The 71,698-nt window shown below is 55.3% G+C and overlaps 1 protein-coding gene across 1 annotated transcript; it reads left to right on the top strand.

Annotated features, from left to right (window-relative positions):
- The first annotated feature begins 38,676 nt into the window (after positions 1-38,676).
- Positions 38,677-56,742, top strand: STC2 (stanniocalcin 2). Its single transcript, XM_061553212.1, has 4 exons — positions 38,677-39,057; positions 50,294-50,436; positions 52,684-52,895; positions 54,175-56,742. The coding sequence occupies exons 1-4, from the start codon at positions 38,898-38,900 to the stop codon at positions 54,497-54,499; spliced, it is 840 nt and encodes a 279-aa protein (XP_061409196.1). The 5' UTR covers positions 38,677-38,897; the 3' UTR covers positions 54,500-56,742.
- Positions 56,743-71,698: the final 14,956 nt, after the last annotated feature.

The following is a 71,698-nucleotide window of genomic DNA, read 5'->3' on the forward strand; positions in this document are numbered from 1 at the left end:
TTGGTAAACCTTGGAGAGTCAGTGCCCAATTGGCTATTCGGCTGCTGGTCACGCGGCCCTCCCGAATCTTCTTGCTGTTGAGATACGCCAAGGATTCATGATTTGTTTCCAAGATGATCTTTTCCCCATTCAACAAGTTCCGAAAATGTTGTATAGCCCAGATGTTTCCGAATATTGCCTTCTCACATTCGGAGAATTTTGTCTCTACTCCCCGGAGTGCTTTACTGGCATAGGCAATAATTTGTTTCTCTGTCTCTTGTCTCTGGTACAGTACCGAGCTGATACTGTGGTCTGAGTAGGCAGTCTCTAGGTAGTATTCCTTTCCTTTCTCGGGAAAGGCTAGGCAGGATGCTCTTGTGATCTGTTGTTTCAATTCTTTTTCTGCAGCTTCCTGTTCTGGTCCCCACTCCCATGGCTCGTCCTTTTGTAGTAGTTTGACTAAGGGTCGAGTGATCCCTGCATAGTCGTCCACGAACTGTCGGAGGTAGTTGCAGATTCCCAAGAAACTCCGGAGGGTCGTGACTGTGTTGGGCGACTTGAGTGCGAGGAGGGCTTCGATTCTGTTTGTTTGGGGTAGCAATCCCTCAGTGCCAATCTGATACCCAAGATAGTCAACCCTTTTCCGTGCCCATTGCCCTTTTTGTATCGAGATTTTTGCTCCTGCTTCTTTTAGTTGTTCAAGGGTATGTTGGAGGCTCTTGAGATGTTCTTGCCATGAGGAGTCCTTGACTAGTATGTCGTCGACGTAGACGATGGTGCCTCGCTCTTTTGCGTCGCCCATCGCCTTGTGGAGGAATATGTTGAAGTCTGCAGGTGAGTTCGAGTATCCGAACGGGCAGCGATTCCAAGTATACTGTATTCCGTCGAAGGTGAAGGCCAACTTGTATTGATCGGTTTCTTTTACTGGCATGGTCCAGAAGCCATTTGCTAGGTCCATTGTGGTGAGTACCTTTGCGCCTTTTATTTGGTTGAGACCGTGGTCGATTTCTGCCATGGGCCATCGAGATAGGGGAACTGTTTTATTGAGTTGTCGGTAGTCGATCGTGAGTCTCCATTTTCCCGTGGGTTTTAGTACTGGCCAAATGGGTGAGTTGTAGGTCGAGTTGCATTCCCGGATTATGTTCTTTTTGAGTAGGTTCTCTAGGGTTTCTTGGATCGATTCATAGGCGGCCAGTGGAATCTTGTATTGCTTCACGTATACCGCTGGTGCTCCCTCCAGTGTGGGAATAGATACCACATGTAGGTCGGTTTTGCCACAATCATAGGAGTCTTTGGAGAACAGGGAGTTGTATTTTTGGAGCAGTTGTCGTAGCTCGTCTCGTTGAGTGTCGCTCTCTAGGGCGTCTGCTGTTTCAATTTGTTGTTCTATTTGTTCTTCTATTGTAAGGACTCTTTTCTCTTGGTTTGGATCTAGGGCCTTCGTGGTTTCGGGCGGCTCAGTTTGGTGTTTTCTTTGTGTTAGTGGTGGCTGGATCGCCTTTGCTTCACTCGAAGGGGGTGAGCTCTTGCCCTTGGGCTCTCCCTTTGTTTCCTGTTCACTTGTTTGGCCACTAGTGGGCTGTCGATATTCTCTGGAGTGATGGTCCTTCGGAAAAACCGGCCGTGGGTCGGCTTCATTAAGGTCCTTTTCCCGTTCGTTGGTTATCAGTTGAGTGGTACGTATTTCAGCCGAAATCTTATTTTTGTCTTTGATTGTCGGTGGCAGGTCGTTGAGTTCTTGTGCTAGCACCTGGGTTCCTGTGGGGCTTCGTTCTTCTTCTTCGTCCTCTGGATCTCTAGGCCATTCCGGTATTGATTGTGCCCAGATTTGTCGGGATCCAAGGTTCACAATGGGTTTTAGCCGATTCAGTAGTTCGATCCCAATAATCAGTTCTTTTCCTGGGTATTGTACGACATATAGTGGATGGTTCATGTTGATCCCGTTGAACGTGAGCTTCATCATGACTTTGCCCAAAGGTCGCATGTGGGTCCCTTCGCATCCTGAATAGGTAAGCTTACTTGGCATCATCTGTAGTGCTTCATTTTTCCGCTGGAGGGCAGTCTGGAGTTCGCCAAATAGGTGATCGGAAATCATTGATATTTCTGCTCCGGTATCACACAGGCCCTGGCTGGTCAGAGTGTCTTGAAGTCTTACTTCCAAGTGGACTCGTCCGCCCGGTCCTACAGGAATTAGTTCTCCCAGATGGTGACCTCTACCCTCGGGTATCACCTCAGTGGCTGCTTCGGGGTTTCTTGAGCTTCCGATGTTCACTTGGGCTATCTTTGCGTTGGGTGCGTCCTCTTCCTGCATGTGTTCTATTGATGTCCTTGCCTTTGCTGTTTGCATGGGAGTCTTCCTGTTCTCTAGGGGTTCCCTTTCCATCCGGATGTGGTGAGCATATCGATTCCAGTTGGTTGGTGGTGGTCTATGCTCTATGGCTAATGAAGATGGCAGTGGGAGGCGGTATGGTGATTGGTTTGGTGGGCGTCGGCCTCCCCGGGGTGTGGGTGGTCCATCGTTCGCTCTCCACCCCCCGTGGTTGTTCCAGGATTCGCTTGTGTCGGCATTCCCTGGTGGTGGTTGTCGCGGGTGCCAGCTTACTCTTGCCTCGTCTTTAGATCCATTGTTCAGTGGTTGGCCGGTGGATGTTGGTTCTTGTCGGTTTGGCGCCCTCTCCTGGGGTTTTCCATGTTCGTCCCGTGTGATGTTGCTGTTGTTTTCAGGGGGTTCGCTTCCCTCTAGGTCGAGGCGTTCTTTATCCTTGGTGACGATATGTGTTTTGACTATGTTGGTTGTCCTCCGGCCGTTCACCCAGGCCGTGTGGGCCTTGCTTTCTATCTGGCGTAGGGAGGCCGTTTCGGGGTCTAACATCATTCCTACTATTCTCATGATTTCTGGCCTCAGTGATTGGAAGAACATCACTTTTAATATTTTCCCTTCTTCCTGGGCGTTGTCTACATTGCCTGCGTAATATGCTCTCTTGAGTCGGAGGAGGTAATCTCGTGGGTCTTCGTCTGCACGTTGCGTCATTAGTTTTGCCGCGTTCAACCCTTCAGATAGAGTGGAGTATTCCCCAAATCTTTTAATTACTGCCTGGCTTAATTGTTTGAAATCGTTCTTGACTCTGTGTGGCAGGGAGGCTACCCATGGTCTGGCATGTTCATGTAAGCTTCTTGACAATAAGCAGGCTTTTTCCTCTGACTTACCCAGACCCCGGATCTTAGCCTCCTGTCTTACAATAGCGATGTGAATGTGTATATCTCGATTCTTGTTCTGTGGATCAAAATAGGGAATCCTCACGAGCGCTTTGTCCATTAGCTTGATGGTTTTACTGTTGAAAGAGTGTTGGTCATCATCGGTGGCGTCGGTTTCCGAGGAGTGCTCACTCGAGTCGTCTCTGCTGTCGCTGCTATCGCGTTTCCTTTGTCTGTGTCGTGGTTTCGCTTTATCTGACGAGTCGTGTCTGTCTCTTGGCTTGTTCTTGTGTTTCTTATGTTGGTCTCGTGTTGGCGTGCGTGGTCTTCTTGATTCGTGCCTATGTGGTGAGTGTTTCTGAGCTCGGCCTTCACGCCGTCCACCATGGGTGTGGTGTCTGTTCGGCGAGGTGCTTAGATTCCGATGTCCTAGCCTGGTGTTTGATTTATGTTGGTGCCGTGCGTCGTGACTGTCGTAATCACTGTGGCTGTCGTCTGTGGTGCGGGTCGGTTTTTTTTTGTGGGTTTTGCGTGACATGTGTTTCTCTGGTGAGCTGTCTGCGCTATCTGGTTGGTCATGCTTGCGTAGTGCGCGTCCCTCTCGCGAGTGATTTCTGTTGGTGGTTCTACGTCGGTCGTGTGTACGTGTCGCGTGTGTTTCTGGCGAGCTGTCTGCACTGCCCGGTTGGTCATATTTGCGCAGGGTGCGTCTTTGTGGTGAGTGATCTCTGTGGTTGGTTCTGCGTTGGTCGTGTGTGCGTGTCGCGTGTGTTTCTGGCGAGCTGTCTGCACTACCCGGTTGGTCATATTTGCGCAGGGTGCGTCTTTGTGGTGAGTGATCTCTGTGGTTGGTTCTGCGTTGGTCGTGTGTGCGTGTCGCGTGTGTTTCTGGCGAGCTGTCTGCACTACCCGGTTGGTCATATTTGCGCAGTGTGCGTCTTTGTGGTGGGTGATCCCTGTCTTCGAGTTGCTCGTGTTCTTTTTTCTCCGTTTTTATTTGTACTGCATATCCTGCCAATTTTTTTTTATTTTTCCTTTCCCTCCAGCTTTGGGGTCGTCAGTCTCAATTTGTTTTGTCTGTATGTCTCCCTCCCTTCTCTCGAATTGTGAGGGGTATTCTTTGTGACGGATATTTTGATCGATACCCATACTTTTTGTGTGATCTGTCCCAGGATTGCACCCCCGTGGGTCGAAGTGTGACAGGCTGGTGATCCCGCTTGTGTGCTGTGTGTCAACATTTGTGGTTTTTGCCAATGTCTCTAGGTAGTGTACCTGCTCATCCAGGCGGGCTTGGAGGCGTTCTACCTCGTTTTGCATACTCCGTTTTTCAATTTTTTCCCTTTCATATCTTTCCTCATTCCAGGCTCTTTCTCGGTCTGTTTGTCGGAGGAGATACGAGTCTAATCTCGCTATTTCCGCAATTTTCACATCATGTTCGCTTTTGGCACATTTTATCAAATCCTTCAGAAGTATTGTTCGGTGTATCTTAATGTCGTCGATACAGCTCCCTTCCCATACGTCTCTATGCCTATCCTGCTCTGTGGCAGTCCGGCCTGTGCGTTGCAACACAATTTCCCGATAATCTTCCTCTAGTGAGTCCGTCGTCCCTCGGGAGGACTGATCCCCGTTATTGGGGTCACTCATTTGGGTACCAGTCTTAGAACCTTGTGAGTCGAATTCCGTTTTCGTGGACTCGAGAATTTATCTTAGCCTTAACATTTCTCGCGTGGCGTCAGCTGCCCTGACATCCCTTTTCAGAGTACTTGTAACAGTTGTATCAGAAAATGTAGTCAGTTTGACTCGAGTTATTCTGTTATTTTCCGATTCGGAGTGCGTACCTCTAACACCATTTATCACAGGATGCAATTGGTTTGATACGATATTATCTTAATTCCACTGTCTCTGTTTTAACCTGCTATTCTGGGTTTTAACCTTAGAGGGCGTTTTTTGTTTTCCGCCCGTTCACAATTACCATGCAATGTTCGATCCTGATATTCTGGTTAACGCGAAGTGATTCATTCCATCATCCATGCAAAACACTGTCTGTGAGAGATCCCGGACGGGCCACCCATTATGTTGTATGTGTTGTGATTATGAAATTTGATGAAAATAATAAAAATTAATAATTTTCCGAAAAATGCGCAAATCGCATTAATTATGATAGTGTGTGTATTAATACGCATAAATTATGATAATGCGTGTGATTATATGCATAAATTATGATAATCGTAGTAATTTATGCGGAGGCTTGCGATTATGTTAATGTGTGCAGTTACGATAATTTGCTTAGTTTCGTTTATCCAGGGTTATCAATCAGGATAACACGATTATCATAGATTCATTTACCGATTATCCTAGTGTGTGTTATAATATTTTAGGTCTCCATTTTCATATCTCATCACAGGATACAGTTGTCAAGAATAAGACAGTTTTGCATGGACTTGGAAGGAACACTCGATATGCTTCTGGATTACAATTTTATTCTAACAAGCACGTGACATTCTATCATGCAGGTCAAACATGCGTCAATAATTCATGGGCAAGATTATGCAATTAACTAATATGAACGACAAAAACTTATGCAGTTGTGACATTATGCAATTATGCAATATGAATAACGAAAACTCTTATGCATTTGACTAAAATGAATGAATAAACACTTATGCATTTAGCTAAATTGAATAACTAAAAATTCTTATGCATTTGCGATATTATGCATTAACTAATATGAATAACCAAAACTCTTATGCAATTACGAGATTATGCATTTGACTAAAATGAATGAATAAACACTTATGCATTTAACGAACTGAATGACTAAAAATTCTTATGCATTTGCGATATTATGCATTAACTAATATGAATAACCAAACTCTTATGCAATTACGAGATTATGCATTTGACTAAAATGAATGAATAAACACTTATGCTTTTAACGAACTGAATGACTAAAAATTCTTATGCATTTGCGATATTATGCATTAACTAATATGAATAACCAAACTCTTATGCAATTACGAGATTATGCATTTGACTAAAATGAATGAATAAACACTTATGCATTTAACGAACTGAATGACTAAAAACACTTCTATCAATTGTAACCTCTACTTTTCTACCAGGCATCATTAGTTCGCCCATGTATTGATCACAATCGGCGACTGGTCGAGTTTGAAAACAAGCATGACACACTTCATATGGCGGTAATAAAAAGCACTTATTGTATCCCAGAGGCGAAAGTATATGTCAATAGATTCATCGGCAAGTCTAAAATCCTTTTTAACGGAATGTTTGATACAATGGTGGGTGAGGGCGTGTGGGCGCGAGAGCGAATCTGGCTCTGTTGTAATTAATTCTTCGGCGAGACTCTGGGACAAAGGAAACTGGTTTGACAAGATATTCTCTCTCTGTGTTCGGTCGATTCGTAATGAGGATTCCGAGAGTTTGAGTTTGCCTTGACGAGTCTATTGATCGCCTATGTGATGAGCGGAACAAGGGAAAGACACGGTAACAACTTTACTCTTATAACCGACGGACTCTTAATCACTCGATGGGCCGCGATTCCGCATGGCCAGCTGATGGTTCATGTAGTTGATAATCAGTCTTCTGATAATTGACTAGGGTTGATACGATGGTAAGGGTGAACTAGATGGGATAGTCTCACAGGTGAGTGGGGCGTCAATGCGTGCGTGTGTGGGTCTATTGGTGGGGGAAGTTGTGGGTACGAACGACTTTCGGAGAAGGACCCTCTGGCTTGCGCAGCTGCGGTGAGAGGGTGAGCGGCTCGCTTTCCGACTCCTTTCTTGGCTGACCCCGTACGATGACTGACGCGCGGCCACGCTCGTTTGCGTGGTCAGGCGATGCACCTCGGCGTGGCGACACGGCAGGGGAGCTGGACTCGTACACTCGTGTGCGGCAGGCGATGCACCTCGGCGTGGTGACACGGCAAGGGCGCCTGGCTCGTACACTCGTGCGCGGCAGGCGATGCCTCGGCACCGCGCGATCCTCGTCCTTCTGGATGACGAAAAGCTTCTTCGTTGGCGGCGACGAGGAGAGATGGTTGTCGCCCTGGAGAACTCTGGTGGGGCCTTAGCCCGGAGACGAGATGAGATGTAGGCCGGAGCTCGTGAAGATCTGTGGTGGAGCCGAAGATGGGCTCGTAGCCCGGATGATATGTGTGTTGGAGCCGAAGCCCGGACGATATGTGATGGGGGCCAGAGCCCCTGACGAACTGTGATGGAGGCCAAAGCCCCTGTCGATCTGAGTTGTATGGATTTTCCTTCGGTTTATATCGGAAAATTCCACTCGGCTCCCCGAGTTGTTCAAAAGCTGTGTCATAAAACCTTCCTGTGGGGGTGGACCATCTGCGTCCGTGTGTGTGTCCGTTCGTGTGTTTCGCGTGCGTGTTTGTCCGTGTGTTTATTAGCTTTGAAGACACAGCTGTGTGTGTCGTTCTGGAAGAAAGGGGGTGGGGGCCTCGTGTCGGCTGCTTCAGAAGTTATCCATTAGCCAGACCGATGATTCGCGTTGAGTTAAAAAAAAAACATTCGAATCCATGTTTTGTTACTGAATAACATTTGTCGCGAAAACCTACGCGTTAAGCGAGCTTAACTATTCACTCCCTTGCTCTGGGATCACATCCTTTGTCTCACACAGCTTAAGTTGGTTTGGTTTGGAAGTTGAAATGCGACTTATTTGCTGCTTGGTTATGCCGAAACAGTGTTCACGATGTTTCATCGTGACCCGATCTCCCATGGAAATGTCATTTCCTGGTTTGTGCAATTTTTGCTGTCCGTGTTGTGGGAAGACAAAGGCGGTTGTTTCCACGGTGGGAGCACCCGGCGTGTTTATTTATTCGAAGGCGTGTGTTAATTCCCTTTGAGCCCTTGCCCCAACTTTTATGGGTGTCATTTCCTGGCTTGGTGCCTGTGTGTCGTGATCCTCTCGGAAAGACAAAGGCGGCCGTGTTGCTCGCTTCCCATGGGTGTTGTGTTTGGTTAATTTTGAGAGCCTTCTCCGCCCTTGATTCCTCTTCTACTTTAATTCCGTACTTATTATTTGACTTCTTGTGATTATTTGATCTGATATCCCGGCTAGGAATTTTGTTTTGGAGCGAAATCGATGCCATAATTATTCTTTGATGCTTCGGCCCGGCCGTGTAGATATTCTTTAAAGGTAAATAATGTCAGTATTTATTAACAATGATGGGTCGCGATTCTGGTTTTGCTTGTCGTCTGGTTTTCAATTGGAGTGAGGATGGATACTGTTTGCTTAATCTTTATGGTTAAGTTGGTAACTTGTGTATTTAATATGGTTCAAGGACCCATCTGTGCTTTTTGTCGTCGATGCTGTTTCTTTGTTAAGAATATAATTATCTCTTCCTCCGTGTCTCCTGGTTCTGCAACCCCCCGCCTGCAATTCCCCCCCTCCCTTGTTCCTCTTGTGTGAATTTAGGGGAGTTTTTTTTTTATTACCTTATTGCCCCCCCTTTCATGTCCTCTTTCCTTTGAAATGAGGTATGCGCGCATCTGTGGAAGTGTGGGGGCCTCTGTGGAAGTGTGGGGGCGTGTTCGTTCCCACGTGGCCGCGTCTATTAAAAAAAACGATATTATCTATGTTGGCAGAATAATTCTTAAAAAAAAAATATTTAAAAAAAATAAAAAGGGGGCATATACACAACAGAACACAGCAGTGAGAACACAGCAGAGAGAACACAGCAATGAGAACCCTGCAGTGAGAACACAGCAGTGAGAACACAGCAGTGAGAACACAGCAGTGAGAACACAGCAATGAGAACCCAGCAGTGAGAACACAGCAGTGAGAACACAGCAATGAGAACACAGCAGTGAGAACACAGCAGTGAGAACACAGCAATGAGAACCCAGCAGTGAGAACACAGCAGTGAGAACACAGCAATGAGAACACAGCAGTGAGAACACAGCAGTGAGAACACAGCAATGAGAACACAGCAATGAGACCCCTGCAGTGAGAACACAGCAGTGAGAACACAGCAATGAGAACACAGCAATGAGAACCCTGCAGTGAGAACACAGCAGTGAGAACACAGCAGTGAGAACACAGCAGTGAGAACACAGCAATGAGACCCCAGCAGTGCGAACACAGCAGTGAGAACACAACAGTGAGAACACAGCAATGATAACACAGCAGTGAGAACACAGCAATGAGAACACAGCAGTGAGAACACAGCAATGAGAACACAGCAGTGAGAACACAGCAGTGAGAACACAGCAGTGAGAACACAGCAGTGAGAACACAGCAGTGAGAACACAGCAGTGAGAACCCAGCAGTGAGAACCCAGCAGTGAGAACACAGCAATGAGAACACAGCAGTGAGAACTCAGCAGTGAGAACACAGCAATGAGAACACAGCAATGAGAACACAGCAGTGAGAACACAGCAGTGAGAACACAGCAGTGAGAACCCAGCAGTGAGAACACAACAATGGGAACACAGCAATGAGAACACAGCAGTGAGAACACAGCAGTGAGAACACAGCAATGAGAACACAGCAGTGAGAACACAGCAATGAGAACACAGCAGTGAGAACACAGCAGTGAGAACACAACAATGAGAACACAGCAATGAGAACACAGCAGTGAGAACACAGCAGTGAGAACACAGCAGTGAGAACACAGCAATGAGACCCCAGCAGTGAGAACACAGCAGTGAGAACACAGCAGTGAGAACACAGCAGTGAGAACACAGCAATGAGAACACAGCAGTGAGAACACAGCAGTGAGAACACAACAATGGGAACACAGCAATGAGAACACAGCAGTGAGAACACAGCAGTGAGAACACAGCAATGAGAACACAGCAGTGAGAACACAGCAATGAGAACACAGCAGTGAGAACACAGCAGTGAGAACACAACAATGAGAACACAGCAATGAGAACACAGCAGTGAGAACACAGCAGTGAGAACACAGCAGTGAGAACACAGCAATGAGACCCCAGCAGTGAGAACACAGCAGTGAGAACACAGCAATGAGAACACAGCAGTGAGAACACAGCAGTGAGAACACAGCAGTGAGAACACAGCAGTGAGAACACAGCAATGAGAACCCAGCAGTGAGAACACAGCAGTGAGAACACAGCAGTGATAACACAGCAATGAGAACCCAGCAATGAGAACACAGCAATGAGACCCCAGCAATGAGAACCCTGCAGTGAGAACACAGCAGTGAGAACACAGCAGTGAGAACACAGCAGTGAGAACACAGCAATGAGAACCCAGCAGTGAGAACACAGCATTGAGAACACAGCAGTGAGAACACAGCAGTGAGAACACAGCAATGAGAACCCTGCAGTGAGAACACAGCAGTGAGAACACAGCAGTGAGAACACAGCAATGAGAACACAGCAGTGAGAACACAGCAGTGAGAACACAGCAATGAGACCCCAGCAGTGCGAACACAGCAATGAGAACACAGCAGTGAGAACACAGCAATGAGACCCCAGCAGTGCGAACACAGCAATGAGAACACAGCAGTGAGAACACAGCAGTGAGAACACAGCAATGATAACACAGCAGTGAGAACACAGCAATGAGAACACAGCAATGAGAACACAGCAATGAGAACACAGCAATGAGAACACAGCAGTGAGAACACAGCAATGAGAACACAGCAATGAGAACACAGCAGTGAGAACACAGCAGTGAGAACACAGCAGTGAGAACACAGCAATGAGACCCCAGCAGTGAGAACACAGCAGTGAGAACACAGCAATGATAACACAGCAGTGAGAACACAGCAATGAGAACACAGCAGTGAGAACACAGCAATGAGAACACAGCAGTGAGAACACAGCAGTGAGAACACAGCAATGAGAACACAGCAGTGAGAACACAGCAGTGAGAACACAGCAATGAGAACACAGCAATGAGAACACAGCAGTGAGAACCCAGCAGTGAGAACACAGCAGTGAGAACACAGCAGTGAGAACACAGCATTGAGAACACAGCAATGAGAACACAGCAATGAGAACACAGCATTGAGAACACAGCAGTGAAAACACATCAATGAGAACACAGCAGTGAGAACACAGCAGTGAGAACACAGCAGTGAGAACACAGCAGTGAGAACTCAGCAGTGAGAACACAGCAGTGAGAACACAGCAATGAGACCCCAGCAGTGAGACCCCAGCAGTGAGAACACAGCAGTGAGAACTCAGCAGTGAGAACACAGCAGTGAGAACACAGCAGTGAGAACACAGCAGTGAGAACACAGCAATGAGACCCCAGCAGTGAGACCCCAGCAGTGAGAACACAGCAGTGAGAACTCAGCAGTGAGAACACAGCATTGAGAACACAGCAGTGAGAACACAGCAGTGAGAACACAGCAGTGAGAAGACAGCAGTGAGAACACAGCAATGAGAACACAGCAGTGAGAACACAGCAATGAGAACACAGCAGTGAGAACACAGCAGTGAGAACACAGCAATGAGAACACAGCAATGAGAACACAGCAATGAGACCCCAGCAATGAGAACACAGCAATGAGAACACAACAATGAGAACACAGCAATGAGAACACAGCAGTGAGAACACAGCAGTGAGAACACAGCAGTGAGAACACAGCAGTGAGAACACAGCAGTGAGAACACAGCAATGAGAACCCAGCAGTGAGAACACAGCAGTGAGAACACAGCAGTGAGAACACAGCAATGAGAACCCTGCAGTGAGAACACAGCAGTGAGAACACAGCAATGAGACCCCAGCAGTGAGACCCCAGCAGTGAGAACACAGCAGTGAGAACACAGCAGTGAGAACACAGCAATGATAACACAGCAGTGAGAACACAGCAGTGAGAACACAGCAATGAGACCCCAGCAGTGCGAACACAGCAATGAGAACACAGCAGTGAGAACACAGCAGTGAGAACACAGCAATGATAACACAGCAGTGAGAACACAGCAATGAGAACACAGCAATGAGAACACAGCAGTGAGAACACAGCAATGAGAACACAGCAGTGAGAACACAGCAATGAGAACACAGCAGTGAGAACACAGCAGTGAGAACACAGCAGTGAGAACACAGCAATGAGAACACAGCAATGAGAACACAGCAATGAGAACACAGCAATGAGACCCCAGCAATGAGAACACAGCAATGAGAACACAGCAGTGAGAACACAGCAGTGAGAACACATCAGTGAGAACACAGCAGTGAGAACACAGCAATGAGAACACAGCAGTGAGAACACAGCAATGAGACCCCAGCAGTGAGAACACAGCAATGAGAACACAGCATTGAGAACACAGCAGTGAGAACACAGCAATGAAACCCCAGCAATGAGAACACAGCAGTGAGAACACAGCAGTAAGAACACAGCAGTGAGAACACAGCAATGAGACCCCAGCAGTGAGAACACAGCAATGAGAACACAGCAATGAGAACACAGCAGTGAGAACACAGCAATGAGAACACAGCAGTGAGAACACAGCAATGAGAACACAGCAGTGAGAACACAGCAGTGAGAACACAGCAGTGAGAACACAGCAATGAGAACACAGCAATGAGAACACAGCAATGAGAACACAGCAATGAGACCCCAGCAATGAGAACACAGCAATGAGAACACAGCAGTGAGAACACAGCAGTGAGAACACATCAGTGAGAACACAGCAGTGAGAACACAGCAATGAGAACACAGCAGTGAGAACACAGCAGTGAGACCCCAGCAGTGAGAACACAGCAATGAGAACACAGCATTGAGAACACAGCAGTGAGAACACAGCAATGAAACCCCAGCAATGAGAACACAGCAGTGAGAACACAGCAGTAAGAACACAGCAGTGAGAACACAGCAATGAGACCCCAGCAGTGAGAACACAGCAGTGAGACCCCAGTGCATGGGGTGGGTGGCTGGACGAGTGTATCCGTACGTTGTATTGGCTGCTATCCGTGTAGGCTTCGCATTTGCAACATTTACCATATCCATATATAAACAAAAAATGGGGCGCAACGGTGGCGAGATGTTGACTACCTCGCCTGGTATACAGGAGGTCATGGGTTCGGTCCCGACGCTGACGCCTGCTGTATGTTTGGAGTTTGCATTTTCTCTCTCCCCGTGGTCGTGTGGATTCTTCTCCGGTTCCTCCAGGGTTCCCCTACAAATTTAGAAACATGCGTTGAGAATATTTGGCTTACATGAATTTCCACTTGATGATAAGCCACTTTTGTTGAGCTAGCCAGTCGCTTCTGAAAAAGAGCCAAATATCGCTCAGTGGGTCTTAATGGGTAAAATACAAAATAGTTTAAAATCGTTTTAGTTTAGTAACGAAAATATAAATCCGACCGCCCTTCAGGCCTCAAGACTCACAACAGAAGTTGGCTGCGACGGGACAGCAAACGCGTCCACCCATAGCACCAATAATCTCTGGAGAGTTGTAAAATGTGCGCCCCCCCCCCCCCCCACGGTTACGCGGTCGGAGCTCCACGACACGCGGCCACTCCACGCGCGTGAAGAGGTGGACAGCTCCACCAGGTGGACAGCTCCACCTGGTGGACAGCTCCCCACCTGGTGGACAGCTCCCCACCTTGTGGACAGCTCCACCTCGTGGACAACTCCGCCAGGTGGACAGCTCCACCTTGTGGACAGCTCCACCTTGTGGACAGCTCCACCTCGTGGACAGCTCCATCTGGTGGAGAGCTCCACCTTGTGGACAGCTCCACCAGGTGAAGCTGTTCACCTGGTGGACAGCTCCACCTGGTGAGCAGTGCCACCTGGCGGCAGGAACAGAGAGAGCACGCGCACGTGTAGCTTGTTGGTCCTGTGGTGTAGTGGTTGGCGCACTGCGCTTTGAAACCGGCGGCCCGAGTTCGATTCCCATCTCACGGCCAACAACAACACGGGTGACGATTTTCTAAACCAGACTTGGGCCTCCCCTAGGTCGGGTCAGCCTCAAATGAGTACCTGGTGCAGTGTGTAAACATTAGCACTCGGGAGACATAAAACGACCGCGAGTGCTGTTGGCCACCTACCCCCTCGTGTGCGCCGTGTTGGCATTCTTAGCTGCTCGCTGACAGCACTTGCCCCAACAGTTCGTTAAGACTATAGGAGGAATCTTTGTCTTTGTCAGACTAGTCCGTGGCTCTTTGGCCTGCATCCTCTGCTGCGTGTCTGCCAGCCCACGCTTTGCTGCGTATCGGTGCTGTGCACGGCGTGTCTACCAGCAGGGCACGCGGTGCGTGCTGTGATCACGATCACTCATGCGCGTCGCTCTCTGCTTGGGCTCTCGAAAACCGCGTGGCACTGCGTGTACGTCAGTCGCCTTAGTGTGTGGGTATTATTGATTTAATGTGTGGGTGTTATTGTTATTGTTTATTCCGTGTGTTTACCCTGGACAAGCCTCACCGGGCCTCGCGACTCTATTCGCAAGAGGGTCCTGCCAAGTTTTTTTTTATTGTTGGCAGTAGGTGCCGATTAGCACGGTTGGCTACGTACGGCGCGAAAGAAGTTCAAAATTGAGCAATTCGCGATGTGGTGTATTTTCGCCACGATGCCGGCGCAAAACGACCTCCTCTTGCGAAAGACCTCACGGGGGTCTCACTGGAAAAGAACACCGGGCGCGCAGTGCCCAGCGGCGTTGCGTGAGTCTCTTCGTTACCCCACTCGCGACCAGGCACCCGCATTCTCGGCGCGGCGCTGCGTCTGCCTCTGAACAAATGACCCCGAATTCTCCCCGATCCTCGCCAGATCTCGAACTATGAGGCAGGGTCGAGCCTGGAGAGCGCTTGGACGAGCGACGGCCGCGCACAAGCACGGGGTCAATCGGTGCTTGCGGGGACACCGTGTGGACAAGATACATCGTTGGGTTGCACATCCATGTTCCCACGCCTGCGCTCTCCGCCTTCGGCAACCCGCACTCGCCAGCGTGGTGAACACTCATCAAATAATCCCCACGAGCCGTCCGTCGTCGTCGTCGTGGGGGGGGGGGGGAGTGTAGGCCCGCATCCAGCAGTGGATAAACAGAAGGGCTGCGCACGTACACACGTGCGCTCATTCTCCATCGCAAAGTCTTCACGTCAATCACCGTGCCCTGCGTGTCGGTCATCGTCGACTCTTTCGGACCGTCGACCGCCTCGTGCTGCGTGGATCGTCTTTCACTCAGCCAGGCTGGGACCGGCGGAACGATAGCTCGCATCGTCCTGCACCCTCGACAAGGTCGACCTCGCGGCTTCCTCGAACGTCCACCGCGCCGACAGACGGCGCGTTCAGGTTTGCGGGGCACGGGCCGTCACGCGGCCACAAACCAGGCGGCCGCCGGACCGCGTTTGGTCAAAACACAAAGAGTTGCCCAACACAGGCGACGCTTTGCGCAACCTGCTCGCGACTGACACGGGCAGCGGTGGCTCGCGCGGCCAGACACGACCACACGTGGAACGCGTTACCCCCGCAGGCAGCACCCGCGTTACCGATGATAATCTCAACAATAGCAACCAGTGCTGGCAATAGGTCAGCACGGAGAAACACGAGGAGGCTGATCAGCGTGTCTGCAGAGCACGTGCCCGCAGAACACGTGCCCGCAGAAGAACACGTGTCCGCAGAACACGCTCGAGTCACCTCTGCCCCGCGTGCGGTCGGCAATTGGCATCTCGCGTTCCCTCCACCTGGAGCGCCGGCGACTTAGCCGAGCGCTCAGGGCCCATTAACATCACGCGACGATGGCAAAGAGGGTCCCCGTGTGGACGGTCAAGAGGTCACCGCACCTCGCAATCGCTTCATTGCTTAATGCGAAGTCGCGGCATCCAACGTCGAAGGCCATCTCAAACCGATCACTCCGCTGCCCGCCATTGGCTCTTCATCTCGGTCGATGGTTTCTGGGTGCCGATCCAATCAGAGGGCGTCTGGGTCACGCGCCCTGCTCCAACCTGCGCGCACACTTGTCCCATCCGTCGCAGCCTCCTCTTGCCGAACGCGTCTGCGATGGTGGAGGGTGAAGGGCACCGTGGAACGCGCACGACGCCTGTGCGGGGCAGCGAGACGCGATGCCCGGGCCCGGGTTGCGCGCGCGATTCGGTTCTGGTACAGAGCCCCGCGCAGAACACACGCGCAGCCGCCACGCCGACACGCGCCAACCCCACATTGAAGTCAATAACCAACGAACTCTGTTATCGCTAAATACGCAATGAACAATAGGCGTAATGTGCAACCAAGCACGCGAGTATCAATGGCAGACTAGTGATGCACACAACACCGCCAGCACCGTCGTGACCCCCACAACCCACGCAGCGGCCACGGCGCGAGGTCACGCGGGGTCAGCGCGCCTCGCGACTTCCCGCGGGGCCCCCCGGGGGGGTGGGGGTGTGGGGGGGGGCGCAGTACCCAGAGGCACCACGCGGCGGCGACACTGCCCCGTGAGCTCAGCCTCGCGTCGTTGCTCCTCATTGGCCATGCGACACCATCACCATTGGCCTCCGACAGGCAAGGACAAAGATCCACCGCATGCAGTCGTCTTTCAAAGACTGTTGGGGCAAGTGCTGTAAGCGAGCCCCGATGGACTGCAAGCAAGGCAACCCGAGGGGGTGGCATGGCCATCAGTACGCCTGAGTCACGAGTGGTGATGTTGACTCAGAGCACCAGATACTCACTTAAATAAGGTTGAGTCGACCTCGCGGCGTCCCAGGATCGGTTGATATATTCGTCACTGCTGATGGGCGTGAGCGGGAATCAAACTCGGAGCGAAGCACGCGAACCACGACCGCTCCCCAACGCTCACGGTCACAACAACAGCCGCGATGCCCAATTAAGTGACGGTCACGTGCCAGGCGAGGTCAGCAGTCGGCAATCTGCGGCTCTGGAGTCGCATGCGGCTCTTTGACGACTGCTTCGTGACCGTCATTTATGAAGGAGCCACCGTCTCGTATTCACCACGGGCATTGCGGCGCTTGAAAAAATTAGTTTGTTTTTTACCGAATTCGAAAAAAATGCATTTTCTTGTTATTTTGGTTTCCGACCCCTGGGCGAGGTGCATTTTGAAGTGTCGAAGGCTTTCTGGGGACGAGGTCACGGGAAAGACGCCGGTGTTATGGTCTGACTGAAATGTCTCGCGCATTCACCAGCTGTGCTCCCAACTGAGCCACGTTGTTGCGTTGTATCCGCCCGGCGCTCCGCTCGTCGTTGTGAGCGTCGCTCCTCCGCCTTCCGTTGTTGCTGGAGAGCGGCTGCTTCCAACTGCCCAGTAGCAGCGTCCTTCTCGAACCTCCTCCACAGAGGTCGACCTTGACACCACTGGTATGGGTCATCGGCAAGCAGGGCAATTCACACCGCGTGGGACCCCCACGACGTCTTCGTGCGGTGCCCCCAAAAACGCGGGGCCCGGGACGGTCGCCCCGATTCGCCGTCTCCTAGAGACGGTTATGTCGGCAAATCCACTCAGCTCCGCATCCTCTTGCATCACATTATCCCATGTCCTCTCTAGTCCGTGCGAGGGAAGAGAATGAGTGAAATGTGGGCACGTCTTTGCCCAATTCTGGCCAGCTGGCTCAAGAGCTAATATAATTGGAAGGACACCCCAAAACCTTTCCAATACTCCACTGGGGTGTATCCCTTCTTGATTGTGCCAGGCAAAGGTAATAGCAAGGATGGGGAGGAGACCACGCCCCATTATCTGTCCGTCTGCTACAGCAGAAGATTTGGGAATGTCTACGGCGCAAGGCTGACGACGCGCGGTCAAGCACAGCGATGCAATCGAGAGCGCAGGGCTCCGCTTTGGTCCTTGCGCCTTCGGGGTCCCTGCCTCTCTGGTCACTGTCATTCAGGTGGCACGATCACAGAGAAATACACACTGTGTCATGCAAGACTAAGATCTCCCGTATGGCATTTAACAGACTGTTGGGGCAAGTGCTGTTAGCGAGCACTTATGGAGGCCGGCACGGTACACGAGGGGGTGGGTGGCCAGCACCACGCCCGACCGCCTTTGTCTCCCCAGTGGCGATGTTTACACCCAGCGCTAAGTACTCATTCGAGACCGAGTCGACATAGGGGAGACCCAGGATCGGTCAAGCTATTCGCTGACACTGATGTTGTTCGTGAGTATGATTATCGAGTAAGTAGCGCAGTGCGCAAACTACTACACTACTCTCTGCGCGCTAAGATTCCCCTTACAATTCTAATACACTTTTGAGGCAAGTGCTGTTAGCACACAGACACACACGCAATTGCACATACATACATACACACGCTCGCACACCGCCCTTTCATACTCGCACACGTAATACTGCCTCCATACACGTACACTCCCAAACATGCGCTGTCACGCACACTCAGAGATCCCCCGTATACCCTTCATAGACTGTTGGGGCAAGTGCTGTTAGCGAGTAGCACTTATGAAGACCGGCGCGGCACACGAGGGGGTGGGTCGCTAGCACCACGCACGACCGCCTTTGTCTCCCCAGTTGCGATATTTTCAACAATGCACCAGGTACTCATTCGAGGTTACGTCGATCTAGGGGATGTCCAGGACGGATTCAGATAATCGTCACTGGCGTTGCCCGTGAATAGGAATCGAACTCGGGTCGCCGGGTTCATTCACACTCACCCAACATCCACATGCTCTGTGGAGTCTGAGGTTCCCATTATAAACTGGCCAGGGCTAATACTCTCCTATTTTTACCAATTAACTCGTCCATTTGCTCCCATTAATGCCATCCAATCAGCTAAAACAAATTTTTATGTTGACGTAAATTACGATTTTGTCTTTGGATGTGGCCGGCCCACTCAGGATTTGCCCCGATTGTGTGTGTGATTTTGTATGTATGGGGGTGATCTGGTAATTGCTGCTCACTCAGAGGAGGAGTTGGAGGCGCTGCTGCTGAACCTGGAGCTTGCCACTAAGAGGTGGGGACTTACCATCAGTCCCATCAAAACTAAGCACCTGCCTGGGTATTTTGTACCATCGGACACTCCACCCCAACAAGTCCCAATTGGTGATAGGGCAGTTGTGGAGAGAGTGGAGAGTTTCCCATACCTGGATAGTGTGCTCATGACCGGCTTCGGTTTAACAGCAAAGGTCTCACTCCGAATCAGTCGAGCGGCATTATATTTTCATCGGTTGCGTAACGCTGTGTGGAAGCTACCTGGTCTGTCGCTCCGCACGAAGCTTCAGGTCTTCTCGTCAACAGTCATTCCCTCCCTTCTTTACGCTTGCGAAACGTGGACCCCCTAATGGAACATCTTCGCCGGTTAGAAACATTTAGGCTGGTCTACCGACGATCCATCCTGGTACAGGAGGATGTGGAGTTGAGTGGACTTGCCAATGACGTGTACCAGCGGTGTCAAGATCGGCCTCTGTGGAGGAGGCTCGTGAAGGATGCGACTGGGCAGTTGGAGGCAGTCGCCTTCCAACAACAACGGAGGGCGGAGGAACGACGCTCACAACAACGAGCGGAGCGCCGGGTGGCTAAAGCACAGCAAGTTGGCACAGCAGGGGGCACAGGTGGTGCGTCAACCAGTAGTCTCAGTCAGTCGACCCGTGGCACTTGGGTCTGCCCCGTGACCTCCTGCCAGCGGGCGTTCGACACTTCACATGGCCTCAAGGTGCACATAGCCTGGCACAAGCGTCGTGGTGACGTCACCGCAAGATAGTGGCGAATGGCGGATGTTGTTGTATGGGGAGCGTTGGTGCAATGGTTAGCGTACTGTGCCACGAACCCAGCGATACCCGCTCACGACCAATAACAGCAGCGAATATTTGATCTGGTCCTAGGTCGAACTGGCCTCAAATGAGTACCTGGTGGGATGTGTAAACATCGCCACTAGGGAGACAAAGGCGGCCGGGTGAGGTTCCCGCTAGCAGTACTTGTCCCAAAAGTCTTCAAGGCTAGACGGGAGATCTATAGTGGGTAGCGGTGGTGTAGCGGTTAGCGCGCTGTGATACGAACCCAGCCACGCCGGTTCGATTCCCGCTCACGGCCACCAACACGAGTGACGATTATTTGAATCGGTCCTGGGCCTCCCATAGGTCGACTTAGCCTCAAATGAGTGCCTGGTGCGGTGTGTAAATATCGCTAATGGGGAGACAAAGGCGGCCGGGCGTGGAGCTTGCTCGCTAACAGTACTTGCCCAAAAAGTATGTTGAGGCTATACGGGGGATCTTTGAATGTAGAGTACATACACACGACCGCAGTACAAGATACATTAAACACAGACATCGCAGCTGTCCGTTGTGTTTTTGTGGCCCTGTGCCAAGAGCACTCGACTCGTTATCGGCGTCCTGCGAGTTAAACTCCCGAGTCGGGTTCGACACAGCCCATCGTTCCTCGGATACAATTAGCAACCACTTTGTAGTGAAGCTGGCTGGCGCCACGACAATGTGGAATTTTCACCACCGGTTCAAGGGAACTAACGGGGATGGGCGCAATCCCACATCCCGATTGAGCACGGAGACGCGGTGCAGCTCACAGACGTTCCTGAAAGAACGCCCAGCACCTGGAGAGAAACGTCGGACATCACGCGACACAACGCGAAGAAAACAAATGGAAAAGCTAAGCAGTAGGGAGACGCTTTTGTCTTCATCATTCGGGGGCATGGAGGCTCACTCATGCTGCTGGGTCGCTATTGCAAGGGGCTACACGCGGCTCCGTGTCAAGCCCAGCTCCGTGTCAACCCCAGCTGCGTGTCAAACCCAGCTCCATGTCAAACCCAGCTCCACCACAGACCGCGAGCAGACAGCCTCGCACACTCGCCATGGCCGCGGTGCTATAAAGCACACGCGCAGTTTTATCTTAATTGTCTAAGACAAATTGCACCGGCGGAGACCCAGGGGTCGGGTTGAGGATTTACAGGGGAACCCAGGGGGAGGGGGTTGCCGAGGGGGTTGAGGAAGGAGGTGCGCGGTGGGGGGGAGGGCGGTTAGTTGTGCGGTGGTTGTGGCTTCCCGTAAATAGCGCACGTTTCCCCACGCCACCGTGTGCGTGGTGTGGGGTGAGCGGCGTGGGTGAGCGGTGTGCGGTGTGCGCAGCGTCCCATACCAATGGTGCCGTCGAAGGGCACCTTCGTCCGTGACCCCGCCCCCTCACCCCGTGCCCCCCCCCCCCAGCCACGCCACCCTCTCCGTCGTGGGAATCGCTTCCCCGAAGAGTGGAAATGTCTCGGCACGAAGCGGGGCTCTGAGCAGACAGGGGGATAGGGGCTCTAGCAGGCAGCCGGGCGGAATGTAAGTAACCATCACATGTACACACGCCTGATCGTTGCGCAACATCTGCGCAAATTCCGTCAATTAGAGGGCACAGTCTGAGAACAGATGTTAATTTTCTCACGGAAGTTCTCCGCTTGGGGGCCCCCCTAAGAAAGTGGGGGCTGGGTGGGGGGGGGGGGGCTCTGCACGTGCGCGTGTTGCACGCGCGTGGACGCGCCCTCCTCAAACGTAACAAGAAATCGAGCCATCGTATCCGGGAGGGTACACTCGGATACTGTGAGTCTATTCTTATATGGTCGCACTGATTAATTACACACAAAGTGCTTTCCACCAATGAACCGCAATACTTTGCTGATCTCGTTAAGTGGGAAAACCATCATGCGAACTCTGGTCATCCTCGCAGCGGCTTTTGGATAACCATTGAACAAAGGCGGTCACTGAATGGCGCGTTTTCGGATGCACTTCTGCGGCCGTCTGGAACGCTCTTTCTTCCGATATTAGGAAGCCACTGGAGCTATGCACTTGTAAATCAACGAGATTGTAAACTCATTTCTTTGAAACGGATTTTTGTGTTTAGTTTGTTGTCCTTCCCCCGCACCTCCGATTAGCACTGTTGGCTACGTACGGTGCGAAAGAAGTTCAACATAATGCACATATGCACAGGTGAGTCAACAAATGACAGCAAAACGATCTTTACATCCGGTAGGGAGAGACTTAATATGAAACTAACGCAACATTGATCTGCTTAATTTGCATATATCACTTCCAAAACTTAGATCTGATGATTCTGGTCTACTATTATTCCAAGATCAAACTTTGTTTTACGAGAGACAGAGCTTTTTTCAGCCAGGCACCGCGATTGTGGAATTATTTTCCTCGGTCCATTCTGGAATCTGAGTCTGTTAGACTTTTGAAATCTCGTCGAAAAACTCGTCTGTGTTTACGATCGGCTTCCTCCATGACTTGAGTTTTGAGGCCTTGTGCGAACTGCGCTTTAGCAAACGTCAACCCCCGTCCCCAGGCCACTGCCCGCTACCCTCCCCCCACGCCACCGCCGCGTCCTCGGAGCCTGGCCCCGCGTGGCTCCGCGTGGCCCCGCGTGGCTCCGCGTGGCAGCGGCTCACCACGCCCCATCGATGCCGCGGGCCTTGGCTTTTTCTCGATTTTATTTACCAGGATATTTGATTTTTTTTTCAACCGACCGCTCGTCTCACCTTTCCCATCCACCTCCGACCCCCCCTCCCACCACGCCCACCACCACGACCACCACAGCCCCCTGGCAGATGAGTCAACGCCGTGAGCTCCGCGGGGAGCAGCATGGTGAGCCACGCCTCGGGAGCGGCGCCTCTCAGGCCCGAGTGGGAACGCGAGCTGCTCGCCGCTCTCACGCCTCTCTCACACTTCTCCCGCGTCGAAGCAGTCTCAACGATAGAGAGAGAGAGAAAAAAAACGTAACAACGTAAAATACATGGAAAAAATCACATCACCGCAAATGTTTTGTGGGTGAGTGAGCGAGCCAGCAGGGGTCGGGGGGGGGGGGGGCAGGAAGAGGGGCAGCGCAGTCCCGCGTCACGGGGAGCGGCCACGCGGCCCGCTCGGACTCTCCCACCGTCAGCGAGCACGGAATTTGTTCATTGCGAGCGACGCCTCCCCCCCCCCCGACCCCACCCCGATCGCGAGTGTCGATTTTCACTCCGAGTAACGCGGTGCTTCTTCTCTGTCATAAACTCGCGCTCCTCGTCCGGATGGGATTTTTTGTGACTTCTTCCTAGTTTGTTTTAATATAATCCACGCGTGTGACTCAAGGAACCGCACACGATCGCGGTGACGCACGAGGCGCGTGCGGGAATCGGAGTTAACAACTTCCCAGATCCCAGCCGTCGTCTCCCACCTTACATCACCCCCCCCCCCGCCTCGCTGGCGGGAGGGTGCGAACATTCACCGCACGGAGCGTCGCGTCCACCACAGACACCGCACAGGCCGCGCTCTCTCGCTCACGTGAGAGAGGGCTGCCAATTCGCGGTTGCGCGAGTTTCATTGAAAAACGATGCCGGGAGTTTGTCAGGCACCCCGCTGCCGAGGCGTTCGCTCACCACGGGCAGTGCTCGATTTGAGCCTGGAGGAGTTCGGAACCCTCTGTTCCAGCAATTATCTTGGCCACGCCACATCCATCGCCCCTTGTTTTGTCATCGTTAATAGGGTTTATTACTATAGGATGATCGTGAATAGGCGTACATTGTACTCTGGTGGTAGTCCCGTACGCCAGCCTGGCAGCGCTCAACAGAACGTCGAGTGAGAGACGAAGCTGCGGTCTCGGGTCTCGCATGGCGCGTCTCTGGGGACGCGCGGCGTGCGGGGAGCGGAGAGGAAAACGCGGCCCGGGCCGCGGGCCGCGCGTGATCCATGAGCGCTGCTCCCCACTGGCACGAGGTGTGCCTGTCCCTGGTGCGGTGTGTAAACATCGCCACTGGGGAGACAAAGGCGCTCGGGCGTGGTTCTGGCCACCCACCCCCTCGAGACCGTGCCGGCTCTCAAAGGTGCTCGCTAACAGCACTTGCCCCAACAGTTTCTTAAGGCCATACGGGGATTCTTTGTCTTTGTGTATAAGTACACACAGGGTGCCTGTACTTGCCGCGTGGAGCCACACCGTTTCTTTTGATATGTGCGTCGCTAGAATCCGGTGGAGTGGCAGCTAAAGTGAAAAACATTCCCAAGAAGTTGTCCACCGCGGAGATGGAGCGATCAATTGGGCTCGAGTGCACGCGCTGGGTGGATTGTCGCCTCGTGAGACCATGGAACCTGTGAGCGAGGCGGAAGTCGAACCGTCGACTCCGTACAAATCGGCACCGCCGTGCGTCAAAGGGGCATCACGAAAGGGTCTGGAATTTGGGCCCGGGCAGCTGGGGACCCTGGGGGAATGACGAGGGGACCATTGGCGAGATTGAAATCCTGCAAGGAGGAAAGGAGGAGGACACTGGGAACTTAGGGGAGAGGGGGGGGGGGTCCTGGGGAGGAGACGGGGACCCCGAGTGAGGGGAGTGGAGGGCGGGGAAGGGTAGAGTCCTGGGAAGAGCCCCCCCCCCCCCTGTCCCTCTACCCCCCGCAGCTGCTCAAGGTCTGCGGCTGCTGCTGTCTGACGGCTGGTGACGTCGCGGCAGCGAGGATGAAGACCCCCTTTGTGATTCGGGCGCTCCTGAAGGAACTAAATTGGCGGGCGCTCGCACGAATCCGCGTCGTGGCATTTAATAGCGGCCTGCAGCCCAGCCGAGCCGCGCCGCGCATCGCTAATTACCCCGCGACGCACGGCGGCCGGGATTAACAACAGCGCCAGGCGCCGTTGTTGGGGTTTTAATGAGAAGCAGGAGAAATGAATCCACTTATAGGAAACGCGAAATATTCCTCCTGCGTTTATGAGAAACGAGTAAAGGGCCCGCGAGCACGTGGCGGTATTATACGAGCTGGCCTTGAGGTCGGGCACCTCAGCGGTAGAGCGAGGCGCCTCGCAATCGGAAGGTTTGCGTGTTCATATCCTCATTGAGGGTTCACTCAGCCCATCATCTCCGCGGGGGTTGATACAATATGTACCAACTTCGTGGGAAAGGCCATTCTATGCCCGTGACTTTTGTTTTGAGTGAGATTAAGTGTTTTCACGACGGGGTGATTTCAATAAATCCCGATGATAGATTTCACAAAGTCCGTGACCTTGACCCCGCAGCATCCGGTCCTGAGTCAATGCGAGATAAACGTGACCGCAGTGGCCTTTTGTGCCGCGCGCCGAGAAGGTGAATTATCCATGACACGCGCGCCCTCCACGCGTGCGGGAGAACCAGCAGCGATTTCTCAACCACTCCTCTCGAGCGGCCTCCCCACGCGGGGTGTCCAGCCCGACCGACACGCGGACTCGCCGCTGTTGCCATGAAAGCCGCGCGCACTGCCTATCAATTGCACCTGGGTAAATGATCAATGTAGCCCTCCTCCTTACACCCACCTGCACATGACCGCGCGCGGCTGGGGAACGCGGAGCCCCAGTGCCGCCAGGAGCCGAGCATGCAAATGACTGAGCGATGCCGACGCCGGTGAGAGGGGAGGGGGCGGGGGGCGAGACCAATGCCCTCGTGGATTTTAGCTGAAAAACAAAGTCAAGGTCACGAGGTCATCGCGGCTGACTCCATTGATGCCGCCGCCACACCTCGGTACGCGTGTTCGTGTGTTTGCTGTTGCCAGACTCCGCAACTTGTCGTGTCGGCGGCAGCCGAGATTCACGGTCTACTCTCATTCAGTCCCAGCAACACCATCACTACCACCATCATTTACACCACCATCGCTATCAAGACGACTACCATCACCACGACCACCATCACCACTGCAAAGACAAATATACCCTCCATAGCCTGGAACATACTGTTGGGGTAAGGGCTATTAGGGAGCCCCTATCAAGGCCGGAACGGCACACGAGGGGGTGGGTGGCCAGTACCACGCCCGGCCGCATTTGTCTCCCCAGTGACGATGTTAACATACTGCACCAGGTGCTCATTTGAAGCTGAGTCGATCTAGGGGAGGGCCAAGATCAGTTAAGATGATCATCACAACCACCACCATCAAAATCACCACCACCATCACAACCACCATCACAACCACCATCACTACCTCCATCACCACCACCATCACCACCACCACTATCACAACCACCACCACCATCACTACCACCATCACTACCACCATCACTACTACCATCACCACCACCATCACAACCACCATCACCACCATCACCATCACCACCACCATCACCACCACCATCACTACCACCATCAACACCACCATCACCACCACCATCACTACCACCATCACCACCACCACCATCACTACCACCATCAACACCACCATCACAACCACCATCACCACCACCATCACCACCATCATCACCACCAGCATCACCACCACCATCACCACTACCATCACCACCACCACCATCACAACCACCATCACCACCACCATCACCATCACCACCACCATCACTACCACCATCACCATCACCACCACCACCACCATCACCACCAGCATCACCACCAGCATCACCACCACTATCACAACCACCATCACAACCACCACCATCACCACCACCATCACCACCACCATAACCACCACCATCACTACCACCATCACTACTACCATCACCACCACCACCATCACCACCAGCATCACCACCACCATCACCACCACCACCACCATCACAACCACCACCACCACCATCACCACCACCATCACAACCACCACCATCACCACCACCATCACAACCACCATCACAACCACCATCACCACCACCATCACCACCACCATCACCACCACCATCACCACCATCACCACCACCATCACCACCACTATCACTACCACCATCACCACCACCATCACCACCACCACCATCACCACCATCACCACCATCACCACCACCATCACTACCACCATCACCATCACCACCATCACCACCATCATCACCACTATCACTACCACCTAGAGCTTTAGGTCTCCCGCTTCGTCGCTGACCCCGGGGTTCCCCTCCAATGGGTGTCTCGGGACCCAACCCTCCTCCGCGCTGCGCACGCGTCCCACCCATCGCAACCTCGGGTTTCTTTATCATTCCATCCACAGTCCCTTCCTGCCGCGTTCTATTCCGACCACCAAGTCGTTGACCCAATGACGGGACGACGTTGACCCATGATGGGACGACGTTGACCCAATGACGGAACGACGTTCGGGACGGCAGAGATTCGTGAAACTCAAGATGGCCAAGAGATGGCCGCACGGCATGTGGACCCGTGAACACGTCTGTGCAGACATTTGAGTTGTATCTCCTCGTACGCGTGGAGGGTTCTCTCCGGGTACTCGGGTTTCCTCCCGCATGAAGTAAAACACTCCTTTTATATATATAAAAAATAACATAAGGATTTGCTAAAACATCCTATTGTAATTAATCGGTAAAGGTACAGCCAGTGGCATAGTAACTACATTGCTAGCTCAGGGGGTGCGGAAATCCGTCAGGTGGGGCCCCAATATTCGATTTGTCTCCGACGGTTATAATCTTTCGCAGCTCCTCTTGACGAATCGCATCATCGGCGCTCACGATCACGACAATTGAACGCCGCAGGGGCGCTCCGTCTTCGCAAAAAGCAGCCACTCCGGATTCATAGTAGTAGTACCTTCATTGCAATATCACGTTACCGGTATAATAACATGTTAATAAAACGTGGAAGATGAATGAAAGAATTTTCATTAATTAAACAAAATACAATGAAACCTCGTTTTAAATAAATTGATTAAACCAAATCTCCGATGTGTGCGTCAAGGGGGCCCCAAACTCGCAGCTTTGGCCCTGGGGAGGCGCCCAGGCACCTTCACGCTCGTCACGCCCCTGGGCGCGGCCTGGCAATCGCGTGCTCACGCCACTGCTGTCGAAGGCCCACCCCATCGATGGAGATTCAGAGAGCACCATTCCATGGGATTGGCCTCCTCTTCCACGCTGCCAAGACATCTTGGAAGAGGTGGGTGTACCCACACTTTACCCCACCGCGCGCGGCCTCACTGCGGTTGTACCCAATCAAACTGCGGCGTGGGCACGCGGCCGGGGACATTTCAGAAACGTTTCCCGCGCCGGGAGATGGAATCGAAACGGCCACCTCTCTGGATTGATGCGCAGGGTGCAGTGGTGCTGTGAAGCGTTGTTGCGTAACGGCTGCGTCCCAGCGGAGTGAGGCCCCCGCCTGGTTGATAGAGAGCCGTCCTCGCGTCGTCAACAAAAGCCAGCAAATGCCACCGTCATTCCACCTCCCTCGTGGCGGAGTCGAGAGATTCCGAGTCTTCGTTTTGAAAACACGGGTCGGCCCTAACCCTTGTAACCCCAGCCCCGGGGCGCGTGTTTTGCACCGCGCCACGTAAATGTTTACTCAAAACATCAGCGGGCGCAGCGAATAACAAATGGGTCGTGTTTAGCCCCCCCCGCCCCAACAGTGGCATAGTTAACCCCGGGATCGTTTCCATGGCCACGGCGGTGTATCGCTACAAAGGGCCCGCTCGTGTTTCGCGTCAATTGCTCGCGATCGTTTGCCTGATGTGGTTGAACGTCATGAGGTTAACATCAAAAACAATAATAATAACAGGAATATCGCAAAATGGAACGCGCCGTTTTTGTTTATCAGCCGAACAAGTGAAAGTCCCTCCGCGCTTGAGCGAGCGTGGGATGACGGTCATTCCCCAAGAGGGTACTCTCAGACGGGAGTGGAAATTCCACGTTCCTATGGCAGGGACCAAACTATTCTACTATCGGTGTGGTTCGTGTGAACGCTGGCGCAGTGGGTCTCGCGTACTGCGATACACGTGGCCAGGCCAACTCACTTGCATTCCCGACCGGGGCTAAAACACAGTGGCGAGTGAAATCTGAGCTGCCCCCCCCTACCCCCCGTGACCCCCCTCTCCTCTCACCGTTATCATCAAACAATCCCCATGATCAAAACACGTGGGGAGTTCTTGACTCTGTGAATGAGTAATGTTGTGAATCGTTGTTGTTGTTGTTGTCTTCATTCGAGGCGAGGGCGACTGCGGTGTCCACGAGCGGCAGGGGACCCCGTGGGGGGACCGCACGCGCTGTGCCACGGCCCGTGTACGGACTTTGCGCAACGGACGTCCCCCCACCCCCCTACCCCTCAACCCCCCCAAACTCCCCCCTCCAACCCCCCCCTCCAACCCCCCCCCCCAAAAAAAATTCCCCCCCCTCCAACCCCCCCCCCCCCCACCAAACTCCCCCCCTCCCCGCCGCCAAGATGACCCAGAGTTCAGGACGAGTCAATACTTTTTGATCTGTAGGTTACAGAGGTGAGCACAGAGAACAAGGGCGTGAGTTCACGGGCACGAGTACACTGGGTGAGTTCACGAGGTTTGTTCACCAGGTGAGGGGTTCACCAGGTGGGTTCACCAGGTGGGTTCACAGGGTGAGTTCACTGGGTAAGCTTACGGGGTGTGTTCATCAGGTGAGTCCACCGTGTGAGTGCGTGATGTTTGTTCACCAGGTGAGTTCACGGGGTGTGTTCAACAGGTGAGTTCACGGGGTGAGTTCACGGGGTGTGTTCATCATGTGAGTCCACCGTGTGAGTGCGTGATGTTTGTTCACCAGGTGAGTTCACTGGCGGAGTTCACGGGGTGTGTTCACGGGGTTTGTTCACCAGGAAGAACTATACATCTTGTATTTTGTCTTAAGCCCTGATTTACGCGAGCTGCTAACATGCGAACTCAAGGGTCGACGAGGCCTTTGACGGGACACGCGAAGCGTGGGCAATTCACGCGAGGCTTCGGAAACAACTGTGATGGGGCGTGAGTGAGTCGTCGTCCTCACGCGTAACACAGGTGCGCCATTGCGTCAGGTACGCCGAGCATCGTGCAACGAGGGGGCGGGGGGAGTGGATAAGGAGGGCGGTGGGTGAGGAAGGGAGCGGGTGAATAGGGGGATGGATGAGGAGAGGGGTTGGTACCAGCGACGTCAAGATCGGCCTCTGTGGAGGAGATTCATGAAGGACGCTGCTGCTACTGGGCATTTTTTTAGGGAGTCGCCTCCAGCAACAGCGGAGGGCGGAGAAGCAACACTCACAACAACGAGCGGAACGCCGGGCGGCACGGGCGGTGCATCTGCCAGTCATCAAGGTGCACTTAGCCTGGCACAAGCGCCGTGACGACGACACCGCCACTAAGTGACGAACGTCGGTTGTTGTTTTTCGTTTGGGCGATGAGGGGGATGGGTAAAGAGTGGGTGGGGGAGGTCAGTGGGTGAGGAGGTGGGGGTGGGATAATTCATCACTTGGTGAGATCCTCCTCACTCTGAGGGCCAGATCTGTGTACAGCGCCGTACAACTGCGACTTACAAAGCGTCGCGATGCGACCGCATGCAGCCTCCATGCCTCTCTCTCTCCCTGCAGCGAGCGAGAGGCGCGCACGTTTACACCGCGGCGAAGAGCGAGCCATTGCCTCGCCTGCTGCGCTGGTTGCGTTACGTGGAGCAAAGCGCTGGGGAATGAGATTACTTTTTTTGCCGCGCAGATCCAAGACGTTGGCACCGATGGGCATTGTCAGCCTTAGGCAGAGGGGATAAGGGGCTGGACTTGAAAGGAGGAATGGGAGGCGGCGGCCTATCTTGATGACCGGGCTGAGGCCCACGAAGACAAAAAAGCATTCGTGCCATCTCAAAACTCCGACCATGGCAGTGTCTTCATCAAGAGAGACCTGCGAGTCGTGGTCTTCGTCAGTCACAAATCTATTCACTTGTGAGTGAAGGTCTTCCAAATCCGTTCCAGCGGGGCTGGAATAAAAAAAAATTGTGAAGATTATTTTTGTGCGCATTTTCGTCTCGGCCTCGTTAGACCAGCGCGACGTGGCCACGCGTCCACCTGCCCGGCATTGAAGGACAAACGCTGCCAACCTTCCTTCCTTTTTGGGATTATAATTGTTCGTGCGGAAAAACCACGGCGGATTACATAAGCTGTGCCCGCGCCGAGAGCGGTCACGATCCAGTGGTCAGGCAGTCACGGGGCACGTGATGGGAACGGGTGCCCCGACTCGAGGGGCGGGCGGGGGGTGCATGAAGGGGGCTCCTGAAGGTCAGGAGGCGGAGGGGGACGTCGAGGGATGGAAAATGAGACCCGGGGAAGCGGTGGAGGGGGCACGGTGTGGGGGGCTGGGGGGCAGGCAGGAGACGGGGAATCGGAAGTCGGGTGGGCTTCGAGGGAAGCGGAAAGAGGAAGTGGCGAGGGAGTTGGGATGCGGAGGGGGGGAGGGGTAAAGTGCAGGTGGGAGGCTGGGAAGGAAGGGGAGTGGGGGGGGGCTGACGGGGCGAGCTGGAGTTGCTTGGGCTCGAGGCCCCCGATGACGCGGGTCGCGCTGTCTCACGGCCACTGCGTCCTCGAGGAGGTGGAGAGACGCTGAGAGGCAATCTCGCCGCGCCCTCAAGAGAGCACCGGGGAGTCGCGCCGCATCGAACGCGAACGCACCTCGAGCCTCCGCGCGGAAACAGTGCGACTGTTTAGTTTACAGAGATAGGAAATCAGTCATAGACAGAGAGGAGGTGGGGTGCGGGGGGGAGAGTCTACCGGCGTGGAGAAGAACAAGCGACCTTCCCTTGGAGTGAACGTTGTCCCCAGGGATGCCACACACACACACGCGGGGCAATGGCGTGAGATGAGCCACCGGAGGGAATTGAGTGTTTGGGAATTTTAGATCATCGGCAGATTGGCGAACGGAGTTCGGGGGGAATCCATAAGAGCAGAGAGTTGCACAGGTGGAGGCAGGGTGCCATCAACGCGTGGACGACGTTCCCAGTGGCAGCTGGGGTTCGAGATTCGAGGGCCCGCGGAGATTAGACGGGACTAGAGAGAGGTGAGGGTCGACCAGCAACTCCAGAGATACGGGGAGCTGCCGTGCTGCCACGGTGAGCACAGTCGACTTGCAAAGGCAGAGGTCGGTTCAATTTCCCGGCGCGGCAGCTGAGACAGAAGGGGAAAGTTCCTTAAACAGCCCTCCTCGCCCCCACCAACCCCGATCTCCGCCACCTCTTTACACACGGAAAAAGAAATGGGTTCACCACAGGTAGTCGATGTGCAGGTAACGTGTGGGTAGGGCAAAGTGTGGGCACACCCATCTCTTCCAATATGTCCGTTCAGCGTGAAATAGTAGACTATCCTCTAGACAGCTGTCCAGAGCTCCGTCTGCTGCAGGCTCTTCCGCTGGCAGTGGCGCGAGCAAGCGCTTGCAGGGCTGCGCCTTAACCTCAATATGTTTTTCCCATCACCACCATCTACGAGCACGCGCACAGCGGTTGGGACGTTTTGGACCGTGCTCTGACGGAAGATGAGGTGGGTTAATGCGTGGGTGATTGGTGGCGGTGGTGGATGATCTACACGTGAGCGCTCGTGGCGGGTAGCGGCAGTGTAGCAGTTAGCGCTGCGCTACGAACCTGGCGACCCGGGTCCGATTCCCGCTCACGGCCAACACCGGTGACAATTATCTGAACCTGCTCCTGGGCCTCTCCTAGGTCGACCCAGCCTCAAATTAGTACTTTGGTGCAGCGGTGTGTAAACATCACCACTGGAGAGACAAAGGCGGTCGCACGTGGTGCTGGCCCCACCCCCTCGTGTACCGTTGCGGCCTTCATAGGTGCTCGCTAACAGCACATGTCCCGACAGACTGTTACAGGCTATACGGGGGATCTTTGTCTTATTTTGCTGGCGGCACTGGCGGTGGTTGTAACACACCCGAGTGGTGGTGTTTGGTAGGTATGCACCAGAGTATTATGTGTGGGATAGCTAAAAGGGGGGGGGGGGGGTGAGGAGGGGGCGGGGTCAGAAGTGAGTGGGTAAGGAGGGGGGAGGGTGAGGAGGGGGCTGGGTGAGGAGTGAGTGGGTAAGGAGAGGGGTGAGGAGGGGGCTGGGTGAGGAGAGGGCGTGAGGAGGGGGCTGGGTGAGGAGTGAGTGGGTAAGGAGGGGGGGGGCTTGAGGAGGGGGCTGGGTGAGGAGGGGGGGTGAGGAGGGGGCTGGGTGAGGAGGGGGGGTAAGGAGGGGGGGTGAGGAGGAGGCTGGGTGGGGGGTGAGTGGGTAAGGGGGGGGGTGAGGAGGGGGCTTGGTGAGTAGTGAGTGGGTAAGGAGGGGGGTGAGGAGGGGGCTTGGTGAGTAGTGAGTGGGTAAGGAGGGGGGTGAGGAGGGGGCTTGGTGAGTAGGGAATGGGTAAGGAGGGGGGTGAGGAGGGAGCTGGGTAAGGAGGGGGGGTAAGGAGGGGGGGTGAGGAGGAGGCTGGGTGGGGGGTGAGTGGGTAATGGGGGGGGGGGTGAGGAGGGGGCTTGGTGAGTAGTGAATGGGTAAGGAGGGCGGTGCGGAGGGGGCTGGGTAAGGAGGGGGGGTAAGGAGGGGGGTGAGGAGGAGGCTGGGTGGGGAGTGAGTGGGTAAGGGGGGGGGTGAGGAGGGGGCTGGGTGAGGAGTGAGTGGGTAAGGAGGGGGGGGTGAGGAGGGGGCTGGGTGAGGAGTGAGTGGGTAAGGAGGGGGGGTGAGGAGGGGGCTGGGTAAGGAGTGAGTGGGTAAGGAGGGGAGGGGTGAGGAGGGGGCTGGGTGAGGAGTGAGTGGGTAAGGAGGGGGGGGGTGAGGAGGGGGCTGGGTGAGGAGTGAGTGGGTAAGGAGGGGGGGGGGTGAGGAGGGGGCTGGGTGAGGAGTGAGTGGGTAAGGAGGGGAGGGGTGAGGAGGTGGATGGGTGAGGAGTGAGTGGGTAAGGAGGGGGGGTGAGGAGGGGGCTGGGTGAGGAGTGAGTGGGTAAGGAGGGGGGTGAGGAGGGGGCTGGGTAAGGAGTGAGTGGGTAAGGAGGGGAGGGGTGAGGAGGGGGCTGGGTAAGGAGTGAGTGGGTAAGGAGGGGGGAGGGTGAAGAGGGGCCTGGGTGAGGAGTGAGTGGGTAAGGAGGGGAGGGGTGAGGAGGGGGCTGGGTGAGGAGGGGGGGTGAGGAGGGGAGGGGTGAGGAGGTGGATGGGTGAGGAGGGGGGGGTGAGGAGGGGGCTGGGTGAAGAGTGAGTGGGTAAGGAGGGGAGGGGTGAGGAGGTGGATGGGTGAGGACGGGGGGGGTGAGGAGGGGGCCGGGTGAGGAGTGAGTGGGTAAGGAGGGGGGGGGGGGTGAGGAGGGGGTGAGGGGAGTATGGGGGGGGGGGTGAGGGGGGGGTGATTCGATGGTGTTGTTCCCTGGAGGTTTGTGTCGCGACTCGGGGCGGCTGCGGCGGGAAGTTGATGCCACAACATATTTTATATTCTTTGGGTCTTTCGGTAAAGTCGCGTTTTTCTTTGAAACAATTTACAGAAAGACCCAAAGAATATGAATTCCTGCAGTCACTCAAGCTTTAATTAAAAATATTTTATATTTTAGTTGTTGGAGGCCGCGATGGAGGGATGAGGGGGGAAGGGGGGGCTAGCGTAAATGATTTGCGAGCTCCTTGGACTCCACACGCGGCGTTGGACATCTGTGAAAAAGAGCTTTACAGCTCATCGGATTCCTCCAGTCTAAATACACATTCTGATTCTGTCCCCTCAACCCAGTAACGTGTGACTCTTTGCTACGGCAAAGACGCGATCGAGGTCAGTCGACAATCAATAGCACTCAAGAATCCTCCATGCCCTCACCCATACCTGCTCCCCCCGCCCTCTCGTCTCACTCTGCTCCCCTCCACGCACTTTCTGCTGCAGCAACCGACGCCTCCGTCTGTCGAAGCTCTCAGCCAATGTGTTGCTCAGCGGGAGGTCGCTCCTTCTCCTCTGCTGCCCTCTTGGTTTGGAGATCCCCCCCCCCCCCGGCCCTTCGTAGTCTGGACTCTCTGCCCCTCCTCGAAGGGGACCAATCTCAAGACCTTCCCCTCTGACTACGACCGTCTATTATAATGCCGTATTCAAGCATTGCATCTACTATGCATGTGTGTGCGTCCGTGTTTTCCATGCTACACCTGGAGACGCAAGCGTGTCTGGACGCTATACAACTCCACATTGTCATCGTGATGTGGACGAGAGTGACCGAGTGGTGTTCATCAGAATGATCATGGGCGACTACTTAGAATGGTATCTCCCCCCGCCCCCTTCTCCATCTCGTAGTAACATACACGGCGGCGAGTTTGAGTGTTTTCATAGAGAGGGCAACCTCAGCCTGAATGTCGACATCTCTTTGAGTCTCGCGCGAAGCACTCACGCGCCCGAGTCGCACGATCACGCTAACACAGGCACCGGAAACCAACATCATAACAAACGCGTTTTTTTTCGAATGTCATAAAAAAATCTCAACATTTCAAATCCGCAATGCCACCACGTGGTGTGCACGAGACGGCGGTCCTCCATCAATGACGTCACGAGGCAGTCCTGGAGGAGCCGCGAAGCTGCCGACCCCCCTGCTCGAGCCGGCGACTCACTGGCTGTGAGCCGTGGGGGGCACCTCGCTACCTCGGGGGGGGGGGGGTGGAGGGGGGGTGGAGTGGGTGGAGGGGGGGTGGTGGAGGGGGTGGGGTGGAGGGGGGGATGGAGGGGTGTAGGGGGGCATAGGGGGTGGAGTATGGAGGGGTGGAGGGGGTGGGGGTGGAGGGGGGGGAGAGGGTGGGGGTGGATAGGGGGATGGAGGGGGCGGGGGTGGAGGGGGGATGGAGGTGGTGGGGTGGAGAGGGGGTAGGGGGTGGGGGTGGAGGGGGGGTGGAGGGGGGAGGGGTGGAGGTGGAGGGGGTGGAGGAGGGGTGGAGGGGGGAGGGGTGGGGATGGAGGGGGGGATGGAAGGGGTGGGGGTGGAGGGGGGGATGTAGGGGGTGGAGAGGGTGGGGATGGAGGGGGTGGAGAGGGTGGGGGTGGAGGGGTGGAGGGAGGGGGAGGGGGTGTGCTCGTGCAACCGCGCACGTTCGCGCCGCCGTGGCGACATCCTCCGCGGGCGACGCTGCGGCTCGAGAGCGAGTGGGGGGGGGGGGGGCACCCCGAGGACCCCGCCCTCGACGACGACGACGCCGCCCGGGGGGCCACGGATTCTGATGCAACCGTTGCGTCGAGGGCGGCGTCGCGAGTTGCCACTGACGGGACGGAGGGCGGGGCGGGCGGGGGGGGGGGCTGGGGAGCCTGACGATCGCGTGCTGGGGACCGCGGCGCGGTGACCTCCGTGGCGCGAGAGGAACGATGCGCTGCCGCGTCGCGGGTCGCTCGCGTCTCAAGGGCGCCGCTCACACCGCGGCTGGCGGGGGCTGTGTTCGCCGAGTGGGGAGCGCGAGGGCAAGGGGCGCCCAGGGGGGTTTTGTTTGTCTGGGTATTTTAGTTTGTTTTGGGGCTTCAGCGGCGGGAGGGGACTAGGAGGCGTCAGAACGCGCGGGGGAGAAAGGCGGCGAGTTCAATTCGGCTTCACCAGGCCGACGACTCGCGTGACGAGAGCGGAAAGTGAATATTTCGACGATGGAGGCAGCATGCGGGAAGGTGAGGCCGCCCATTGAGGTTGAGCGGGGGAGGGGGGGTTAACTGGGAGTCGTTATCATTATCACCGCGTGAGATCGATCAATCAATGTTTGAGTCACAATCAGAACACAAACAAGGCAGTAACGCACCAGCACACATAACAAACCCCCGCCTTCAGCATGAGCACTGCATCACTGCGCACACACGTGACGAAACTGTTTTATTTTACCAGGTAAGGCCCACTGAGCTAGTTACCGGTTTCAGAAGCGACCTCGCACGGGTGGCTAGGTATGGTGCGAAATAAGTTCAAAATGATAGCTCAACCAAGTGGCTTATTGTGTGAAATGTATCGCAGCCAAAGACTCAAAGACGCACGTTTGTAAATATGGAGGGGAAAACCGGAGGACCCGGAGAAAAATCCACGCGACCACGGGTAGAGAGGCGTGCAAGCTCCAACTATATAGGCGTCACCGTCGGGATCGAATCCACGACCTCCTGTATACCAGGCGAGGTAGTTAACATCTCGCCAATGTAGCGCGCTCAATCAAAACACAAAACGCACAAAACAAACTCCCCCCCTCTACAATGAGCTCACTGCGTACACCTATGTGACAGTCTAACGTTTCGGGCAGTGGCCCTAAGTCAGTACTAAGAAGGTGGAAATATTTACTGACTTAGAGACGGCGACGGAACTTCACGGTAATGTGCCTTGAAGAAACTAGGAAGCCTCAGGACTTTTTAAGAAAGGGCACATGCGGGCAGTGTTGAGTTCTCAATGAACAGATATTCACAATGACTTCATTCATACTAACACCTGACCCTGTTCCTACCCCTCGTCATAGCCACACTAACCCACGTGACCCTATTCCTACCCCTCGTCATAGCCACACTAACCCACGTGACCCTATTCCTACCCCTCGTCATAGCCACACTAACCCACGTGACCCTATTCCTACCCCTCGTCATAGCCACACTAACCCACGTGACCCTATTCCTACCCCTCGTCATAGCCAAACTAACCCACGTGACCCTATTCCTACCCCTCGTCATAGCCACACTAACCCACGTGACCCTATTCCTACCCCTCGTCATAGCCAAACTAACCCACGTGACCCTATTCCTACCCCTCGTCATAGCCACACTAACCCACGTGACCCTATTCCTACCCCTCACCATATCAACACTAACCCACCAAATCCTACCTCTCACAGTATCCACTCCAGTCTACTGGACCCTATCGTCAACCGTACCACTGACCCTAGCCTAGCTAAACCTACCCCCAAACTCGCGTGCTCTAGCCGAGCACCCTGTGAGCGGTGTGTTCACTCGTCACGTCAAGCGTCCACAGGACTACGGTGCTGAGGGCCTCGCCGTGCACCCCCCCCCCCCCCCCCAGGGTCACACTCCCTCCTCCTGCTCCTGCTCCTCAATCCCAGCCCAGGGGCCCCGCGTGCGCGTGGACAGGCTGGCACTAAACCGATCCCAGGCGGCACGGGGGTCCTGCCTGAGCACTAGGACCCCCCCGCCTTCCCACATTTATCCTCCGCCCCTCACCCCCCTGAGCAAGGAGTCGGGTCCCATGGACTGGGCGATGTTCGAGTGGCCCCGCAAATTCGTACCGCGGGGGTTCCTGGCGCAGAGAGCGTTGAGCAGGACGCGCCGCGCGCCGCTATTTATATCCCGCGGAAGGAAGATCGTCTTACGCCGGGCAGCAGCAACATCTAATAATATTGATGACGACGAGGACGGTCGTGATGAAGATTGTGATCATCATCATCATGATGTATACGCTTCTAAACATTATCATGGGTGGTTTTCATTATCATAACCGTCAGGATCGTTATCAGCTGCTGCTGCACGCGTGAATTCACGTCCTCGCTCCTCGCTTCACGCGTTCATTCATTGAGTCGCCCGCGCGGTGTCGCGTCTCACCAAGGTAAACCGGAGCCGCGCATGTCAGGTCGGCCGTGGAGGGGAGGTAGGACGGAGGGGAGGGGAGGGAGCAGGGAGATTGTCCACTTCGTTACCTCCCTCCTCCCTCCCGCCTCTCCTCACCCCTCCCCGCAAAGAGGCTGCATCTATCTGTAGCAGTCTCGACGGCGTCGCGGCCCCTCGCTCGCTCTCTCTCTCTGCCAAGACGCCGCTGCGGCCCCGCAGCCGCACGGCCGCGGCGGCCACCCGGCGCCTCATCTGCAGTGCGCCGCTCGTACGCGACAGCCAGCGCCAACAGGAGTCACGGTGAGCGTGCTCTGGGTGTTTGGTGCTGGTGGGGGGTGGGGCACACGGAGGCGGTGTGGTGGTGGTGGTGGTGGTGGGGTGGTGGTGGAAGTGGACCGAGATGGGGATGTGGAGGGGGGTGTCGCGGAGGGGCGGGCCATCGCCCCGCTCTCTCTTCACTCTGAGTGGTCAAACTTGGCCATGGTCGGGGGCCCACCGCCCCGGGGGCCGCGGTATAAAATCGGGGCCCACCTGCTCGCCGCAGTCCTTTTCGTTCCGAGGCGTGTGAGCTTTTGAGTAGCGGCCGCGAGTGTTTCAGCGCGCAGTGCGAGATTCTCACGTCCCGGGCGCCTTCCGAGCGGAGAAACAAACCATGGGGTTTGCATCCCGTGCCCGCCTCTTGTTGCTGCTCGTCGCCTGTCTGCACGCCACGGCGCCTTCGCCGGCCACCGCGCACCCGGCGGACGGAGCGGCCGAGAAAGACGGCGGTGCGGGCAGCCTCCCCAAAACGCGTCTCTCCATGCAGGGCGCAGGTAAGCCCCCCCCACCCACTCCCCGCTCGCACCGCACATCCATTCGACGCGACGCACGCTCACTCGTCCATCCCCGCACGTCGAGCCTCACAGACACCACCGCTTATGTCGACACTCAGCCACCACTTGCATCCCTCGGGAATACGCACTCGCGTGTGAGGCTACAGCAATGTCACGAGTCTCGGAGCCACGAGTCGAGGGTGATGGTTGATCGCGAGAACGCCGACAGGTGCCGCGGCGGAGATGCGCGCCCCGCGTTCACGCGTTCAGCGCCGACCTCCGTTTGCGTTTAAACTCTTGAAGTGCGCAACTGCGGTGGTTAACGAGCTGGGAAGCCGCGCTCACTCCCACGCACGCGCGTTATAAAGCACGCGCGCTCATCTCGCTGGCATTCATACATAACATATAGAATTAACAAAACATTTTTTTATCATGTGGTCGCCAATTTCGCCCCAGAACTACACAGAGCTGGGCAGTGTGTTGAGTGTCCTCGCAACTGGCAGAGGAGGTTTTTGTTGTTGTTGTATTCGTATGAAAAGCACGTGTCGTCGGGAACTCGGAGGGGAGAACATTATTATTATCTGGGCACAGCCAAACACAACCTAACGGACTACTCACTGTAGACTCGCTGAAAATATTAACGGGGGCTTAGGAACGTACATGGGAGTCAGGAGAAGCTTGCTCAAGTCACCGTGGAGGTATTGCATCACCTTCCCATCTGTACAATTGTGTGGATGTGCGGAATGTAAACAGAGCCCAGGTTAGCCGTGGGAATTCCCGCACCGCCAGTGGGACATGCAAATACCGCGCGGAGCTGTCATAACCACACGAGCGAGCCGAGTGATGGATTCACACAAAGAGCTGCGGGTGATATTCCATCCCGTGACACTCACTCACTCAGAATCCCCCCCCCCCATGCACGTGGTTCCTAAAGGAATTTGTAGCGTCCATCCTAATGGGGATTATGGTGAGTGGCTCTCAACATTGTAGTGTATGGCAGGGTCCCAGTCAAAATCACTGCTCCCCCACCCCCACCCCCGCGCGCTCCCCTAACCCCAGGGGCCAGCGGGACCACGCGTGTGGAAGCTCAGGGCTTAAGTTAAACCAACTGAGATGGGCACCTGCCACGTGCAAGTGAGAAACTCTGCTATGTGAGAGGCGAGGGGTGTCGGTGGGGGGGTTGGTGTTTTATGCCCCCGGGGCGAGGTCATTCTTCGTCCCCTGCAGTTTACCCTCCGCTTCGCCAGTGCCCTCTTAAGTGAACGATCCCACGTGCGCCCCGCGCCCTGGGCGAGGGCGTGTGGAGGAGGGGGGGGGGTCTTATCGTCACGAACCTCGTGGGAGGTGGGGGGGTAGACGACGTGAGGGTAGGGGGTGAGTGGCGATAGAAACGACCTCAATTTCGTGTTTATCTGGTTAAAGATAATGGGCGTCATTTGGGTTATTTTGTGAAGTTAGTTTGGTGGAGGGATGGTTTTCGGGACGGGGTGGGCTCAGTGGGTCTTCTGACCATCGCGGGAAGGGACAGTGAATGGTCAATGGGCGAGACTTGTGGCGGAATGGCAGAAGGAGCAACACGGCTTGTGATGACGAACAGCGATTGCATGGGGATACTTTCATCCAGCAGTGGATAGAGCATGGCTCGTGATGGTGGTGGTGATGATGATGAGGGGCTACGTTGGAGCGCGTGCACGCCCATCACGGGGCGCGCGCGCGTGGTGGTGGTGGTGGCGGCGGAGGGGGAGGGATGGGGGGGGGGACGCGGAATGCGCGTGCGCATCACGCGCTGTGTGCGGGGTCACGGGGTCAGGTCGCGCCTCTAAAGATACCCGGGGCCAGTTCTCACACTCGTTCTCGAACACTCCTTCACTAACACTCCAACGGACTCGTTAACATCAACTCCTTACTAACACATCCCTTCACTGACACCGCTCCTCACCAACTGCTCACTAGGCGCGTGACAATTCCAGCGATTGTGTAATGCCCTTAAACCCGAGGACCCGGCCACGACCGGGTCTCCACGTCCGTTCTAAGCTCGCCCTCTCTTCACCACGGCGACACGACGGATGGCGAGGTCCTAGCGCCCCCAGCGGGCAATCAGCGACTGACGCGGCAGGCGCAGCTCGTGACAGAGGCCCGTGCCACGGTCTGGCCCAACGCCGTGCAGCTCGCGATGGCGGCTGCCGCTGCTGCTGCTCGCGGCGTCTAAAAGTATCTCCGTCGTCGACGAGAGTGGCGACGATTGCGGTTGATAGAACCGCCGCCCTCCTATGCGCCGGGCGTCTCAGAGCGCTACGCTTCGCATCTCATCTCAACACGTGGGAGAAGGGGCACCCCCAGGGGCAGCTGTCTGTCCCCGTGTGGGCGCGAGGTGTCTCAGCAAGGAACTGCATTACCCCCTCCCACCTTCCCCTCTCCACCCACTGCAGCCAATACCGATACTGCTCGCACTAAAATAATCGATCCTATAGCAGTAGGAGGCACCGAGTCGTCCTACAAATTGACTAACCTCCCCCCCCCCCCATCGAGGTCGACTGCGCATCGCGGCGCGTCGCCGATACGTCCACACACCCAGCCGAGCCGTGGCCGCACCGTGAGCGCGGGGTCCGTGGAGCGGCTGCTCCGGAGGGACGAGGCGACACGCGGCGCGGGGTGGGCAAGCGGCTTCAGCTCAACTCTACTAAACGATTAAACGATGTGTTATTTTTACCAGGTGAGGCCCACCTGAGCTATGTAGTTCTTCATTTTTTTATCAGAAGCGACCTGGTGACAAATGATAGCTCAACGAAGTGGCTCATCGCGTGGAAGTTTACAGCAGCCAAATACTCTTAACGCGTGTTTCTAAATGTGTGTGTGTGTGTGGGGTAAACCGGAGGACCCGGAGAAAAAATCCACGCGACCCTGGTAAAAGAGACACCGCAAACTCCAAATATACAGCAGGCGTCAGGGTCGGGATCGAACCCACGCGCTCCTGTATAGCAGGCGAGGTAGTCAACATCTCCCCACCGCATCATCGCAACCAAGGTGCTCACCAAGGCCCCCCACGGAGCAGGTGCCCTGGCGATGCGTGGCCTTCTGCTGGAACGCGCAGACAATTGTGGTTCCACGGATAACGAATCGCAGGGTGATACCCACGTGTTTAAAAAAAAATCTAATATAATTATATGTGTATCTAGAGCGCATTCATTTAAGGGGCTTAACATAGCTCACACAACGATGAGAGAATGCAATGATGTAGTAGTTGACACTGGCGTACAAAGTTTGAGGAATGAATGACAGCGATAAAGGGTATGTAAGGAAGGGGAGGGGAGGGACGGGAAAGATTGGAGGGGCGAGGGAGGGAAGAGGGAGGGAATGGGCGATGGAGAACAGGAGAGGCTTTAAGAGGGGGCGGAAGGAGGTTCATGTACAGGGACAGTGCTGAGTCTGTGGGCAGTGTTGAGGCTCCCTCACCCACTCGCCTCCCTCACCCACTCGCCTCCCTCACCCACTCGCCTCCCTCACCCACTCGCCTCCCTCACCACTGAGCCGACGCTACGACGGGAGCAGGCGACTCGATCCCCCGTGGGGGGCTTCGCAAGGCATGCGCCTCACGCGGACTCGGGCGGTGTCCGAGGCGAACTCGTCAAGTACAGCAGCAGCAGTAGCAGCAGCAGCAGCGGCGGTGGCATCACCGCGTGGGGCAGCGTGCACTTGGTGACTCCAATTCCAAAAACTGGCGCCTATTACGGGAGCAGCAGATCTCAGGCCGATATCCGTTACAGCGGTCATCTCGCGACCCGTCTTCCGAGACTGCATTCTGCTGATCATATCTAGGTCAGTCCATCAGGACGAGTTCAGTTTTAAAGCCGACACTGGCAGCACCACATGCGCGCCTATAAATGTCACAGACTGTTGGCAAAGCGCGGGGGCATCACATATGCGCCAGGTGCCTCCCAATAGACGCGCCCAAGGCGTTTCACAGCGTCGGACCCACCTCGCGCTTAAAGAGAAACTCTCGCACTGCGAGCTACCCACGGAGAGACACATGCTCTCTGCCTGCCTGGTTCGTTTCGTCTCTCACCGGCCGCACGCAATCGGTGTCCACCAGCCAGAGGGATTGGAGGACGGTGCAGCGAGCGATCCGTTCAGCGGCCCCAGCGTGACCATGATGCGGACAGCGCACAGCTCACGCCCAGAGACTCCACGAATGCATCCTCTCGACATGTGGATGGATGATGCCGCGCTCCTGGTTTCTGATGTCAACCTTGAACTCTCCCCATGCTCTCATTCACACTCCTCCTTCTCCCCTTCACGCTCTCCCGTTGCTCTCCCCGCGCTCTCTTCTTCTTCTCTTCGCCTCTCCTCCTCCCTTCTCCTCTCTTCTCCCTCTCCCTGTGCTGACGTCTTACTCCCATCGCGCTAACTCACGCTCTCCCTGACGCTCCCCCTGACGCTCTCCCTGGCGCTCTCCCCTCCACCACGAGGCCGCGTTTCCCCGCAGCACAGCGCTTTCTGAACCACGAGCCGGGGGACGCGAGTGAGGGGTGGTGGAGGGTGAGCAGCAGGTGGATTTGAATCGAATCGCCTGCCAGAAATGCGTCTTGGGGGGGGGGGGGGCATCTGATTGTGACGTGGTGTTACGTATCATATGGCTGTAACAACACGCAGAGGTGTGCCGCAGTGCAGGTGCAAGAGTCTTCAGCCTAAGCAAGACTACTAGCGCACAAGCACTGGAAGTGTGGACATTGTGTCGTTATATTAAGACAATCGTTGGTCGTCCGGCCTGCACACACTTTTCCGATGAGATGGGTTGTATCATTATTCACAGACGTTAAAGTGTTACATGGGTTTGCGTCTAACTAGAGGTCGTATCCAACCATCTGTCCACCAGCCAGATGGTTGAAGCAAGCCTGACTCGGCTTAATGTTGAAACCGGTTCACAGTTTTTTTTGCATAAAACCAATGCCGCCGACAAACACAACCCACAGGAGACCGCGTGCCCATGGTATAAGCACAAAGACAACATACGGAATTGAGCATCTCGCTTTTAATGTAAACCTGGTCTATTCAAACGTTCCTCTGCCAAGACGCCTCCCCAGTATGGAAGAGTAGACCAAATACCATGTGGAGCTCTCCCTTAGCCAGTGGAGGCCCTCCATTCATCAGTGACATGAGCGAGCAATTGCAGGCATGCTCCCCTTCACCTTCACCCCTTGACCTATTCAATCCTCGTGTCGTGAATCCTGGACTCGTGAAGCCGAGCCTCATCAACTCTCGTGCCATTGGCTCCGGACTCACCGCGCACGCATATCGCCCGTTGTCGCTCCACTGCTGGATGAAGGCCTCTCCGCACCTGCCCGGGCCACGGGATTTAAATCGCCAGCAATTTTCTGGGCGATTTAGTCGTGGATCGGTCTAATAAACACCACTTTAATAAGCTCTGGTTGAAGCTCCCCTTGTCTAGACAGTCTCGTGGACTTTGATTTCACAAACCCGGTTTGATTCGACTTGGTTTAATCAATTAGGTCTAATCACCAGCGATAATTGAGAAATTCGGCGGTTATTTCCAGGATTGTCCAGAGGAAGAGGTAGGAAGCAAGCGAAAGAGGTCATTTGTCCTCGGCATCACACAACAACAAGAGGATCCCACCACGGAGCCCACGTAGAATTTTGCCTCCGGCCTCCCAGATCCCTCGGTGCGGCTGGTGCTCCCCCCCCCCCCCCCCACTGCAAAAACATTGCGGGGGCTGGGCACGTTCGAGTTACAACCTGGAGCACCCAACTCGCAGTGAGGGGCTCACTTGCATTGTCCTTTCGCCGTGGATACGCGGTCGCTTTTGGGAAACACAGGAAGAGGTTTCCAAAACCAATTCTGTGCTTTTTTAAAGAACCCCCCCCCCAAATTCCCTCCTTATTCCATAAACAATGTTCTCTCACGACACGCGGTAACGGGCTTTGGGTGGGGCGGGGGGGGGGGGGCTGCCGATGAGTTTTGTTTCCTGCGGTTGTCACGCCCCCCCCCCCAAACTACACCCCCATAACAAACAGCAGCGCGCTCGCGCAAAACGAAGGACAGGGGTGGGGTGGGAGGAACGAGAAGCAAACGCGGAGGGAAAAATAACCTCCATCTCAGAAACGCCTGCACGACAGAGGTCAATTAGCTAGGCAGGAAGGCCAACGTGTTCTCAACATCGCGCGCCCTCCGATTTACCTTTCGCGTTTATCTGAACTTTGCAGAGCTGCAGTCCCGGGATGGGTGGGTGCAGGATGAGGTGGGCGGGGTAGGGAGCTCGTCTTATCGTTCAATTAGAGTTCACGGGGCCGTTCTCAACGCAAAACGCGATTCAAAACGAAGAGAGCGTGGGACTCCTGCAGCCCGCAGCACCCTCGCCCTTTCTTTCCTGTCAAACAAATCTAAACGTTTGGACGTTGCCATGGCGAGGAGCCCCAATTATCTGCGCGAAGCTTTTCAGCGAAGACGCGGGGTGGTGATAAGGGAGGGGGGGTGGTGGGGGCGGTGAGTGGAACGGTGGGGGGGGGGGGGGGGCTGCTTCTGGGGGCCACGGGAGAAAGAAACCCAAACAGAGGCACGCGAGAGACGAGCGGCGCGCAGGAGGCGCGCCGCTCGTCACCACCCGCGCGCCCCACGGGGATGCGGTGGGACGTCACGTGATGTCACGAGATGTCGATGCGTGGCGATGGGATGCCACGCTACTGATGTCGCGACGAAGCGAGTTGGGCTCGAGCTCGCGTCGCCGGTGTGAGGGTTTGAGGGCGATCGTCCTTGAGCACGACAGGGAGTGTGGCGTGGTGTTGGCGCGGTCTCTGTTTGCAGCGCGCTGCGTCTGAGGTGGCTGCGCGAGCGGCGAGCGCTCAGCAAGGCCGCGTGGATGCCGCGTGCATCCACGTGTTCATTGCGAGTGCCGCGTGAAGCCCGTGTGAGAGACGAGTGCGAGCGTTGTGTGTGGGCGAGCTGAACGGGGACGTCCACAGGTTTCGTGGAGGCTGCGTGGCAGAATGCCACGTGGAGTCCCCTTATTCCACCATCCACAGGTTCGTTATAGGGCGCTCTTTCGTGTGAGGTTCGACGAAAATACCCCCTTTTGCCACCCTCCTCCGCTTTGGGCAGCTTTGGTTGTGAATTCTGAGTTGCGAGCGTGCGTGAATTATGTGTGAGTGCTGTGTGTGAGCGCTGCGCGCTGCGCGCGACCGCTTCGCGTGAGCGCTGTGTGAGTGTGAGTGCTACGTGTGTGTGAGTGCTGTGTGTGTGTGAGCGCTGTGTGTGAGTGCTGTGTGGGAGTGTTGCGCGTGAGCGCTGCGTGTGAAAGCTGTGTGTGTGAGTGCTGTGTGTGAGTGCTGTGTGTGAGAGTGCTGTGTGTGTGAGTGCTGTGTGCGAGTACTGTGTGTGAGTGCTGTGTGCGAGCGCTGCGTGTGTGTGAGCGTTGCGTGTGTGTGAGTGCTGTGAGTGAGCGCTGTGTGTGTGTGCTGTGTGTGAGCGCTGTGTGTAGACGCTGCGTGTGTGTGAGCGCTGTGTGTGAGCGCTGCGTGTGTGTGAGCGCTGTGTGTGAGCGCTGCGTGTGTGTGAGTGCTGTGTGTGAACGCTGCGTGTGTGTGAGTGCTGTGTGTGAGCGCTGCGTGTGAGCGTTGCGTGTGTGTGAGTGCTGTGTGTGCGCGCTGTGTGTGGACGCTGCGTGTGTGTGAGCGTTGCGTGTGTGTGAGTGCTGTGTGTGAGTGCTGTGTGGGAGCGCTGCGTGTGAGTGTTGCGTGTGTGTGAGTGCTGTGTGTGAGTGCTGTGTGTGAGTGTTGCGTGTGTGTGAGTGCTGCGTGTGTGAGTCCTGTGTGTGAGTGCTGTGTGTGAGCGCTGCGTGTGAGTGTTGCGTGTGTGTGAGTGCTGTGTGTGAGTGCTGCGTGTGTGTGAGTGCTGTGTGTGAGTGCTGTGTGTGAGTGCTGCGTGTGTGAGTGCTGTGTGTGAGTGCTGTGTGTGAGCGATGTGTGTGAGCGCTGCGTGGGAGTGTTGCGTGTGTGTGAGTGATGTGTGTGAGCGCTGTGTGTGTGTGAGTGCTGTGTGTGAGTGATGTGTGTGAGTGCTGTGTGTGTGTGCTGTGTGTGAGCGCTGCGTGTGAGTGTTGCGTGTGTGTGAGCGCTGTGTGTGAGCGATGTGTGTGAGCGCTGCGTGGGAGTGTTGCGCTGTGTGAGTGCTGTATGTGAGTGCTGTGTGTGTGAGTGCTGTGTGTGTGTGAGTGCTGTGTGTGTGTGAGTGCTTTGTGTGAGTGCTGTGTGTGTGTGAGTGCTGTGTGTGTGTGAGTGCTGTGTGTGAGCGCTGTGTGTGAGTGCTGTGTGTGTGTGAGTGCTGTGTGTGTGTGAGCGATGTGTGTGAGTGCTGTGTGTAAGCGCTGTATGTGTGTGAGTGCTGTGTGTGAGCGCTGTGTGTGTGTGAGTGCTGTGTGTGAGCGCTGTGTGTGTGTGAGTGCTGTGTGTGAGTGCTGTGTGTGTGTGAGTGCTGTGTGTGTGTGAGTGCTGTGTGTGAGTGCTGTGTGTGAGTGCTGTGTGTGTGTGAGCGCTGTGTGTGAACGCTGTGTGTGTGAGTGCTGTGTGTGTGTGGGTGCTGTGTGAGTGCTGTGTGTGAGTGCTGTGTGTGAGTGCTGTGTGTGAGTGCTGTGTGTGTGTGAGTGCTGTGTGTGAGTGCTGTGTGTGAGTGCTGTGTGTGAGTGCTGTGTGTGTGTGAGTGCTGTGTGTGAGTGCTGTGTGTGAGTGCTGTGTGTGAGTGCTGTGTGTGTGAGTGCTGTGTGTGTGAGTGCTGCGTGTGTGAGTGCTGTGTGTGTGTGAGTGCTGTGTGTGAGTGCTGTGTGTGTGTGAGTGCTGTGTGTGAGTGCTGTGAGTGAGTGCTGTGTGTGTGTGAGTGCTGTGTGTGTGTGTGCTGTGTGTGTGTGAGTGCTGTGTGTGTGTGAGCGCTGTGTGTGAGTGCTGCGTGTGTGAGTGCTGTGTGTGTGTGAGTGCTGCGTGTGTGAGTGCTGTGTGTGTGTGAGTGCTGTGTGTGTGTGAGTGCTGTGTGTGAGTGCTGTGTGAGTGCTGTGTGTGTGTGAGCGCTGTGTGTGTGAGAGTGCTGTGTGTGTGTGCTGTGTGTGAGTGTGAGTGCTGTGTGTGAGTGCTGTGTGTGTGAGAGTGCTGTGTGTGTGAGTGCTGTGTGTGTGTGAGTGCTGTGTGTGTGAGTGCTGTGTGTGTGAGTGCTGTGTGTGTGCTGTGTGTGTGTGAGTGCTGTGTGTGTGTGGGTGCTGTGTGTGAGTGCTGTGTGTGAGTGCTGTGTGTGTGTGAGTGCTGTGTGTGAGTGCTGTGTGTGAGTGCTGTGTGTGTGTGTGAGTGCTGTGTGTGAGTGCTGTGTGTGTGAGTGCTGTGTGTGAGTGCTGTGTGTGTGTGAGTGCTGTGTGTGAGTGCTGTGTGTGTGTGAGTGCTGTGTGTGTGTGAGTGCTGTGTGTGTTAGTGCTGTGTGTGTGTGAGTGCTGTGTGTGAGTGCTGTGTGTGAGTGCTGTGTGTGTGTGTGAGTGCTGTGTGTGAGTGCTGTGTGTGTGTGAGTGCTGTGTGTGAGTGCTGTGTGTGTGTGAGTGCTGTGTGTGAGTGCTGTGTGTGTGTGAGTGCTGTGTGGTGTGTGAGTGCTGTGTGTGTGTGAGTGCTGTGTGTGTGTGAGTGCTGTGTGTGTGTGAGTGCTGTGTGTGTGTGAGTGCTGTGTGTGTGTGAGTGCTGTGTGTGTGTGAGTGCTGTGTGTGTGTGAGTGCTGTGTGTGAGTGCTGTGTGTGAGTGCTGTGTGTGAGTGCTGTGTGTGTGTGAGTGCTGTGTGTGTGTGAGTGCTGTGTGTGTGTGAGTGCTGTGTGTGTGTGAGTGCTGTGTGTGTGTGAGTGCTGTGTGTGAGTGATGTGTGTGAGTGCTGTGTGTGAGTGAGTGCTGTGTGTGTGTGAGTGCTGTGTGTGAGTGCTGTGTGTGAGTGCTGTGTGTGAGTGGTGTGTGTGTGTGAGTGCTGCGTGTGTGTGAGTGCTGTGTGTGAGTCCTGTGTGAGTGCTGTGTGTGTGTGAGTGCTGTGTGTGTGTGAGTGCTGTGTGTGAGTGCTGTGTGTGTGTGAGTGCTGTGTGTGTGTGAGTGATGTGTGTGTGTGAGTGCTGTGTGTGTGTGAGTGCTGTGTGTGTGTGAGCGCTGTGTGTGTGTGAGTGCTGTGTGTGTGTGAGTGCTGTGTGTGTGTGAGTGCTGTGTGTGTGTGAGTGCTGTGTGTGTGTGAGTGCTGTGTGTGTGTGAGTGCTGTGTGTGTGTGAGTGCTGCGTGTGTGTGAGTGCTGTGTGTGAGTCCTGTGTGAGTGCTGTGTGTGTGTGAGTGCTGTGTGTGTGTGAGTGCTGTGTGTGAGTGCTGTGTGTGTGTGAGTGCTGTGTGTGTGTGAGTGCTGTGTGTGTGTGAGTGCTGTGTGTGTGTGAGCGCTGTGTGTGTGTGAGTGCTGTGTGTGTGTGAGTGCTGTGTGTGTGTGAGTGCTGTGCGTGTGTGAGTGCTGTGTGTGTGTGAGTGCTGTGTGTGTGTGAGCGCTGCGTGGGAGGTCACCACGGACAGCGTGGCGCCGCTCAGCGCCCTGAGCCCCGAGTCACGAGACTCGGGGCTCGTGCAGCCGACAGTGGCCAGGACCAGACACCACCCATTACATAATCACAGCTCGCAAGCCACTACAGGACGACTGGATGCATAATCATCATCAGTTACATCACGCGACGCGCCACTTACAGACCGCACTGACAGACGACTCCTACCCTGTGAGATTTGAACCACTACAACACCGGCGGGGGGGAAGGGGGCTGGGGGAGGGGGATCCACCAATCCCCCATCCGCACGCTCCCTCTGCCTAGGACGAGTAATCGTCATGTAACGCGCATTCATCTATAAACAGCCTCGCTGGGTCTTGAGGCTTCTTTTGAGGAATTTGAGAGGGGCACGGCGTACCCGGAGAGAAACCGCAGGCATACGCTGGGATGGGACTTCGTAGAAGTTTCCGCAAGGCCGGTTCCCGAGCTGTACCTCACTCTCATTTACTGGCCACTTCGCAGCCCCAAACAGCTCTGCGCATTCTCAAACGTCGACGCAAACCACCAACCTTCGCCTCCAAAGGCGTCGGATCACAACACTCCCCTCCCGTTACACCAACCCCCACCTCCCCACACGCCACAGCTAATGTTGCTTCTCGCTGTGCCATGTCCACGCGCCGTCGTGACCCCGTGACCCCCGGCAGTGGAGGTTGGGCAGTGTCTGGTGGCGGCCGCGGACGCGGGGTGCGGCGCGTTCGCGTGCCTGGAGAACACCACGTGCGACGGCCCCGGCCTGCAGGCGCTCTGCGCCGAGCTGGTGCGACACGCGGACATGTACGACGTGCAGGTACCCCCCCCCCACACACCTCACCCTCCCCCCGCGACCTCCCTCTCTCCCCCACCCCAACCTCATCCGCAGCCCCCGCCACTTCCGAGCATTAGGTAGTCTCCGCAGGCACGGGGACGAAGCGCGTCCCTTCACAGGCACCCACCGAGTCACGCGGTCACCCATCGACTGTGCGCCCATCGAGTCGCCCGGCCACTCCTCCGCGATCGTCCACCCATCGACTCACTGCGCCTCTGATCGCTGCAGCTCTGGCGGCCACCGAAGATCCCACGGCGTTCCCAGTGGCTGCCCACGCAGGCCCCCCCCCCCCCCTTCAGCGGTCAACCTTGGCGAGCGTCGTTGTTTCGATCCATAGCGAAGTTCACGCGACGCCGGCTGCCGAGCGATCGAACCCGGGTGCCCTCGGAGCCACGCAATTAGAGCGCGCGGAGTCCCTGCTGCTCTTGACCCCATGTGGACGGCGCGGCTGACCCCTTTATGTTGAAGACCCCCGTGCGAAAACTGACGCCACTCCGGCCCGCTCCAGGCCACGCAGGCACCCCCGCGACACCGCGTGTTGTCGGCTCTTCTCTGCACGAGGCGTGTTGCGCTCTGGTGTGGGTTGCTGAAATGTTTCACTGATTTGGAAAACACGGAAACAGACCTTCCCGCACCCCCACGCTCACCCCCTGCCTCCCCCGTTCCTCCCACCTATGACCGCACGGCACGGTCAACACAGAGCACAGAGCCAAATAGCTCCACCGGCTAACGTGAAACGCACCCAGCCAACACATAGTATAGCCAGCCAAAGCAGAGAGCAGCCAGCCAACGCGTAGTATAGACAGCCAACACATATCACAGCCAGCATACAATATACACACACAGTCAACACATAGCAGAATCAGCATAAAACACACAGCCAACGCGTAGTATAGACAGCCAACGCATAGTATAGACAGCCAACGCATATCACAGCCAGCATACAATATACACACACAGTCAACACATAGCAAAATCAGCATAAAACACACAGCCAACACATAGTATAGACAGCCAACGTATAGTATAGACAGCCAACGCATACCACAGCCAGCATATAAGACTCACAGCCCTCCTCGCTGCAGAAATGTCCTCCTGCCTCCCGCATGCGCGGCTCTCTAATCCGGACCGTGACGCAGCGGTCGGGATCGCGCGACTCCTTTACCAGCGCGACTCAGGTCACATCGACGAAACGATGATGAATCAATAAAACGCTCATGGATCAATAAGACCCCCATGGACCAATACGACGATCATGGAGGCGATCATTCTGCAGTGGTAGAGCCGTAATCGCTGCCGAGATGCCCAGAGAGGTGTGTGTGTGTGTGAGCGTGTGTGTTGGGATGTTTAGAGTTTCTTTTTTGTATCTCGCAAACTATTTCCCGAGTGAAACCCGAACCCAGCCGCTCTCATAGCGCCAGTTGGCAGCAGCAGCAGTCGCCACAACTCTCAGCACATCCATCGCCACCCCACAGGCCGTGTCGGGGACAGGCGCGGGTGGGGGTGTGATCTAACGTGCCTCGCCTCATTCACTGCTTCGCTCGTGTCATTCGTGATTCCCGGATCGGCAATAGGCGTGGAGGGGCGGGGGTAGCAATTTCAACTCATTCACTCAAATGGATCGTGTTCCGTCCGGTGCTTGGTGGCAGCTGCTTAGGGAGGAATGCGTTCGTTGATCGACTGATAATATCGCTTGACGAAGAAGCGCCATGCGCCAAAAACGTCGCCTTTTACACACCGCCGGTTAGCACGGTTGGCTATGTACGGTGCGAAAGAAGTTCAACACACATACATGTATCGCTTTACGTGTATGTATGCCACTACGTGTAATGTTATTGAGGGACTGATTGTGTGTTGTTGTCTTGCTGTGGTCTGGAACTGTTGTTGTTGATGTTGTTGTTTTGCTGCCTTGTCCAAGTTGGAATGTATTGTTGAAAAACCGGCAGGAATTGATAGACTTTTGCAAATTGGACTTATGTACTTTATTTTATTAACGTTTTTATTTTTAGTGATTTGTTTTATACCTTCCAACTGTTTGTTGTTGTGGCTTTCTGACCCGCCGCTACTGGACGTCTGTGAAATAGACCTTCATAGCTCATCGGATTTCTCCTGCGGTATGAATAGACATTCGGATACCGATTGAAATTTTGAACAATGAAACGAACGGTTGCCCGAGTGCTCGTCTCAACCCCTCGCCACCCCACCACGCCCCACCCCTCCGCCACGCAGGGGAAGTCTTTCATCAAGGAGGCTCTGAAGTGCATGGCTCAAGGGCTGCGCGGCCGCTTCAACTGCAACCAGCGCAAGTGCTCGGCGCTCAGCGAGCTGTCCCTGCAGCTGCAGCGGGAGTGCTACCACAGACACGAGCTGTGCGCCGCCGCGAGGCCCAACGCCGAGGCCATGGCCCTGTCCGTGCCGCCCCCCACCGCGCTCCCCAAGGGGTAAGTGAACCCTGGGGAGAGGAGCTGGGGGGGTAGAGATGGGGGGGGTAGAGATGGGGGGGGGGGGAGAACACGCTGCACGTCTTCTTCTCTTCCTCCGTGTCGGCGCGTTGCTGAGAGATGCCAACGATTTGTGGAAGAGCGACGCAGGCGACACGTCGATGGGCAGGTCCTTGTAGCCGTGCGACGCCGCTGGCTGAGAGCTGCTGGGCCGATGCCTCTGGCGCTGTCCTGGCGGGCGGTCAGCAGGTGACCCGCGCCTGCCCATTGCTCGCTCCGCTCCGCAGTCGCGGGCAGTGGGCCGTCTTTTGTCTTCTACTTGTGGTTGGATCGTGAATATACAATTGCAATTTGTGCAATCGCTCTCTAGAAGAGAAACACACAAAGAGAGAGAGAGCGAATCAGGGGAATCACAGACTACCGGGACGGTAGCCAGGCAGTGAGGGAGTCGGCGCCAAATATCACCCTCCAGAGCTCTGCCGAACTCTATTTATTGCGATGTTAATGGCCGATGAACCAGTGTTCATGTTCGTGTAGAACATGAACCAGTGTTCATGTTCGTGTAGAACATGAACCAGTGTTCATGTTCGTGTAGAACATGAACCAGTGTTCATGTTCGTGTCGAGATGAGCGAATCCATCCGTGCAATGTTTGAACGCGACGCCGCGGTCCACAGATTGTGAGGAAGTCAAAAGCCACCAAAGGGTTCTGTTGGTAAGGGGGTCAGTGAAGCGGGTAAATTAACCGAGAGCATGAAGGCAGTGGGACGCGGGGGGTGTGATTGTGAGTGGTGTGGGGCACGGTGTGATTGTGAGTGGTGTGGGGCACGGTGTGATTGTGAGTGGTGGGGGGCACGGTGTGATTGTGAGTGGTGGGGGGCACGGTGTGATTGTGAGTGGTGGGGGGCACGGTGTGGTTGTGAGTGGTGGGGGGCACGGTGTGGTTGTGAGTGGTGGGGGGCACGGTGTGGTTGTGAGTGGTGGGGGGCACGGTGTGGTTGTGAGTGGAGGGGGGCACGGTGTGGTTGTGAGTGGTGGGGGGCACGGTGTGATTGTGAGTGGAGGGGGGCACGGTGTGATTGTGAGTGGAGGGGGGCACGGTGTGAGTGGTGGGGGGCACGGTGTGATTGTGAGTGGTGGGGGGCACGGTGTGGTTGTGAGTGGTGGGGGGCACGGTGTGGTTGTGAGTGGTGGAGGGCACGGTGTGAGTGGTGGGGGGCACGGTATGAGTGGTGGGGGGCACGGTGTGATGCTTGTCCCTCTTCCCCCGCCCCTCGCAGCCCCTACCTGGAGCTGCTGCGTGCGCTCTTCTCGTGCGACAACGCCACCTCGGCCGCCGTGCGCCGCGCCCTCTCGGCGCGTCTCGGCAAGGCGCACGCCTCTGCCCTGGCGCAGATGCTGGGGGGCAGCGCCCCGCGACGACAACACCCGGGCAAGCCCGCTCCGGGAGAGGCGAGCGAGGGGGGCAGGGAGGGGGCCAAGGAGGGGGGGAAAGAGGGAAGCAGGGATGGTGGAAGGGAGGGGGGTAAGGAGGGGGGGAAAGACGGAGGACGCAGAGGAGCGTCAGGCGCCCATCACCCAAAATCTGGCAAAAGCTCCCAGTAGAGAAGTCCCCCCCACCCACCCCGCTCATCACCTCCCACGCCCCCCCCCCACCCCACGTTTCTCGGTCCATTCGACCAGGATCTATGCCAGGGTTTCCCAAATTCTAAACAAAGTCCTCGCGACCCACCGCGGTGTGGTTTTCCGTGCGTACCGAATACCGGCGAATGTGCACGCTACACGCGCCTGGTGATTGGTCAACGTGGCGACATGCACGCACTGTGCTGTGGGCAGTGAGGATCGGGTGGCAGGGGGAGGGAGGATTTTGGAAGCCCTGGGATGTGCCAAACCAACCCGACCGAGGAGACGGATTCATCGGCGTGTGAACAAGCATGCGCAATCCTCCAGATCGCGCATGCGCCACACCGCGCCCCCCCCCCCCCCCCCCCGCTCGATCTCATGGCGACGGGAACACAGCTTCTCACAGCGGGGCCCGATCAGTGAACCACGCGCGGTCACCTCGAGCCAAGAGTTGGGTTTGGCGAGTGATGGGTCCCCAAGAGATGTTGAGAGCACCGATTAAAATGAAAACCCAATACTTAACCCTAATCTGAACACAAAGAAATTACGAGAAATTTTTCTTAGCCCATCGGTCACAGGTGAGATGACAAATGTTCCCGATAATCATATCCCATCGGTATTAAGTAGCCAATGAAACGTAACTTCACTCGAATACGATCATTGGGGACGATAACTTACGATAACAGCACGTACGCACACTATATATATAGTATATATACGCAAATACATCACCAGCTTTGGCGATGCAGATGTTTGGGATTTTGAAATCGTACGCTATGTAAGAGCGTACGCCACACTTACGTGATGCTGCTATAGAGGATCGTAGACTGTAGATTTACAAAAAGCTGCTATCTCTCTCTCTCTATGGAAGTAGGGGAAGAAACAGAGGAAGTAACGTGTACCGCGATGCGGAGACGCACCGTGACACTGGGACACGGAATCATTGACCCACTGTTTATCGAGGTCGCCACTTCGCGCGACCTCGACACCAACTCTACCTCGGCGCGACGGGAGCGACGACGGGAGCCCCCCCCCTCCTCCTCACGTGTGGGGGGATGGGGGGCGGAAAACTGAGAATTTTCTTTTGTTTCAGCCGCCGATATTTGATGAAAAAACGCGGCCGAACCAAAAAAAAAAATCTAAAATCCGCGGAGATATTTTCCCCTTCCAAACTCGGCGTTCCCGCAGGCGCGCGCTACGCACGGAGCCACACGCGCGGCGTAGGCGCCGTCTCCCTCCGGGGGGTTCTCGGCGTGGTCAAAGTTCGACACCAAGGAGCGGTGTGTTGCCTGTGTTTGTTTGTCGTTGTTGTTGTTGTGTGTGGAGCTCACTTCCCCGAGCCTCATTCACACTTTGAAACGCGTGGGCCTCGCTGGCGGTTTGTTTTCGTTGTTAGGAATTGAATCTCGTGCAGACTTTACGTTCAAATGCGGACGAAAAGAGACGTTTAACCTCAACCACGCGTTTCGGGCCACATACCACCGCACACCCTCATCATCATCACCACCAACAGTATGCACACACACGCACACACACGCACGTACGCAATCATGACCCGATCAAGTGATGGCGCCAGCAGCAGGGAGGGGGGTTGACTCGCACGCCGAACCACCTCGAGTGGGTCAGTCGCCAATGGTATCGACCCAAAGTCGTCGTGGGCCACCCCCTTACCTCGGTCGACTCAGCCACAGGGTGAGTGCCCTGTGGCTGAGTCGACCTAGGCGTCAGCTCCTCGTGCGTCGTGCCGACCTCAACAGCTGCTCGCTCACAACAATCGTGTTCCCCTTTTCCACGAGGAAGCCTCTCCAGGCGGATATCTCTTGCGCGTGAGTTGATTTCAATCAGAGGCAGGCGCCACCGACCGCGCGCTTCTGTACAACAGCGCCGCCCAGAGCCTCTCCGCCGTCATCGCTTCTGCGCGTCCTCTGGCTCCGCGGCCAGGGGGAGGCGCTCGCAGTCGTCCCAACTCGTGGATGTGGCCCCACTGATGGCGGTGGGGGGTGGGAGGGGGGGACAATGGACAATTGACCCCCCCCCCCGACACGCGCCCGTTCTCATCACATCCCGGAAGCTAAGCAGGGCTGAGCCTGCATGCTGCTCGGATGGGAAACCACCGCGCGCAGCACTCAGGGCAGCAGAGAGGGGGGAGCAGCGAGAGACATGACCGCCCTGCACCCCCCCCCGCCGCCTCGCTAGTGCGGAACACAAAGAGAGAGAGGATGAGTCGACGGGGAGCGACTGCGTGGGGTGAGATCCGAGCGGAACAGCACGAGCGGGGATTGTGTTACGGTCAACAACAAGCACAACAACAACAACCGAACTGGTGGGCATGAATCAGATTCATTTAGCTTGGACAGGTCAGCCGAGTTCACTGGAAGCCTAACGACTCTAGAGTCGCGCGAGAGGAACACAGCCACGGAGAACTGTGCAGAGACGACACAGGCGGGCGGGCGTCCACCCCACGCAGCCCCTCCCAATGCTCGCAGCCCGGACTCCCATCGCCTTGCTCGTGACCCCACCTCGACTCACGCGATCTCACCAGAAACTCCCCTTATTCATGGCTCCACCTCGACTCACACGATCTCACTAGAAACTCACCTTACTCGTGACCCCACCTCGACTCACACGATCTCACCAGAAACTCACCTTACTCGTGACCCCACCTCGACTCACACGATCTCACCAGAAACTCACCTTACTCGTGACCCCACCTCGACTCACACGATCTCACCAGACACTCACCTTACTCGTGACCCCACCTCGACTCACGCGATCTCACCAGAAACTCCCCTTACTCGTGACCCCACCTCGACTCACGCGATCTCACCAGACACTCACCTTACTCGTGACCCCACCTCGACTCACGCGATCTCACCAGAAACTCCCCTTATTCATGGCTCCACCTCGACTCACACGATCTCACCAGACACTCACCTTATTCATGGCTCCACCTCGACTCACACGATCTCACCAGACACTCACCTTACTCGTGACCCCACCTCGACTCACACGATCTCACCAGAAACTCCCATTATTCATGGCTCCACCTCGACTCACACGATCTCACCAGACACTCACCTTACTCGTGACCCCACCTCGACTCACACGATCTCACCAGAAACTCCCATTATTCATGGCTCCACCTCGACTCACACGATCTCACCAGAAACTCCTCTTATTCATGGCTCCACCTCGACTCACGCGATCTCACCAGAAACTCCCCTTATTCATGGCTCCACCTCGACTCACACGATCTCACCAGAAACTCACCTTATTCATGGCTCCACCTCGACTCACGCGATCTCACCAGAAACTCCCCTTATTCATGGCTCCACCTCGACTCACGCGATCTCACCAGACACTCACCTTACTCGTGACCCCACCTCGACTCACGCGATCTCACCAGAAACTCCCCTTATTCATGGCTCCACCTCGACTCACACGATCTCACCAGACACTCACCTTATTCATGGCTCCACCTCGACTCACACGATCTCACCAGACACTCACCTTACTCGTGACCCCACCTCGACTCACGCGATCTCACCAGAAACTCCCATTATTCATGGCTCCACCTCGACTCACACGATCTCACCAGACACTCACCTTACTCGTGACCCCACCTCGACTCACACGATCTCACCAGAAACTCACCTTATTCATGGCTCCACCTCGACTCACACGATCTCACCAGAAACTCCCCTTATTCATGGCTCCATCTCGACTCACGCGATCTCACCAGAAACTCTCCTTATTCATGGCTCCACCTCGACTCACGCGATCTCACCAGACACTCACCTTACTCGTGACCCCACCTCGACTCACGCGATCTCACCAGAAACTCCCCTTATTCATGGCTCCACCTCGACTCACACGATCTCACCAGACACTCACCTTATTCATGGCTCCACCTCGACTCACGCGATCTCACCAGAAACTCCCCTTATTCATGGCTCCACCTCGACTCACACAATCTCACCAGACACTCACCTTACTCGTGACCCCACCTCGACTCACACGATCTCACCAGAAACTCACCTTATTCATGGCTCCACCTCGACTCACACGATCTCACCAGAAACTCACCTTGTTCATGGCTCCACCTCGACTCACACGATCTCACCAAAAACTCACCTTATTCATGGCTCCACCTCGACTCACACGATCTCACTAGAAACTCACCTTATTCATGGCTCCACCTCGACTCACACGATCTCACCAGAAACTCACCTTACTCGTGACCCCACCTCGACTCACACGATCTCACCAAAAACTCACCTTATTCATGGCTCCACCTCGACTCACACGATCTCACCAGACACTCACCTTATTCATGGCTCCACCTCGACTCACACGATCTCACCAGACACTCACCTTACTCGTGACCCCACCTCGACTCACGCGATCTCACCAGAAACTCCCATTATTCATGGCTCCACCTCGACTCACACGATCTCACCAGACACTCACCTTACTCGTGACCCCACCTCGACTCACACGATCTCACCAGAAACTCACCTTATTCATGGCTCCACCTCGACTCACACGATCTCACCAGAAACTCCCCTTATTCATGGCTCCACCTCGACTCACGCGATCTCACCAGAAACTCCCCTTATTCATGGCTCCACCTCGACTCACACGATCTCACCAGAAACTCACCTTATTCATGGCTCCACCTCGACTCACGCGATCTCACCAGAAACTCCCCTTATTCATGGCTCCACCTCGACTCACACAATCTCACCAGACACTCACCTTACTCGTGACCCCACCTCGACTCACACGATCTCACCAGAAACTCACCTTATTCATGGCTCCACCTCGACTCACACGATCTCACCAGAAACTCACCTTATTCATGGCTCCACCTCGACTCACACGATCTCACCAAAAACTCACCTTATTCATGGCTCCACCTCGACTCACACGATCTCACTAGAAACTCACCTTATTCATGGCTCCACCTCGACTCACACGATCTCACCAGAAACTCACCTTACTCGTGACCCCACCTCGACTCACACGATCTCACCAAAAACTCACCTTATTCATGGCTCCACCTCGACTCACACGATCTCACTAGAAACTCACCTTATTCATGGCTCCACCTCGACTTACACGACCTCACCAGAAACTCACCTTATTCATGGCTCCACCTCGACTCACACGATCTCACCAGAAACTCCCCTTATTCATGGCTACACCTCGACTCACGCGAGCTCACCAGACACTCACCTTACTCGTGACCAGAACCCGGCAACTGCCCAATGCCCTTACCATGACCATACCCCCAATCCAATCTCCAGCGTTTCGCCCGGTTTCAACCCCCCCTCCCCCCGCTGCACCCATGGCACACCTTCCATCAGGAGATCCCCCTCCGGATCAAATACCGTAGCAGAGCCAACGTCGTGGGAACATTTGAGAGCATTAAAAAAACAGCGGTGAAAGACAACGTTTGTTTGTCAACGACAACAAGAGCAAGGCCGAGTTCGATGCCGTGGTCAAGGTGTTGTGTGTCAATTTAAAAAAACACGAAGGGATGGCGCGGAGCCGAACTTAATCCGCCCAATCAGCACGGTGGGTGGCGTAACCAGAGCGGAAGAAGACCTCCCCGTTCATCCTGGAGGGGGGGGGGTTGCCTTAGGGGCTTGGGGGGATTCAACCGTGAAACCCCGGGGCCATTGAATTCACGATTGTTCGCGTGTCCACGTTCCGTGGTGGTCCCAGCGCCTCCGCCACACAAACTCAGGTATCGCCGACGCGCTCTCGGCGTCCGAGTTGACGCGCAGACGGCGCCCAGGAGCGGTCGCGACGCGGTGGGGAGCGCGCGCGACGGACGGTCCCGAGCCAGCCGGGCGCCGTGCCCCGCGCGCGGCTCTCTCGCGTTTTGTACGAAATCTGCGAGCCACGCGCTCCAGACACAGCCGCCGCATCTATTTATGTTATTTATTGCGCTTCTCGTGCTACTGCCACGGCTCTCGTCGCTATCGTTGCTGCTACACGGCCACGTTACGTCGCAGTATTCGCTGGTGGCCCGTTTTGCCAGAGGAGGGCAACATTCACTGGGTTCACAATCAGTTTTTTTTTTGTGGGGGGAGGTTATTGGAATAAGTGTTTATTAGTGTTTATTAGAGTAAAAATAAAAGTTTGGAAATCGAAAAAAAAAATTCTACCCAAATGAATAAGAAATGTCCATATTAAGAGCAAGACAAATAATGGCACATTCTGTTGTTTCTTATTTGTCCCCAACTTGATCTCAATTGTGGTGCCGTCAGTGCCGCGTGACGCGAAGCAGGGCAGCCCCACGTGGTAGAGGACGGCGCACGGAAGCGGACCCCACGGAGCTCCCTCTGAGTTCCCTCGAGAGGTGACCTGCGGTCCACTTTCCCACCCGGCTTGCCACTGAGGTTAATGTTGGTCGCATCACATTAAACCCAACGTCTTCAATTACATGAGCTAGAATGCAGACAAATGTATCGGCAGAACCAATTTGTAATGTGCTTATTTTACGTGCAGTCATTGGCCGCAGAGCTGAGACCATCAAACCTCTTATGCACCCAGTTTAAGCACGGGCGACTGACTACTTGGATTCGAGTTCAGGATCTCGCTCAGTGCTCTGACCTGCTAGCCCACTCGGCCACCGAAGACGTGAACGACCCTAACCGATTGCTTGTGCGTGCACACGAACGCCCGAGGGCCATCCGTCCGGCGCGCTTTGTGAACCCAGCGAATGACCGTACACAACATCACATTTCCTTCCTCGCGCTGCAGCGAGAAACACCGCTGCTCTGATAAAAACAAACCACTGCAGCAGCCACATCACGATGGGCTTTAGGGCTCAAGGGGTGGTACTGCCACTGGGCGTGCGTGACGTGCCCACACGCGTGGTAAGGGAGGGAGCACGGGGAAGAATGTGATCAGCAGGAGCCAGGGATACCCCTGGCTCGCCCCGTGCGCGTACCGATTGCTGCTCTGGCCCACGGACTCAGTAACTCGGCGGGCGCCTCGTACACGTGTGCTCTGTGCTCTGCGTGTGCGTGTGTTCGATTTGTCCCGATTCGCACTGGCGGGTCGCGCTTATGGCTCTCCACCGGCTGCTACGGAGCGCGGCGACTCGTCCAGCCTCGCCCGCCCGCGTGGCGGCTGCCACCCGGAGCTCGCTGCTTTATCCGTGACCGAGTCGGCCTCGCACGGAGCCGCCGTGATCGACTTTAATACGACGGATACACTCAAGCCACATGGAATATACTTATCCGAACATTCTCTTTGATACATACATGTATAATTATCTATATTCTTGTATACTGTAATGGCACAATTATGTTATTGCATTTAATCACAAATAAATACATATATAAGTATACGTGTGCTTGTTTGCCGCGTGTTATTTAGAGACGGTGGGTACGAGCAAGTGGTGGGATCGTGAACCCATGCGTGCGGACTCGTGAGGCGGTGCCGCAGTGGCGAGATGTTTAACTCTAAACGTTGTAAAGTGTCACGGTCGAATACATACAAATATAACTCCTTGTAAAGTCATCCCACTCACGCGCAGGATCAATATGTACACGTCCTTCAACCCCACTGTCGCTGACTCCTCTCGAGACCAGAGTCGTCTCCCTTGTAAGGGTGACCTGGGCATCAGTCTGCCAGTAGGGGGCGATGTTTGCTGCTGCTACGCGTGTGCGATGGGGCGCCGCAGTGGCTTGGAGATGTCAACTACCTCGCCTGGTGTACAGGGGGTCGTGGGTTCGATACTGACTCTGACGTCTACTCTATATTTGGAGTTTGCGGTGTCTCTCTCCCCGTGGTCACGTTATCTTTTTTTCCGGGTCCTCCACGTTTAGAAACACGCGTTTAGAGGATTTGGCTGCTCTACATTTCCACACGATAAGCCACTTAGTTGAGCTGCCATTGATCGATTCTGAAAAAATATATATTTAGCTTAGTGGCCCTTACCCTGGTAAAATAACAAAGTAAGTTGATAGTTGTAGTTAGAATCGGTATCACTTCCTACATCCGTTTCATCCCAGGCGATTAAAATATTCATGTGGCGTTGGCCAAATATTCCAATGCAGGGACCTACTAAAAACTATTCTTGAGGCTTTGACTGCTTCCATAACGCATTCAGCTGCCAGTTCTATCCAACCGCAGGTGCCACGGTCTTGACAGTGAAACGTCTACGGCCACTCTCTCCAGTGATCATCGCCACTGACCCCCTCCACTGACCCCCTCCACTGACCCCCTCCACTGACCCCCTCCACTGACCCCCTCCACTGACCCTCTGCACTGACCCCCTCCACTGACCCCCTCCACTGACCCCCTCCACTGACCCCCTCCACTGACCCTCGTGTGAGCGAGCGACTTCCGCGCTCTCCAATGGAAACGCATTCCTGTGGAAACGATGACGGAGCCGTGCTGGACTCGTCTCGGGCTAAACGCGACCCTGGTGATGACATCGATCACCGCAAGCAGTCAGATAGAGAAGCAGCAGCAGCAGCGGCGGCAGCGATAAGGCGAGAGACGACCCAGACGCTCTCACAGCCCGGCTCCCACCGCCACCCTCCCTCCCCCCCCGCCGCCGGCTCAGCCTCAACTACGGCTCCCTCCGCGCGTTATCGTTCCAGCCGTTGCTGCCACCCCCATACGGCGTCAGGCGCTGCTCCGTGAGCGGCTCGGCTCGGCTTAATCTCCAGCTCAGCGCCGAGGGGCGCGTCGAGCTACACCCCCCCCCCCCAAACACTCTGCGCGCCCTTCTACCCCTGCGCCCTCGCAATGACCCAGACCCCCCCCCCCACCCCCCGCACATTTACGGGTGGGGGGGGGGGGCGTTCAGGTATTGCACAGTCCCCCGGTGCCTAAGTGACTCCTGGACATGTGTGAAAAAGAGCTTCACAGCTCATGGGATTTCTCCTGCAGAGTGAATACGAGACACATCTTGTTCCGATTGGACGGCCCGTGGGGAGCGACCACGCCGTGGTTGGCGCACTGCGCCACCAGCTCGGAGACCCTACGTTGGATTCCTGGCCACGGCTAACATCAGTGGCGAGTGGTTTCGGAACCTGCGGTGGGGTTCAGCCCTCGGTCGTCGCCTCAGCCTAAGGGATGACTTGGCGCGGTGCGTAAAGATCCGCTGCTGGCCGCAACAACCCCTCACACGCCGTACCGGTCTTAATCGGCTCTCGCTGACAACGCTCACCCCTGAAGGTTTGTGAACTCCGTGCGGATGATCTTTACCGCTGTATTCACGTGGATATAACTGCTTACGTATCGACGGCTGTATGTACGTATGTGTACATATGAACGTGCCTAACGGTCAACACAGCCAATACTTCGTACACAACAGAATCGTGCCCTTGATTCAACCAGGGAATGAAAACGCGCCCCCCCACGCGTCCCCCCCCCCTCTGGATGAGATCGAGCCAGGCCCGTGTGCAGCTCCTCGCGCGACGTCATCGTCGTCATCATCTCAAGACGCCGTGTAAACAGGGGCACCCACGCCGCGTGAAATGTGAATTAAAAACGCGCCCTCCCTCCCCTAATTCCTCCCTCCCTCCCCCGCGCGGGGAGGCCGGTACGACCCGTGACTTCCACAAATACCCCGAGATAAGGGCTCTTGACATCTCTATCCCCAATGGCCCCAGCGGTCAGAAGAGCGAGGCGAGACAAAACCACCACCACCTTCGCCGCCTTTCCGTTTCCGTTCTCACCACGAACAGCACAATCGTAAGACAAACGCGCGATCCGATCGGGAACATCGCAACCTGCAAACCGTCGACATTATTCACGGATCCATTCGGTGCGTACCCCCCCCCCCCCCATCCCCGGTGATGATGTCGATTCCCGCGCCGCGCACGGAGATTCTCGACTGGAACGGACGCGTCCCCGTCTGTGACTTCAACAGCGGCGACTTCTTCACCAGCGGCGACTTCTTCACCAGCGAGCCACGTCCTCGTGACGAGGTGGAGACGCGCTGCCTGCACGGGGCCGAGCTGCTGAGTCTCCCCGAGGAATTGACCGTGGAGCCTCACGATCATCACCGTCGCCATCATCGTCGTCGTCGTCGTCGACTTAGCGCTCGCTCGCCCTACGATGGGGTCGAGGGATCCCCCCTGCACGGCGGTACAGGTACGTGCAGGCGTCACACCCGCTATACACCTGTACACAACCCTGTCACCTGTACACAACCCTGGCACCTGTACACACCCTCTCACCTTTCTAGATTTTAAGTTTTCGTGAAAAAGAAAAGTGAAATTTAGTTGTTTTTTTACTTTTTTATTTGTATTTTTTTATTTTTTATTTTCACCGACGTGACTTTACCGAAAGAACCCTGTCACCTGTATAGCCCCTCTCACCTGTACAGTCCCTCTCACCTGTACAGGTTCTCTCACCTGTACAGTCCCTCTCACCTGCACAGGTCCTCTCACCTATACAGGTCCTCTCACCTGCACAGTCCCTCTCACCTGGACAGGTCCTCTCACCTCTACAGCCTCTCTCACCTCTACAGCCCCCTCACCTGTACAGCCCCTCTCACTTGTACAGCCCCTCTCACCTGTACAGCCCCTCTCACCTGTACAGCCCCTCTCACTTGTACAGCCCCTCTCACCTGTACAGCCCCTCTCACTTGTACAGCCCCTATCACCTGTACAGCCCCTCTCACCTGTACAGCCCCTCTCACCTGTACAGCCCCTCTCACTTGTACAGCCCCTCTCACCTGTACAGCCCCCTCACCTGTACAGCCCCTCTCACCTGTACAGCCCCTCTCACCTGTACAGCCCCTCTCACCTGTACAGCTCCTCTCACCTGTACAGCCCCTCTCACTGTACAGCCCCTCTCACCTGTACAGCCCCCTCACCTGTACAGCCCCTCTCACCTGTACAGCCCCCTCACCTGTACAGCCCCTCTCACCTGTACAGCCCCTCTCACCTGCACAGGCCTTCTCATCGGTACAGCCGCTCTCACCTGCATAGGCCCCCTCCTGGCCACCGCGCAGCCCAACCCGAACCCCTGGCAACTCTCCAAAGCAATTTCCTACGGAAGCACGAACCAGGCTCGAATCCGCTTGGCTGCAGGAATCTCACGAGATCGGGCACATTCCAAATAATGCTGCCACAATTCACGAACGTGAGGAGGGGGCTCCATTCTCGACTCCGAACTCCGCTCCCTTCGCGATTCCCCGACCCCGCAGACGGCGGCGCCAGGGAGCTCGTGCGGGCCGTGGTGGCGGGGAGGTCCCCCGGACCCGCTTCGGGGCCCGAGACCCGCGACCTCGGCGCGGGCTCGGGGGAGGCGCGGCGACCCTCTCGCCGCAGGAGGCCACGCGTCCTCTTCTCGCAGGCGCAGGTGTGCGCCCTGGAGCGCCGCTTCGCCCGGCAGCGCTACCTGTCCGCTCAGGAGCGCGACCACCTGGCGGGTGGCCTCAAGCTCACGCCCACGCAAGTGAAGATCTGGTTCCAGAACCGCAGGTACAAGACCAAGCGGCAGCTGCGAGAGGGCGCTCACCTGGAGGGGGCTTACCTGGAGGGGGTCCACCTGCAGGGGGTCCCGTTGGGGGGGCTCTTTTTTGGGGACTCGTCGGCTCCGCGGGCCGGGGAGTCGGCGGGCGGCCTCGCTGCTCCGTGGGCCGGCCCCTTCCCGTATCCCGGAGCCCACCCACCCCCGCCCGCGTGTGGGGCCCCATTCACCCCCCAGGCGGGGCACTGCACGGTGAGCGGAGGCGGCGGCTCCCTTTGCTTCGCCCGTGAATCTGCCTTCGGTCCCACGGGGTCCGGGAGTCCCGGGGACTTGGGGGGCTTCGTGGGATCCGCGGGGCCCGGCGCGTTCGCGTGCCCCTGCCTGGCCGCGGGGTTTCCTTCCCCGCTGTTGTGACTCGTTCCCTTCTGCCTGCGGCCCCGAGGTCGCACCCCACCCCCCCCCCCCCGTGTCCGAGTGAGGCAGTCCCACTGTGCGGAGCCGTCCCCGCGTGCTGCACACAAACAGCTCCGAGCGTGACCTCCACGTGGGACTCATTCCTGTCGAGATATTTCAACAACTGCGTGCACGAATAGACCACTCTGCACATGGACACGGTTTGTGTGATGGTGGCATTGTGCGCATAGTGATGGCTAAATCCCACGTTCGCTATAAATAGTGCGAGTTGTGCCTTCCTGCTGTTTGTCAGCACACCCTCTTGTGTGTCGTTACATCTATCGGTTTGGTCACGGATTTAATTTCGCTTCTTCTGTTTTCCTGTGGCTGACACTGAGCAACGATCAGGGACGGTCTATTTGAGGTTGGCCAGACACCACCGCATTGCGTCAACCCGGGACGTTGTGGAACTCTGGCCGCGGGCCTCCTCCTCACCTCGTGTTCGGGGCAGCGAGGCGCGAGGCCTTCCATCGTCCGGTCTGGGTGACCGCCTTGGCAGGCAAAGGAGCCTCCTTGTGGTGTTCCTTTTGTGATTGAGGTGTCCCACAGTCTCCCACGGTGACACGGCCCATCGTTCGCCGCTTGTTGCAGATTTTTCACGGTTGAAATCCAGGAGCCGTCTCGGTTACGACTCCCGTGTGCACAACGGCCAGGGTAACACGAGGCGCCGTCTGCCTCACGTTGAAGGTCCCCGTGGCCTCATTCGTAAAGAGGAGGCCATTGTGTGCGGGCGCCAGAGTCAAATTCATAAAAACGACGAATTCATAAAATGACACCGCAAATTACTCAAGTCGAATCTAAACTAAAACTACACTCGACTTATATTCAGCAGGTAGGTCCCACTGAGCTATGTAGCTACCATCTGCCCACAGATGATAGCACAACGAAGTGGCTTATCACGTGGAAATGTATAGCAGCCAAATACTCTAAACGCGTGTTTCTAAATGTGGAGTAGAAAACTGGAGGACCCGGAGAAAAATCTACGCGACCACGGGGAAAGACGCACGCACACTCCAAATATAGAGCAGGCGTCAGGGTCGTTATCGAACCCACAACCTCCTGTACACCAGGCGAGGTAGTTAACAGCTCCAAGCCACTGCGGCGACCCATCGCACACACGCAGCAGCAGCAAACATCGCCCCCTACTGATGCCCCAGGTCACCCTTACAAGGGAGACGACTCTGGTCTCTAGAGGAGTCGGCGACAGTGGGGTTGAAGGACGTGTACATATTGATCATGCGCGTGAGTGGGATGATTTTACAAGGAGTTATGATATATTTGTATTTATCCGACTGTGACACTTTGGAGCATTTTTCACTTGAGTAAAACAGAAAAGCACTCGTTCCAATAAAACGGTCAATTGAAAAACATGTGCCGCGGAGAAGGGCCATTGCTCGACACGTGGCCTATTAAATATTTGTCCTTTAAAGGCCACAGTTTTGTTTTTGTTGACGAATGTGTTGAGAATGTTGTTGTTGTTTGTGCACCGATGCCAACGCAGCAGCGGCAGCAGCAGCAGCAACTACAACACCGCATCGCGTGTTAAACCGCGTACTCCATTTGAGGCGTCAACTGCGGAGACGGAGCCCCGACATCGGCTCGCGTCTGCCGGAGCGAGACTACTGCGAGAGGAGGGGTCGGAAACCAATGTAACAAGTGGAGCCATTTTTTTTTATTCGGTCATAAAACCAACTCAATATTTCAAAAGCCGCAATGCACTGTGCGGGAAATACGAGACGAGGCAGTCATTAACAAATAACGTCACAGTCCTTGAAGAGCCGCATGACGCTCCGGAGCTACAGGTTGCTCACTCCTGCCCATGGTACATTGGACTTCCATGGTAAACTGGAGTCCCATGGTAAACTGGACTTCAATGGTAAACTGGACTCCCATGGTAAACTGGACTCCCATGGTAACCTGGACTTGCATGGTAAACTGGGCTTCAATGGTAAACTGGACTCCCATGGTAAACTGGACTTCCATGATAAACTGGACTTGCATGGTAAACTGGACTCCCATGGTGAAATGGACTCCCATGGTAAACTGAACTCCCATGGTGAAATGGACTCCCATGGTAAACTGGACTCCCATGGTGAATTGGACTCCCATGGTAACCTGGACTTGCATGGTAAACTGGACTTCAATGGTAAACTGGACTCCCATGGTAAACTGGACTTTCATGATAAACTGGACTTGCATGGTAAACTGGACTCCCATGGTGAAATGGACTCCCATGGTAAACTGAACTCCCATGGTGAAATGGACTCCCATGGTAAACTGGACTCCCATGGTGAATTGGACTCCCATGGTAACCTGGACTTGCATGGTAAACTGGACTTCAATGGTAAATTGGACTCCCATGGTAAACTGGACTTTCATGATAAACTGGACTTGCATGGTAAACTGGACTCCCATGGTGAAATGGACTCCCATGGTAAACTGAACTCCCATGGTGAAATGGACTCCCATGGTAAACTGGACTCCCATGGTGAAATGGACTCCCATGGTAAACTGGACTTGCATGGTAAACTGGACTCCCATGGTAAACTAAACTCCCATGGTAAACTGGATTTCCATGGTAAACTGGACTCCCATTGTAAAATTTACTTGCATGGTAAACTGAACTTTCATGGTAAACTAAACTCCCATGGTAAACTAAACTCCCATGGTAAACTGGATTTCCATGGTAAACTGGACTCCCATTGTAAAATTAACTTGCATGGTAAACTGAACTTGCATGGTAAACTGAATTTCCATGGTAAACTAAACTCCCATGGTAAACTGGACTCCCATGGTGAAATGGACTCCCATTGTAAAATTAACTTGCATGGTAAACTGAGCTTCCATGGCAAACTAAACTCCCATGGTAAACTAAACTCCCATGGTAAACTGGACTTCCATGGTCAGAGTTTGGCAACCAAAATAACAAGAGGAGCCTTTTTTTCGAATTCGGCAACAACCCCCCCCCCCCTCCATATTTCACGAGCCGCAAAGCAGTCCCTGGGATTGGCTGTGGCGAGGACGTGACGGCTTGGTGCAGTTGGCGATGGTTGAGGCTGCGGCCCGACTCGCCACCAGGCGGCGCTGCTGCTCCACGCGGCGCGAGCTCGCGGCCGGGGATCGCGGCTCAGCCCGAAGGCGCCGCGGCGGTCATTGGCGGGGTCAGGCAACGAGAAGCGACACAAAAACAAAACAGCAGCAGCAGAAGTAGCAACAGCAAGAGCAGCAGCAGCAGCAAAACAGTTCACAACAGCAGTTGAAGACTGCGATCAGAGCCTGCTGCGACGCCGGCACCGCCGCAAGTTTGAGTCGCACAATCCTGCAGGGCTACGAGATGTCACCAGTGGATGTCGCACTACGAAATGGCCAGTAAATGACAGGTACATAAAACAGGTAACTGACGTATCTGTAAAGATGTGTGAGCATCATTCCGTAGTCCCCTCACATGTGTGGGAATTCCCCGGGGACACCTGGTCGTGCACTAAATCAGCGGCATGTCGTCTCTGAACCTTCTCATCGGCTACCTGGGCCCTAAAGAAGCACTCAGTGCGGCGTGGTGACGTTACTATGGACACCCAGGAGGTCACACCACCTCGGTTTTAATAGGTGCTCGCTTATAACCCTACCGCTAATCGGGAGGTTATTTTATTGGTAACTGCCAATAGGCAAATCGTAACTGAGCTGTGTCCGATACTGAGCTGCACAGTACGCAACGGGTGTGCAATTCGTGTGCCGTAGATCAGCCACGGACGAAGACAAAGATCCTCCGTGTAGCTATACAGATAGTTGGGGAAAGTGCAGTTCGCGAGCACCTATCAAGGTCGGAGCACCAGAAGAGGCGGTGGTGGTTGTGGTCGTGACCACGCTCGGCGCCTTTGTCTCTCGTGGTGTCTACCCAACTAACCAGGTACTCGTTTAAGGCTAAGGTCCCGGCGCACGGCTGTTAGCCGTGCGCCGGGACCGAACTCAGGTGGGCAGGTTCGTAGCGCCGTCTCCTAACCACTGAGCCACAGCTCCAAATAAATCGTACGCAGTGCACACAAATATCAACATACTCGTCACTGTTGTTGGTTGTGAGCGGGAATCCAACTCGGGTTCGTAGCGCAGCGCCCTAACCACTACACGATCGCACCCCACACTCACACACCGATTATATGCGCGTGTGTATCGGTGTTTGTGTGTCAGTTGTGTGTGTCTGTGTGTGTGTGTCTGTGTGTGTGTGTCGGAGCATATCGGTGTGTGTGTGTCGGTGTGTGTGTATTTGTGTGTGTCTGTGTGTATCTGTGTGTGTTGGTATGTGTGTGTCGGGGTATGTCAGTGTGTGTGTGTCTGTGTGTGTCGGTGTGTGTGTGTCGGTGTGTCGGTGTGTGTGTGTGTGTGTCGGCGTGTGTGTGTGCGTCGGTGTGTGTGTGTCGGTGTGTGTGTGTCGGTGTGTGTGTGTGTGTCGGTGTGTGTGTGTGTGTCGGGGTGTGTGTGTGTCGGTGTGTGTGTGTGTCGGTGTGTGTGTGTCGGTGTGTGTGTGTGTGTCGGTGTGTGTGTGTCGGTGTGTGTGTACCGTTTTCAGTTCCCCCGGCTGCAGCGCGACTGTGGTTGGAGTGGCGGGCAGAAACTGCGATTCCTCACGCGCTTCTGGCCGCGCGTGAGGAATTGGCCCTGAAGTTTGGAAGGGAAAATTGCGAAGCGAATCCTTGGGGCCCCGCGAGGACCCGGGCCTTCATTCGCGGCCGCGTCACCGCCGGACCCTCCAGGCGGGTGGGGAGGGGTAGCGGGGGTGAGCATTTAAGGACCCTGCTGGAATTTCACTCTCAGATTTTTTTTATTGCGATGCCACTTAGCGGTGTGTGCCGGCAGCCGCGCAAACATCACACGCGCGTCCGTCGTGTTTGTTATGCGCTCCTGGGGGAGGCCCGGGGGGGCGAAACGTCGAGAATAAAAAAAAACGCATATTTGTTATCATTTGTTTTATATATTGGGAAGAGTGGCAAGACCCCGCAGAATCAGGCTTCAAATATATCTGATGAAAACATTGTCGATGTCGTTCGGATGTCATCCACCAACATTTTTTAATTACCATGTCCACTGTGAATTACCATGGCCACTATTACTACCATGACCACTTGATTCACCATGGTCACCGTTAATTACCATGGCCACTGTGATTTACCACGGCCACTTGATTCACCATGGCCACTGTGATTTACTACGGCCACTGTGAATTATCACGACCACTATTACGACCGTGGCCACTGAGATTTACCACGGCCAAAGTGGATT

This window comes from Lethenteron reissneri, chromosome 17, assembly GCF_015708825.2.
Source record: "Lethenteron reissneri isolate LAM-NWPU_2019-01 chromosome 17, ASM1570882v1, whole genome shotgun sequence".
Taxonomy (NCBI): Eukaryota; Metazoa; Chordata; class Hyperoartia; order Petromyzontiformes; family Petromyzontidae; genus Lethenteron; species Lethenteron reissneri.

Excerpts from the sequence above, each read along its gene's own strand:
- STC2 (XM_061553212.1), top strand. The coding sequence starts at position 38,898 with ATGGGGTTTGCATCCCGTGCCCGCCTCTTGTTGCTGCTCGTCGCCTGT. Across the intron at positions 39,058-50,293 it reads TCTCTCCATGCAGGGCGCAG|TGGAGGTTGGGCAGTGTCTG; the intron begins GTAAGCCCCCCC and ends GACCCCCGGCAG. Across the intron at positions 50,437-52,683 it reads CGGACATGTACGACGTGCAG|GGGAAGTCTTTCATCAAGGA; the intron begins GTACCCCCCCCC and ends TCCGCCACGCAG.